At 42.2% G+C, this 69,549-nt stretch overlaps 2 protein-coding genes across 7 annotated transcripts in view; one reads left to right on the top strand and one right to left on the bottom strand.

Annotated features, from left to right (window-relative positions):
• Window positions 1-9,193: 9,193 nt before the first annotated feature.
• Window positions 9,194-55,370, top strand: UVSSA (UV stimulated scaffold protein A). 6 transcript variants are annotated; one of them, XM_054632616.2, is made up of 13 exons: window positions 9,194-9,439; window positions 9,674-10,004; window positions 13,351-13,471; window positions 14,625-15,062; window positions 16,145-16,254; window positions 16,858-16,986; window positions 29,469-29,574; window positions 36,989-37,166; window positions 38,081-38,230; window positions 42,856-43,039; window positions 43,875-43,986; window positions 48,403-48,586; window positions 52,128-55,370. In XM_054632616.2, exons 1-13 carry the CDS (start codon window positions 9,342-9,344, stop codon window positions 52,219-52,221), a joined length of 2,235 nt encoding a protein of 744 aa, XP_054488591.2. In that variant the 5' UTR covers window positions 9,194-9,341; the 3' UTR covers window positions 52,222-55,370. The 6 variants fall into 6 exon arrangements, 5 of the variants coding, with proteins under 5 accessions (XP_054488591.2, XP_054488590.2, XP_077033941.1 ...); XM_054632615.2 differs by having other exon boundaries at window positions 9,194-9,485; window positions 9,674-10,066; XM_054632617.2 differs by having other exon boundaries at window positions 9,375-9,485.
• Window positions 55,371-64,690: 9,320 nt separating this feature from the next.
• NKX1-1 (NK1 homeobox 1) overlaps window positions 64,691-69,549 on the bottom strand; it is a 5,371-nt gene continuing 512 nt past the window's right edge. The window contains exon 2 of the mRNA XM_077176605.1: window positions 64,691-65,481. Within this exon, the coding sequence (XP_077032720.1) occupies window positions 64,691-65,481 (791 nt within the window). The remainder of the gene's footprint in view (window positions 65,482-69,549) is intronic.

Below are 69,549 nucleotides of genomic sequence, written 5' to 3'. Positions count from 1 at the left end.
TGCCTGGTTTCCAGTTTGAATTCATCTTTTGTTCCTTGTGTTTTTCACTGCTATACCCAGAATCATTTAATGTGATATTTTTCCATGAAGATAATTTTATTTCATGAACAAGTTACCCAGCAATATTTAAAACTGATTTAAATCTTTACTAGTAGGCACTATTGCAACTATTTATTTTCTGCTGTTTGTTCTTGTACCCTTCCTATACATCACAGAATTTTTACAAGAACTTTATAAAATGCAAATTATTTTAGCATTTGCTGTGCTGTTTACACATTTTACAGAGCTTAAACTACTCAGTGCTCTTTGTTATTGCTTTGAAACTGTTTAACCCTGCTGTTCCCACAGTGTGATTCTGTATAATAGAGACATATTTGAAATTTGCTGATAGTTCTGGAATAGCAAGGACTGCTGCTTTTCTATGCAGCAAATACAGAATATGGATTGACATTAAAATATTCCTGTACATTTCAAGATCTGTGCTACTTTTGAAGAGACGATGCAGTGTATTTCTGTGTCAGATAGATTTTGCTCCCTAGGGTTTCTATTGCACCATTTAAACAGAGTCCAAGCAGTGATAGAAGCATTTGGAGATGAGAATCCACAGTGATTGCAGGTAATTTGGATTCCTTGTTTGGAGTAAGCAAAGTTCCACTGTGTTTGCCACGTGCAATGGAAGCTCTCAGCACTCCCATCCTTTCCTCTGGAGCCACTTTAACCAAGCTGTGCCTGTGGTGCCCAGGGCAGTGGTTTGGCAGCTCTGCTGTGATTTCAGTTCACCAGCAATGGCCTTTCAAGGCAGAGTCACTTCTCTGACAGGAACAGGTTTCACAGTTATAAAAAGAAGGGAAAATAATTTTTTTTCAGCAGCTTTTTGGTGCAATCAAGCTTTTGCCATTGATTTCTTAACAAGTTCAAATATCTTCCATAGTGATTTTTTAAATTGACTTTAGAGTTTGGGATGGGGGGGTGTTTTTATTTGTTTTAAGTGGGCATTTTTGTGTGTGCATGTATGTTTAGAAAAAAGGCAGAGTACCACTAGACACTTTTAATGCTTCTGGATTTATCTGTTTCTATATTTTGGTTTACTCAATTAATTTACCTCTGCAAGTACAGTCATTTTTCTTGGAAAATGTCCCCACCTTCAGTGCTTTCTCAGAGACATGTGTTCTCTTTTAAACTGTCATTAAAATAGTTTCTATGATATGATACTCAGGAATGCTTTGTTCAAACAAAATCTCTTCTTTGCCTATTTTATCGTGAGACTGCAGTTATGTTTAAAGGTTCAGATCTGTTTCAAGATTTATTCCTGGCTTGGAAACAGAGTGGCTTTGCACAGGGATGAAAGATGCAACAGAATATGGGGGAAAGGGTTGAGAGTGGGGTTCTTAAGAGACATTTTATATATATATATATATATATGTATGTATGTGTGTGTGTGTCTGTGTGTATGTATCTATAGATAAATATAGCATGCCACATTTAAATATCTGTCACTTGTGGCCTTGATAACGCTGGGTTAATGGCTGGACTTGGTGATCTTGGGGATCCTTTCCAACAGGAATCATTCCATGACTTTCCAAGGTTTTGGCACATCCACCCCATTGCCACAGGCTGCTGTAAGCTCAAATCCTCCCGTTTAAAAACAAAATAAAATCTCTCGCCGACAGTGAAAACGAGTTGCAGCCGATGCTGAAAACATCGAGCGGGATTTCCAAGGCGAGGCTTTTCCCCAGGAACAGCCCCAGCCCTTCCTGGCTGGACGGGCCACAGGTGCTCCTGCATTGCCACCTGCTGGGGGCTGCGCCAGGGCGGAGCCGCGGGGACACGGGGACAGGGGGACAGGGGGAGACAGGGACACGGGGACACAGGGAAAAAGGGACACGGGGACACGGGGACATGGGGACACGGGGATAGGGGACACGGGGACAAGGGGACAGGGGGACGGGGTACAAGGGGAGACAGGGACATAGGGAAAAAGGGACACGGGGACAAGGGGACACGGGGACAAGGGGACAGGGGGACAAGGGGAGACGGGGACACGGGGACAAGGGGACAGGGGGACAAGGGGAGACAGGGACACGGGGACACAGGGAAAAAGGGACACGGGGACACGGGGACATGGGGACACGGGGATAGGGGGACACGGGGACAAGGGGACACGGGGACAAGGGGACAAGGGGACACAGGGAAAAAGGGACACGGGGACACGGGGACAGGGGGACAGGGGGAGACAGGGGGAGACAGGGACACGGGGACACAGGGAAAAAGGGACACGGGGACACGGGGACATGGGGACACGGGGACACGGGGATAAGGGGACACGGGGACACAGGGACAAGGGGACAGGGGGACACGGGGACACAGGGACACAGGGACAGGAGGACACAGGGACACAGGGACACGGGGACAAGGGGATATGGGGACACAGCGACACAGAGACACGGGGAGAAGGGGATAAGGGGACACGGGGATAGGGTGACACAGGGAAAAAGGGACACGGGGACAAGGGGACACAGGGACACGCGGACACGGGGACACAGGGACACTCCTGCAGGAGTCTCCAGTGGTCCCCCCGTGTGTGGCTTTTCAGTGGCAAAAATGCCCCGGGCTGCTCCTGGAGGGGGAAATTAATCGAGTTTATGGTGTGTGCAATTCGCCAGGGACACTGGTGGGGAAGAGTGACAAAGTTCACAGCCTGATAATGTAAATTTTTACTCTTATCTGCAAATAAACTCTTCTTAAAAGGACATTATGCTTCTGTATAAATTTCTTTTCTATTCCCATTTGAAAATGTACTTATCTGAAAATTGTATTTCTCATAGCTCTCTGAGCTTAAGTAATACTTTTTCCCTTAAAAAAGACATATCTCTATGTTGTTTTTTTTTGTTGTTGTTGGTTTTTCTTTTTTTTGGGGGGGGGTGGTTGTTTTTGTTTGTTTGGGCATTTTGGGGTTTTTTTAATTAAATAAATAAAACACTTCCTAGATAGATGTAGAACTTTTTCCCTCAGCAGCCCGTGTCTCTCGGGGGCTGTGCCTCTCTGGCCATGCAGGAATGCAGTGACAAAGGCAGTGACCGGGTATTTTCTGTGATTTCAGCGGAGCAGAGACTCTCTCAGTCACCCAGCTCAGACCAGTGCTGGCAGCGCAGTTTCTTCTACTATCCCTATAAATATACCTTGAAACTACTGCCTGCCAGTTTTGTTTACATCTCAAAAATCTAAACCCCATGCCTGACTAGAATTCAGGTTCCCTCACCTGGAGCAGAACTGGATGTCAAGGATATCAGGAGAATTTTTTTGTACAGTTTACCTAGCAGCATTCACCACAAATACTGCTTTTTCAGTGTTTGGTATAATTTTACCACTACGACTTGTGCAAAGAGGAAAAGCAGGAATTATTCATTTAAGAGGCTTTTTAGCACTCAGGTGAGACAAGCTGAAACACAGCATAGGGGTGGCTGCATGAGCAACAGGGCTGAGGCCACCCTGCAGGAGGTGCTGCTGCTCAAGGGATGGGATCAATGTGCTGGCTGTACCTGCGGGACTCACTCCAAGCCCTACCGAGGCTCAGTTGACACAGAAATTGTGAAACATTTAGGAATCCTAGCAGTTCAAAATCTAAAAGAATGTTGGTCAGTGGAACTGTCGTGATGCACTTGCTGCAGAAACGAGAGCGTTGCAAGGGGGTCCAAATACATGGAATATGAATAAATATTTTCCCATTCTGCTCCAGCTTAGGTATTGAGCCACTGAAGTGCAACACACCTCCTTAAAAGCATAAATAAAGAGCTACAGACACTTCACAAGACTTGCTACCTCCTGCTTTTCAAGACACTTTCTTCTTCCTTTTAGTTATAATTCAACATTTATTTCCCTCTCAAACTGTGGTCTTTGCACTCTATTTTTGTCCCAACTGCTTTGTAATCTCCTCAAGACAGGGACTTTCCTCCTGCCTGCAAAAGCTGACCTGTATAAATAATCTCTTCATAGAGACAAGGCATTCTTTCATCATAACAGCAAAGAAATTCCCTGGGAATGCTCCTTTTGATCCATGAGGCTTTCTTGCTCACTGCAAATAAAAGATGATGGGAATGCTGAACAGGGCTGAGGGCTGGGAGCAGGCTCCTTTGGGCACTGTCCTGGTGCTGAGGGCACAGTGCATTGGGATGGATGGCTGGGGACTCACTGCTGTGATTGCAGTGTCACTGTGTCCCCAAGCTGCCTGGGGCATGAGCAGGACACAGGAACCTGCAAAGCCCAGAGCAGACCGTGCCTGTGCAGTGTGTGTGACACACACAGACCCAGCACCCATCCCTGCCTGAAACAGCAGCAGCAGTTCCTCATTGGGAGTGGGATTCACTCCCCTTCAACTGGAGGCAGCACTGCAGCTTTCAGCAGCTTCAGAGCAGTTCTCTCCTTTCCACATCCTTAGGGAAAAAAGAGAAAAGGAATTCATTTGGGTATCTGAGACTGCTCCATGCAGTTTCTCGTTTGGAGAAACCAGCTTGAGTGGCTGCAGCTCTGCTACAGCCCAAGGCTCCCCAAGGATGGGACAGCCCAGGCATCCACCAGGCAGGAGGAGCTTCTAGAAGCACTAAAAGCACCATCAGGGAGTCACTGTGACATCCAAACCAGCCCCCTCAGGTTGTTTGAGGAATTTCTGCTGACACCAAATGTTTGAAAGCAGTATTTACACAGGCAGGAAAGTGTCATTTCTGTCCCTGTGTGATTTAGCATCAGAGGGTCTTCACACAGAATTTGGGCTGGATTTCCTCTTTTGGTAGCCTTGGGGGTCTTTTTTTCCTCTGCAGTCTCCTTTTCTACCTGTTAGCAACCTTCAAGATGCTCTTTTTCTTCCCATCTGATCTGGGCCTTGCCTTAAAGGCTGATATCCCCCTGACCCCCACAGACACCCCTGTGCAGTGCAGTGGGGTGTGCCTTGGTCTTTTTTGGGTGCCTTCTTGTAAAAATGTTAACTCCTGATCTGGATATATTTGTCTAACACAGGAAAATGCTCATTAAACTCCACTTTGAGTCTGCACAGATATTCCAGTGAAAAAATAAATAATTTACCTCCATTGATACTAATCAAGTGTGTCCACATTGGTGTGCAGTTTCAGGAATTGCTGTAGGATCATTTTTAAAATTAATCTAGACGTGAATACAAACTATGTGTAGGAAGGTGCTGCTTGATTTGTGATGGTTCTCCTACAGCTATTGCTGCTCCATCCAACCCACAAGTGGATATTTAATTCGTGATCTAGAGCACACAGAGCAGGTTCATTCATCTCCTCCTATGACAGAATTATAAAATGTTACAGTAGGCTGAAGTGTTGTCACAGTCACTATTTCACATTATTAGAGGAGGTCACCAAGCACCTTTGGCCTTGCATTATTGATGGTTTCATGAATAGGCTATTTCCCCTTTGAGAACATCTGTTGAAATGTACTCTTTACCCCTTACAAGGTAGTTCAGAGCTCTGAAATATCTGTCACCCTTTTGCTCAACTCAAACTGCTGGTTCAGCATTTCTTCAGCTCACATAGGTCATTTTCTTTACAACCCAATTGGCACAAACTGTGACAATTTATTCTAAGTGTTTATCATGTTTCTGTATCTTCAAACCTGAAATGAAAGTTATTTTAGCTCCAAATTATTTGTAGGGAAAGCTTTCTTTGCCTAAGTTGGATTTTGGAAGGGGAAGAAATCCTCCTTTTTTAATTTCATGTCATTAAGCTGAATACAGCTATCTTAAAAGTTCAGGGGGTTTCTTTTTGACTGACATTCTCCTTTATTGCAAAGCTGGAAAACAACTCTCGGCAAAGAATCATCCAGTAAAATGGTGGAACTGTATCCTACTGAGATGTTTTTTTCATAAAAAGAACTAAACCACATAATTTAGTACTGCACAAAGTCTGAAATAACCCTTCCTAGAGCTGCCAGTTTTGCCTTTTAAATTTGTGATGGAACAAATGGTTCTTCTTTAATGTAAGAACACCCAGACCCAAATCACTGTCAGCAGACAAAATTCTGGAGTTTTTCTTTGCCTATAGGTTTGGTCAAAGGTACTGGACCAACTGAAGAAGACCTCTGGATGGACCAACTGGTGCTGTCTGGAGTCTGGAAATCCCTTCCTGCAGGAGAACATCCCCATTGCAAATGGCTCCTGCCAACAGGGATAGCACTGGGTGCTCTGGAGAGGTGGTGGAAGGACAGTGCTTCTGGAAAAGTCTGTGCTCCTGCAAGGTGTCACTCACTCTGCAGCGCTCACAAAGTGTCACCACGTTGCTCCTGATGATGTCTCAGTACAGATTTAAGAAATGCAACTCCTGGATTCTACAATCCTCATAACAGGAAGCTACTGACCCAGGCTTTGCTGAAACCAAAGGCATAAACAAAAAAAATTTTTTTCAGCTTTGCTGAAAACCCAGGTGTAAACAAAAAAACCATTGAACTCAGAGGTTCTGAAGGGATATCAGCTGGTGCTCAGCCCTGCCTCTGTACTCCACAGTGTTCTGTGTTCCCCTCCCTGCAACAGCCCAGACCAGCTGGGGAAAATCAGTGCAGGTGCAAAGTTTGTGACTTTTGCAGCTGAGTGGATTTTTTAGTGCTCAGGCTCTCTTCAGCCTTTTATCAGGCTGGTCCAGATGAGGAGAATATTGAAATTATTAAATGGTGGATATTTGCCATGTTCATTAAGTAGAAAGGAAAAGGAGAATCAGCAACTTCAGCCAACACAATTTTATGTAATTGTCTTTGATTTTAACAAATAAATAAATAGCCTGGCTCTCATTGGGATTTGCCTAAGGGACTATCATGAATGAGTTACACAACTCAGCACTCATTCACCCATTCATCAACTGATTCTTTGCAAAACCATATGGCTCCTTGCAGGGATTTCTTTAAACATTATGCAAAAGTATGAAATCAGTGCCTTTGTAGATGCTAAGTCTATTGCTTGAGGCTCATTTTGAAATTCCATTTCCAGATAGCACAGCAATGCTCCTTTTGCAAGTCATACCCTAACAGAAAGCAGTTGTTCTGGCACTTTCAATCAAATGAAGAAAAGAAATAGATATAAACAGTGAAAGGGTAAACTGATCTAAAATTTACAGATGAGCTGTGCCACTCAGCATGAATTTCACATGGAAATGCACTGTGCTTGATGGAAGGCAATGGGGAAAGGATAAACAATATTAAAAAGTAGGATGTCATTGGTTTCATGCATTGAGTCAGAAATAGCAGAGCCACTGCAATATGTATGTATTCATTCACTGCAGTAAATCTGGTTGAAGATGTGAGTCCATGTGAAAAACGCCAATCACTTGTTTTTAAAATTTTAAATTTTTAATAATAATAAAATCGTTATAAAAATAGCACTATAATTAGAGTAATAATAATTTGGACAATTAGGATTAGGACAATATGAGACAATAAAAACAAAGAGTTATGGATGGTCTGGGTACCTTTTTCTGGGCAAAATAAGCCTGAAAAAGGACACCCATTACCAGAGGATTAACCCTTAAAAAAAATAGCCTGTTGCATATTCATACATGTCATACATGATGCATAAATTCCATTCAAACAAAGGATTCTCTCTGGTCAGTGTCAGCTTCTTCCTGTGAATCCTGACAGCGTCTTTAGCTGAGCAAGGCAGGAAGTTCGTTTCTTCTGATAATGGAGCAATAAATTCTTTTTTCTCTGAAAGATTTAGGTGTCCTGTGGCTGCTACCTTGGTGCGAGTTCTTTCTTTAAAAAAGTATCTTACATAGCATAGTTAAAAAAGTACCTTACATAGCATAGTTTCTATTTTAACATTATGTTATAACCTAAAACTATATTTAACACACCACTTAAGAAAATACAGCATAACTTTCTAATATAACACATATAATATTAATTTTAATATTTGCGAAAAGCCAATCATACAACATGCATTTTTCACAGTCCATTCCTAGTGAAAATTGTTCAGTGCCATCTTTCCCCATCACAGGAGCCAGCAGGCACAGCTGCGACACCAATCCACACAAACGGCTTCCAACACGTGCCTGAACTGTGGATTAATGGAAATATCTGTCATTTAGCTGACATCCTCAAACGGGAACAGATCGTTTAGATGTCTTTTTTTCTTTAGGATGATCAAAGTGGGGGTATCTGCAAGGTCTTGTTCATTCCCAGTGGTTAAGCAGCACTTGCAGAGCTGGGGGTCTGCAGGTAACCCAGACCTGCAGGTTCTGCCAGCAGCGAACCCAGGGCAGCCTCACGGTGTCTCACAGCAGAACCGGACCTGTGGGGATGGCACACAAGGACACTTTTGGGACACTTTTGGGACACTTTTGTGGCGGTGCAGCGGTGTCCAGGGTCGGGCCCCTCATGACGAGAAGGACCCTGAGGTGCTGGAGCCTGTCCAGGGATCGGGACGGGGCTGGGGAAGGCTCTGGAGCACAAGGGCTGTGAGGAGCGGCTGAGGGCGCTGAGGGGGCTCAAAGGAGGCTCGGAGGGACCCTCTGGATCTCTGCAATTCCCTGTCAAGAGCTGGAGGCCAGGAGGGGATGGGGCTCTGCCGCCAGGCAAACAGCGACAGAACGAGAGGACAGCGCGCCAGGGGGGGTTTAGGTTGACATTAGTAGGAATTTCTTCACAGAAAGGTTGATCGCACCTCAGCACGGGCTGCCCAGGGAGGGGTTTAAGGAAAGACTGGAGCGGTGGTGTTTGGTTGGTGTCGATGATTCGGAGGTGTAAGTGACTCTCTGATAAGCAGGGGCGCTGTGTGGCGACTGCTCGCCCCTCCAGGCGGGATCGGGTTAACCACAACACCCCCTCACACAAAACCGGCAGGCTCAGGTTAAACACAACACCCCCTCACACAAAACCGGAGCGCGGCGCCTTTAAGGCTTTCCCCGCCCTTCCCCGGCCGCGCTTCCGGGTGCCGGCACGTCACGTGGGCGGGGGAGATGGTTGGTGCCGGGAGGGGGGGGGGAAGAAGGTACCACCCGCCGGGGCGGGGGGAGCACCCCAAAGGGGCGGGGCTCGCACGGAGGCGTGGTCAATGGGGAGGAGCGCGGGTCAGCACTCTGTGGGCGTGGTTCCATGTGGGCGTGGCTCACCGAAGGGCGTATGTACTTATGGGCGTGGCCATTACAAAAGGCGTGTCCGCGCGAGGGGCGGGGTTTCCTCTGGGGCGGGGTTTCCTCAGAGGCGGGGCTCCGCTGAGAGCCCGGAAGATGGCGCCGCCCAGTCGCGGTCGGGCCCGTCGGCGCTGCTGCGTCCCGGCCGGGGTTCCCCCGCCTTGAGGGACCTTCGGGGCGGCTGTCCCGGCAGCTCCGGTGCCGGCGGAGATGGAGAAGCGCCTGGCTGAGCTGGTGGAGGAGCTCACCACGTCGGGGGAGCCGCAGCTGGAGCCCGGCAGGATGAAGGAGCTGAAGAAGATCTGCAAGTACGGCCGGAGGGAGGGACGGAGCCGGGCCCGCTGTTGTCCCCAGGTCGGCGGTCCCGGGCGGAGCAGCCCCGAGTGCTCTTCTGGGGCCTGCTGCGGCGACTGGATGCTGCCAGCACAGAAGCTGTTCACTTAAAATTTTAAATAAATGATGTCCCCACGCTTACGTTTTTACATAATGAGTGTCTTTTTTAATATCTTCTCCTTCTTTTCCTTCGTTTTCTCCGTGCTCAGGTCGTCGGAGGAGCACATCAGCCACGCGTACCACCTGCTGCTGACGCGGCTCCGAGAGGAGCACGCCGAGATGCGCTTCTCCGCCTTCCAGGTGGTGCAGGAGCTGTTCGCCAGGTCCCACCACTTCAGGACGCTGCTCATCTCCAACTTCCAGGAGCTCCTGGAGCTCACGGTGGGCATAGACCACGAGCAGCCGCTTCCCCCGCCCAAGGAGGTGGCGCAGAAGCTGAGGAAAGCAGCCATCAAGGCAGTGCAGGACTGGCACGAGAAATATGGGGAAGCCTACAAGCAGCTTTCCCTGGGATACCACTTCCTAAAGCAGAACAAGAAGGTACTCGGCGCTTTTTACTCCACTGTGTAGTATCAGGTGATGATCACCAGGAGATGTTTAAAGTAAGGAAACCAATAAATGTTAAAAAAAAAGAAAGCTGTAGGGGACGACATTGCATGTAGGAGACCTCGTGTTGAGGATGGTCTTTGGAAAACAAACCCCAGGCTTTCTGGTCATCTTGCAGTACTGTAGGTATTTAAAACTCTGGTCTTGTACTCATGGCTGGGCTGTGCCTTTTTCAGGGTGCAAGTACTGCTCACTAGCTGGCTTTCACCCACTGATTCCTGCCTGACTGGAGCCCCAAGGTTTAGCTCTTTTGGGAAGGGCAGTAATGGTCATGCATTAAACTGAGGACAAACAGCTGTTAAATCTTTCTGTAGCTAGTTTAAACTAGCTTGATTTCTGTACTGAGCTGCCCCATTCTAGGTCCCCTTTACTGTACAAGTTTGCCAGTATACATGCCTGCCACCCTCAGCTGCAGTGTTACTGTGCCAGAAAAGAGCTTTTATGGAAGAGAAATTTCATGTAAACCTTAGCTTTTAGATGTCACTTCAAGTAACTGTGTTTGGAACATTCTGCTGCTTTAGTCTGTCTTCTGAGGTGCAACAGTGAAATTTGCAACGCTATTCTAGCATTCACACTACTACAATGATAATAACAGGCTCTCAGTAAACATACTGCTTTTCTTTCTCTTCACAAAGACAGATTCAGATTCCTAACAGCAGATGAAAAGCTTTTGTGATACATGAAGTATTTCTGTTGTTCTGATTCCACAGTAAGCTAATGGTGCTCCCTACTGAACTGTGCTGTGCTGGTTTTTTATACAGATTTTTGTATCTGCTCACAAAATATGATTGTCTTTGAATTACCCTTTCTTATCTTGTTTAAGAAAGGAAGAAAACAAAATGACAGTGGCAGGAAGTGCAAGACTGTGACAAAGGGGCTTTAACATGTAATACAGTTTCACACAAGTGTTCAACAGCTCTGCTGAAGTGTGGCAGGTCTGTCTGTGCTCCTGGGGTCAGTGGCTGCTCCCCAGTAACAACTGGGGGATCCCTCTCCAGGTTTTGAACAAGCTGTGCTGTTTTCTAGAACAGCTGGATTTGAGCTCCTCTACAAACATTTATATCAATAGAAGCAATCTCAGGTAGTTTGGTAACTCTTGTACTCAGAAGATTTGATGTGAGCCAAGTGGCCTTTTGCCAGCTTAATGCTTGAAGTGTGAGAAGCAACCAAAAGTTTTGAGGAGGCATTTCTACTTTTTTGTGGTAAAATACATCACTGTTGAGTTTTACTGGTTTGGCACAGTAGTATGGGGCAGCTTGGGTGGAGTGTTAGCTCTGTGTGTGGCCCATAGTTGGGTTTTGATTGGGTTTTTCTTAATGATCACCAAAATGACTCTATAAACAGTCAGAAGATGACAGCTGCTGCTCTTTTAGGGTGTAAAGCTAAAGAACTTCCCCCTCTGTTAATGTTAGTAGGTCTGTAGTAATAGGTACCAAGTAAGTGCCTCTATAAATGTTTGACTTCAAGAGCAAATAATGCTTCAGTATACATGAAAGTAATTGTTTTCAAACTCCCATCTCAGAGTTTAAAAGAAGAAGAAAGAGGAAAAATATTCCACATATTTCCAAGTGTTTGCATATTTGGGCACGTGACTCATATTGTGGTATCTTTGTGGCTGAGGAATGCATGGATGGAATTACAGAACAGGATTTCAGATGCACACAGAGTATGGTACTGCTGTATTCCAATATTTTCACAAAAGTTGCAGTAATTGTCTCAGCCTGCTGCTTGGCATCCTTTCAGTTGCTCCTCAAACATTTAGTTCCATAATTGCAGACCAGCAATAAAAGGCTTCATGGTCCTTTTGGTACAGAGACTGGGAAAGGATGGGCAGATGACTCCACTGCAGGTACTCTGGCAGGAGGCAGAAGTTGTGCTTTAGGAGGCTGTAGCTGTGTCTGGTTTTCTGTGCACTCCAGTCTGACTAGCAGCAAATGGTGGCTGCAGTTCCTGGGCTCTGCATCTTTGTTCTGCTTTTGTGGGCAGTGTTGCTCTTTGGGTGGATCTGTTTCTCCCAGTTCTGTGTGGGGAGCTTTGCAAACCTGTAGAAAAATCAGGTCCTGAAAACCAAGAAAGCTCACTCTGGTGCTCTGCATGATGCAGTAGCTTGTGAAACCAGATCCCTTCCCTCCCACCCTTCTGCCCACCCATTCCCTACTGAAAAACCAGCTTGGTGAGTGTGCCTGTTCCTAAACTGATGGAGACCCTCCATGCCAGTTTCTCTGACAGCTGTTAGATAAAAACATTTGTGTGACTCCAGAACTTTGTTGTAGGTTGTTGAGAGCCACTAGTGGATGTTGACATGCTTGATCGTCTAGCAGTGGAAAGAATAACAAATCTTCACTGAGTGCTCGTGATGGAGACATTGCAAGAGAATCTGTGGGCTGCACAGTCAGCAAAGTGCAGCCTTACTCAGCACTGTCTGTCTGGCAGTTCATAAAAGTTATGTGGTAGCAGTCAAAGGAAATTCTGTGTCTTTCAAAAAGGTTTCCTTCCACATTAATGCAATCAAGCCTCCCTTCTTTAAAACAGGAGTGAATTTTTTTTGTGTTTTCAATCCCTTCTAAGACCAAACTTAAAAAAAAAAGAAACAAACACCAAAGCAAATATTGCTAATATTTTAAGAAACAGTGTTTTGAGTTGCTCAGATTAATATTTATAATTCAGCCATAAGGAAGTGAGACTGAATGTTTTTTCTCTCAATATCAAAATCCAGCAATGGAATTGTAAAATCACAAATTAGGTCTTCCTTAATAAAATTGAAGGTCTTCTCTTTTACTTTCTTTTCTTACAAAGTTCTTTTTTAAGTTTTATACACACACACACACACACACTGGTTGTTATAGTGCTTACAAATTTTCCTAAAATTCCTGGTGGGCATGGTGTGATGTTTTCATGTAATCTTAATATCTCCCCTGCATAGTCTCTTCCTGCTCATTCTCCCTCACTCCTGGTCTCCAGTGCTGTGACAGAAGTCTCCCAAAGCCCTGTTTCTTCCTGCACTCTAGATGTGAAAATCTAAGGGGTTTAAGGGGTTTGTTTCTCTACCTTATGATTTCCTTTTGAAAGCCATTGATTCTCAACAGTCCTTTATTAGTAGGAGTAAAAACTCTGCAGTTATTGATTCAAGGGGGAGAAGAGATAAAAGGAGATGCTGCTGAGCTTCTGGCTGATGGCTGATGTTACAGGATTTTTCACCACAGATAAGGATCTTAGGAAATGGATTTTCTATATATTTCTTAGGAGGAATGTTACACTTTTTTCTTAATTTCCTCCTTAGGTGGATTTTCAGGATGTGCATGCCAGAACTGTGGCTGAAAGGAGGAGGGAAGAGGAGAAGCAAAAACGACTGGAGAACATTTACAAAGAAAAAGTCAAAAGAACTGAAAAAGAAATGGAAGGTTGGTTCCTTTGCTTCTTTTAGTGCATTTTTTGTTTTTGTTCATTTTTAAAGCAACCTTTTTAAGGTTGTATAAAATAAATTGAGAGAATAGCTACCCAGATAATAGCTGAGCACAGAAAGCAGGAATACTGCATTTGTTGGAGCTAGCCCTCCCTTTCTGTCACCTAAAGAATATCAGGGAAAGAAGTGACTGTCATGTGAGTTTAGTAGGAAGAGATGGAAAAGAAAGAAAATGTTATCAAGTAAAGGTCTGGTCTCTAATTCAGTAAAGTATGAGTGCATCACCCCAAGTAAACAAATCATGAGACTTCTTGGAGCTAGTGACTTAATTTCTGTTAGGCACAGACTTCCCCATGCCTTGTTGGCCTATGGCATTACTTATATATACAGTCCTTGTGTTCCAGAAATACAGGCAATGGTCTGCACAGGAATCCTGGATGCAGTGTAGGATAACTGTGAAAAGTGTCACAGTGCAGCTAGAAAATGTAACTGGGGCCTGAGTCTCTGAGCAATATGTGCATAGCAGACACATTTCTGTCACCCCAAAGAATAACAGAAATAGTAAGTATATTATGCTGCAGTTTAAAGGGTTATTTAGTTAAATTACTTTGGTGTATGTAATGCATGCAATTGTGTCTGCATTTATTCTGCATGCTGGAAATGTTTTCATGCACTATAGTGGAATTTTAAAGAGATTTAACTTTTCTAAAGTAACTTATATCCGTAGCATCTCTTTGAGCAATAACATACATTCATGGCTATTCCTACACACAGCAATAAAATTCATGGCTGTAAAATGAATACCCACCAGCATCACTAAGAATATCTCATTGAACCTCATTTTCCTTCAAATTCTATGAAGCACTTGAGTAATCTTTACATAGTGAAATTTTAGAGAGGCTAAGGAAAGGAGGAGCCCTGATTCTACATGTCTGGCATGTAGATTCTGAAATTCTAGATTTCCTGCTTAGGGACTGTCACTTTTATAAGGACAATTTCTGCAGAAGAGGAAGATCTGTGTGGCTCAGTTGTCAGTGGAGAAATGGCTTCCCCCTTTGGCAGTCATATTTGCTTTGTACCTCTGGGTCTGCTCTGCAGACATTAACACTTTACAGTATCTAATGATTTTATAAAAAATTGTGTCTTGATAGAACTGTCCCAAGAGATTGCTGATACACTGACAGAGATGGAAAACTGTTTCCAGCTGCTGATGCCAGATCCTCTCAATTTTGGGGTGAACGAGATTGACCCTGAGCTCAGCAAACAAACATCTGCTAATGAGGCCGGACCTGCATCCCCCTTGTCCTCCCAGGGGGAAGTTACCCCATCCTCTCTGGGGTGCATGGATGATGAGCAGCCCTGCTGCAGCAAGGACATTCTGCCTGTTTCTCAGTGTGTTACAGCTGATGGAAACAAGGAGGCAGATGAGAAGGCTGAGCAAGAAGAGCTGGATGGAGGCACAGGCTCAGATGGTCGATACAGTGGCCCTGCTCTTGATGATGATGATGATGATGATGATTACCAGACTTTTGTTAGGAACCATGGGCTTATTTCACATAAATATACTCTAGACCTTGAAATCTCCACAGGTACCTGGAAAAACTTCTGACATGTAGCTGGAGGCATCCTTTCTCTGAAGTGTTTTGTGCTTGTGGTTTTGGTTTTGTTTCTGTTACTTTAATGCTGGGGTTACTGGACACCATTTTGCTTTGGGATTCCTGGACACCACTTTGATTTTTTTTTTTAATTTTTTTTTTAGTTTATTATTTATTTTTCTGTTTCTGGTTCCTCTAGTAACTGTTCTTCGTTTTGGGTATTCTTTTGTGTGATTAGCAGATTTCATTAATTACCTTCTAAGATTGAATTTTTGTAATAGTTGTTGCAAGCCCATTATGGCACTTCATAGTAGCTATAATGAGTCTTTTGTGTTTAAAATCAATCTGTTTATCAAATACAAATTTCTTCCTCTTTGCTATTCACCTCTTTCCCTCTGTAGCTGGGGAATAAGCTGCTAGTTTAAAAATCTTACAATTGGATGTTTCTGAAACTTCTTCCTTGCAAGAAAGTAGTTTTGCTTGCAAGTGATTACACCATTTTTGTATAACTGTGCTAGTGTGAGTTACCTGCAGAAAAATCAGGATGGTTTGTGTTTTGGAAATCTGTTACAATTCCTGCCCTAAGGGAATTCCATGTGCAGACAGTAAGGGTGATACCTGCTTCTCGTTTTGCTGACAACAATGGGTGAAAAGTATAACTTTCACTTGGATAAACATACTTGGCTTCTTTGACAATCAAGTCCCTGTTACTACCAGGGTAGGGATTATTTTGTATTGAATATGAAGAAATTGGTACAATAATTCATTTGAACTTGGGACAAGATGTAATGAAAATAGTAAGACTGAACCCGTCTGTGATTTATTTGGTCATTCCTTCATAATGATGGCTAAACAACTCTTTCTGACATGTTGCATTGAACACTTTTCATATTTTCCTCAGATTTTTTGAGTGTGTGGATAGTAATAGAATAATTAATACTGAGCAGAGAAGCATTCTGATGTTTGTAACTCTCCCTGAAGTGATCAAATGTCTTAGAGTAATTTGCCTTCTTAAGCTCCTGTAGTGCAGATACCATAAATGTCATGCACTAACTCTTTTCCCCTGTTTTGAGCAGATATAAAAGTGCAAGAGAATGAAGACAATACTGCTATCATAAACAGTGTCATGGATGCTCACAAACTTCTCAGAAATAAGTTCTGGCCTTCTGTGCAATCCTGGATTCAGGTGTGATAATGAGAGAAATTTTTTTTTCTTCATTTTTTAGTAAAAAGATGGTGAAAGAAGGACTGGGATACAGTAAAGCTTGAGGGAGAGTGAACCACAAGGAAGTGAAGGTTGAAGAAACAGGAGCAATCAGAGAAGATTTCCATTTCAGTGAGGGTGGACTAAAGGATGCTGCAGGAGCTTGTTGGATAGCTCTCAGCCTTGGCTGTGGTACCTATGGGCAATTCTCTTTTTTTTTTTTTTTTCTTTTTTTTTTAGGATAGGTAAAACTTGGCTTCTTTGCAAAGTCTTAAAGTAAAGCACAGCTTATTTTTGTTAGACAGCTCTCTATCAGCTTAGCAGTGTGTCATGGAGCCTCCTGCATGGAATTTGGCCTACTGGAGGGCACTCTCAGAAGATGTTTGTAATATCTGTTCATTCTTTGGCTTCACTAGTTGCTGTTAGTTTTATAGTCTGGATAGAAATTGAATTGGCTTCACTAATTGTCACTTGTACAACAAAGGAATTTGTGATGCTATTTCATTAATTATGGGGGAAAACTGGAAATATTTTTTGGCTCAGATTTCTAGAAAAGAATAAGGATGTTGTTTTCTTGGTTTGCAGCTACTTACCAGAGCAGGAGTCAATGATGATAGGCTAAGACGTGCCATTGAACTCAAGAATAAAATGGAGACTGCTATGAAGAAATACAAGGAAATGGACATTTCCTTTAAAGCAAGAAAAAGAAAAGTGGTGAGTTTCTTAAAATTCTGTTTTACTAGAGCAGGCCATTAGTAAAGTTTAGCTTGTATACAGAAAAATGCTCTTTCTCTTAAGCCCTAACCTGGGAAACTTTTCAACACAGGTTTTATTGTAAAGTACATTAGTTCAGCTGATTGTAGCTTCCCTCAAGGAGCAGTAAACACCTGGATAATATTCCAGGGGCCTGGTTATTAGAACAAAACTGTTTAGGCATCCCTGTTGTTGTTTAGGATAGAGAAGTGGGTAAGTGCAGATTGTATTTACTCTTAGCTGCTTTATGTGTAACACTGTTAAGTCCTCAGCTTCTTTTGTGCATATTTCTCAATAGACACTGTGTTGCTCTTGTTCTTTCACAATTTGCTAAACCCTTAGAGTCTCTCAGTTGAGGAAAGTCATTTCTCTGCTATGTAGCATTTACTCTGTACTAAACATGTAATGTGATTAAGGTTATGATAGGAAAGTTTAGAGCATCCAACTTATTTCACAGAGATTATCAACCTTATTTCACAGAGATTAACTACCTATGACAGTTCTTGTGAAATAGGTAGACTTTGTGAGTAAACAGAAGCTGAAAGATCAAATTCATTATTCAGACCCAAAAAGGAGTTTATGGCCTGTTTACATAGATAAAAAGCAGAGCTGCATGATACTAATTTCTGTTGGCTGTGATGAAATGAAATAACTGCATAGCTTGACATGAAAATAAGTGCTTTGGGTCAGAGTCCAGACTAGAGTCTGGTTTGGATTTACTGGATTGTAAGGATTTGATCTGGACATAACACTTTGAGCTAAATTGTGCAGCCTCCTTTAGCCACGACTGAGTGTTGTAGACTTTGCCTTCATTGTACAAATGAAGCTAAATCAAGATTAATCTGATTCATCATCTTAACACTTCCTGATGTGCCACACCAGTCAAAAATGCCAACTCTGAATGAAAAGTACTGAAAGACTGTCTTGTCAGAGGCTTTTGTCTCCAGTGAAATATGTGTGCTACCTTTATGCAACCAGCTATGAAGGAATCCAGACATCTGCTGTCATTCCTGCCATTTGCTTGACAGGACTTCATTTGCTGCACCTCTGCATGGAATATTGGTTGCTATATTTCTTGTAAGATATAAAAGACATTCAAGCCTTGATTTTCATGTGTGTGTGTGAATGTGATCTGTGTGTGTGTTAACAGTGGTATTGTTACCACTTAGAGTGACCAATGCTGTCTGTATGCTTCTATAGCATGTTTAAAACTAGTAACTTTATTAATTTGAAAGCTAATAAATGCCATTGTTAAGAGGACAGAAAGATAGGAAGCACATAATGCTCACAATACTTTGAAAGTGAGGCAATGCAGACTGAGTTAACTTAAGCATTGAAAACAATATATAAATATTCCTAGGGTTTCTCTCCAGTGGAAAATAACTAAATTTAGTGTTAGTGCTGAGCTATTTTAAATTTATAACCTGAACACAGAGAGCTTTGTACAGCAGAAGGAAACTGCATAAATTATATTTTATTCATGTGTCAGATGACTTTATTGAAACATAAAAACATGGCAAATTGGGAGTCTAGTAGAACAAAATAAACAGAATCTCTTAGACCATGGTTATTGAATCCCCATCTGTCAAATATTTACATGTCAGCATGTGGAACACTGCACACATCTCCTCTTCTCTTGAGCATTGCTGCCTGTGTTAGGTGTTGTGGCTTTGTCCAGGTGTCCTCGTGTCCTTGGAGCTCTTGCCATGCCAGTTTTGCTGTCTCTGTATGTCTGAAGCCAAGAGAAGCAGTAGTGACAGCCTGGCTGTCCTGCACAGCCCTGGCTCCCAGATGGGATTTGGTGGCACCTGGGACCACAAGTGCTGGAGCTGCTCACGTGTGGGGATGAGCACAGCTGGAGATAAAGCTCAGGGAGCAGAGAGGGACAGTGTGGATCAGTGGCTGAGTGCACAGGGTCCCATGTAGATGGGTTTGGGGGTGGTCTGTGCCATCTCTGTGTTTGGACAGGATGGCAGTTCTGCACTCTGAGGTAGCCGTATCCTTAACTGGAGAATGTGAGGGTGAATTGTTTGTGCACTTGCTCATTTCAACTGTCATTATGATCCTGCACCACAGCAACCCATTCTTTCAGGGAGAGAGGTTTTATTTAATTAGCAAATATAAAACAGAGTGACAGGACTTGGCAGCTTGGCTGGAGACTTGGGCTTGCCCATGCTCCTGGGACTTTCTGCATTTTCTTCGTGCTCAATCTCCAGGTTTCTGTGGTGACTGATTTCCCCCCTTTTCATCTGTTCTATTCTGTGGTTTTTTTCTGTTCTGTCTGGGAACAGAGGGAGTAAAGGCTTTACCCATCCTCAAACTGAGATCAAGAAAGTTGATAAAGGGAAGAGTTTATTGAGAGACAATGAAACTGGAGATTTATTACTGTGAATTCCACTATAACTCTGGATCCCACAGAGATTTAAATTGCCACTTCAAAGAGGAAAGGTCCTGGGGTGCCTTACATTTGCCATGTGTCATTGCTACTCTCTTTTAGCTGATCAGTTACACATGGATATGGCTGAAATGCAAATAATTGTATATATCTGGAGTGATTCTTGATGCTGCAGTTTAATATGAATATACCTGCAGTGTAGCTTGATATAAATTACACTGAGAGCAAGAAATTGGTGGTTACGTGGCCTGATTCCACAGAGGAAATATTTGCTTGGTTCACAAGGTGTGTGCTTTTGGCAGTCCTTATTATTACATCCATGCTTTCCATTGTTTCTCATTTCATTTTCCATATCACAGAGCACAAGCCTCCAAGGCAGGTGCCTTTGGCAATCAGAACCTGTTACACAATTAGCACAAGTTATTTTCTCTCAAGTTCTTTTTTACCTTTACTGAAAAATGAAAATGTCAAACTGCTTTTCAAACCACAGGAGAACCTCCTGGAGGTTTAGGGAACTTCCCTTTTATACAAAGTCTCTTGAAGGAAAGCACAGAACTTTATACAGTGAGACACTTTGACTTTAAGTGGTTTATAGTGACATGAGCTGTAACTACTTTTACTTTTCTCCTCCATGAGAGTGAAGAACACAAACCATCAGAGAGTTTTAATTACAAGGAGGGCCATCATTTCTATGTGACACTCACACCCTGCCAGCACAAGCAGCCTGTGTTTTGTGCTTGCCTCTCAGGAGCTGTGGGAGGAAAGGGAAAAGAAAAACAAATGTTATCCTTTAACTGTCTAGAAACAAATCCCTTGAAGCAGATTTTATAATTATTAATACAACCCAGTTGCCCAGTCCACACATTCTCCATTCCCACTGCTGTGCTCCCAGTAGATCAGAAGTCAAGGCATTTTTACAAGGTGTTACTTTTTCAGATGGGTGGACAAAAAAATCACAGACTACACATATTGGTCAAAGGTAAATGAGATTTTGTGTGCTTACATGGGTTATGTTCACTGTAGTTAAATCCTTCTTTGGGGTGTCAGTCAGGTTTCTGACAGGAAATGCATTTTGAGGGTATAAACATTTTGAGGGTTTTGAAATTCATTTTTCTGTGAATCTGGGTTTGGCTGAAGAGAGTGGGAGCTGTAAAAAGGCTTTTATTTCACGGTAGCACAGTGCTCAGACAGGAACCTTTCTTCTCTGAGTGCCTGCTCAGGATAATTCCAGTGCCCAGTAGAGGGAGTGCAAACTGCATGCTCCACATTTTCTCTGTGCCACCTTGATCCAGAGCCAGCCATCTGCTCAGTCTGTGTTTCCAGGTAAACTTACCTGAAACAGCAACACCAGAGAGATTTCAAGTTAATTCGTGACTCTATGAAATATTGTAAAAGTTCAGCTGTAATTATTGGCTTAGATTGGTGGTTAAATGGACACTACTGTTTCCAGACTTTCAGTTCTTTTGCAGGAATAACTTATGATCAAATTGTTCTTAATTTTTTTTATTGCTGGTTAGAAATAGATTTGTTTCTCAATGTCTTCTTCCTTTTCTTATAATACTGGAATTTAATTTTTTTCTTGTTTAATGTCTGATTTGCTGCTGATTAGGTGCAAATGATCTTGCAATTTTAGAGAGGACGAGTATGTTCTGTATTTTAAATCATGCATGCCACCTTTCACTTACATCCTTTCCATAAAGACTTACCCGTTAGGATAATACTTGAAATCCTGACATTATTAACAGAAATGTAGCTCATTAGCTGGATTTTGTACACTCAAAATATGCTTCTGTCTTATGTGATTACCTTGGGAAGCTGTGGAAGGTTTAGTACTGAGGCTGGCTAAAACTTGGGCAGACAGAATCCAGGAGGAAAGATGCTGTGAGAAGCATCCCATTCATGTGTCTGTCAGCAGAGGGATCATTTAACAGACCTGTTACACTTTGAATTTTAAATTTCAAGTTACATTAACAACCAGGGATATACAGTTTTTCATTTCATTAACTGTATTCATTACTTTTTGTTTCACCTTTCCTTATCTTCTGTCAAATCTAAGCATGTGCTTGGATCTTGATTTATTCGTGTACTTAATTTTATCCATGTGAAACATCTGGTTGAACTCAATAATGCCATTAATAATTAGATTTGGAGGAGCCTGTCCTTGTGTTGTCCAGAACCTGATACTCAAACCTCACTATAATACAAGTAAGATTTTTTCAGAAAATTGTTACAAATTTACAATTTAAATATTTGCTGCTAATTTAGTCCTAAAATACATTAAAAGGTTTAAATTTTAATATGTTATAAATTAAGCTAAGAGTTCTGCCAATTACTTGGTTACAACACTTGCTGATTTTTTTCCCCATGTCTTCAACTACAGTTGGGCATTTTAGCAATTCTAATGAGTTATTTCTACCTAATAATTTTGTAGCTTTATAACCAGCTCTTTTCAAGTCTGTCTTTTTGTTAAGTTAGTGCTTGCTTTAGGAAAAAAAAAAAAAGAGCTGCACTTGAATTTTAGATTTCTTTTTCTGCTTCTGTAGCCATAGAGAATCCAGTCCTGTTGACAGCTCTCTGTAACAGCTTCCTGTAGTTACATCCTTACAGTTTTTTCTCTTGTTCATTTTGGAGAAATTTTAGTTTCTGGGGGTTAGGTAATTGTCATCAGTGATCCCTCACAGTGCCTGAAACCACATTTACTGAAACATGCTCAGACCATGCAGCAAGAGAGGCACCTTTGTAGGGAACTCTTTTCCCCAGGTGCTGCTTTTTAACAAAAACTGCAACTCTTAGCAAGAAGTTGCCCTATGAAAACTGGAAGCATTTAATTTTAAGGTTTAAATGATAACTTGATGTTGATTGTTAGTATGTTTTCTGTAGAGAAATATAGGACTATTTGATAACTACAGCAGCATTATTCCTAAAGATGTTCTTTACCAGATTTATACATTGTTAGCATGTAATGTGGTCAGAATAAATAGTAAAATTTATTAATATTTATATGGTCAAATTGGTAGCCCAGGCAACATTTAAATTGTTTGGATTTTTTTGTCTAGGTAATATTTATCAAAAAAGCCAGATCAACCATAACTGTAAAAGTAAACACAGAATATTAACTAGGTCATAAGTATTTACTTAATGCTCCCTCTTCCCTCCTTCCTGTTTTAATTGGTGTTATTTTTACTGTCATGTTTGTCATGTTCTTATTATTTCTGTTAAATGATCACTTTTCAGCTAAAAGAGCTTTCTATTTTTTCAAGTTTTATTAGGATGTAGGACTGATATAAAATAAAACTGTAAAATTAGCCCTCAGAACAGCAGTCCCTCATTAAAGTGTCTGATAGCTGGGTGATGGGTTTGGTTGGTTTTGTCTCTTCCCTAGAGCTGAATGTTGCTGTGGTGTGTTTCATGCTTTGCCCTGGCCATGCAGCCTGCCACTGCTATGAAGTTATTAAAAATATCTTGTTATGCAGATCTAGCCATGAATTCTTGGGGCTGTCACTGTGACGACCTCTGAGCCCTGTGTGATTCGCAGGTCGCACAATGCAATTTGGAGCCCCTCTAATAGAGTGGAAAATAAAGGAGGATGTCTCCATCATCAGGTTAACCCTCATGTTAAGTATTTAAGTTTTTCAGGCCCAAGGGTCATCTCCCTTGATTCATCTATGAATACTGAGCAGTGTGTATTCTCTAAGTAGGAGATACAAATTTGCTTCCTGCTTTTTATCCATCCTACCTTGCAAGGGGAAATAGTGTTTTGAAGTGAATTTTTTTGTGAGGTCCATAGAGGTAAATTGCTAAATGTGTATTTATAAAAATGGAAAAGGAAGAAAAGTTTTAGGCTTGAAGCATATATTAATGCATTTAAATTTAGCTGATGAGCAATATGAAAGTAAATATATCCACATCTAAAATGTCTTTGTACCTGAAATCCACAATCAGAAATACATGTAAGGTTATGTGTATTTGCATAGAATAATTTTTTACCTGTCTGTAATAAATTAGGTTTACTTAATTGAGATGTTATTGTTAGACGTGGAAGCCTTCACTAGTTTAACTAAAACTGTTGCATCTCCCCTGAATGTGATACTTTCTGAAAAATGTGAATTGTGCAAGAGAACTTGGCCCTTTTGATGTACCTGCTTAAGGATTAAGATGGTTTATGCAACCACGATTTTGGTGGATGGTAGGAGCTCAAGTAGTGAGGTATGAAAATACATCTGAGGACACATCTTGGGTGGTTATTGCTAAAGAAATACTGAACTTGCCTTACAAAATCTTTCTGAGGTAATAATTTTGTCCAATGTACCATTTTTCTAGACTGCCTTTATTTTCTGCCCTCTGAAACTGTGAAGGCACACACTGGTCCACTGGGTCTCTTGGACATACCAGTTTTTTTGAAAGGATTAATGAAGATGCAGAGTCTTTTGAACTGGTTTTTGAGCTTGTCCCCCCAGGACTGTGAGAATCCTCACAGACTCTTGCTTTAGGGAAAAACTGGTTCATCAGGTAGTTGTTATATTGCTAAAGCAATTTGGAGCAAGGTGTGTTCATTCTCCAGTGTACTCTGGCAAAGTGTTGGGCTGGAACCCTTCAAGCATTTTTGCTAACTCCTGGAAATTAGGAAATAATGTGAAAAGTGCATTCCTAAATAAAAGTCAGCCTGGCCAAGATGCTTATGTGCTGTTGAGCAACTACACCTAGAATGAATGGTGATACTTTTACGGGTGAACATAAAATGTGCTTTGCCTGGACCACATATCTAATTTGCAGTCATGGGGTTTGAATTTATGTTCATATCACAAAGTGAAGGGGAGGGAGGCTGTGTGGGAGGTTCTTATAAAGACAGCTCTGTTCGTAGTTTGTGTTTTCCTTGTGTTGCACATGAGAAAACTCGAGCATGGTTCTAAAATCTGTCCAAATGCCAGCATTTATTTCCATGTCATCATCCTGTGTTGGATGATATAAAAGAATGGAAAAGGAGGAATGTGTCTTTACATTAAAGATACACTGACTACTCAGTTTCTGTTACTGGCACTGAAGAATTTTACCCCAGTCACTGTTTTCTTGCATAGAATATCCCCAAATTTCATTTTAACATACCTGAAGTATGTTTTGTGTTATGGTTGAATAAAAAATGCATGTGCTTAAGGTTGCCCCTCTAACTAGGTTCTACAGCAATAAATATTCTGGGTCCCTAACCAAAATCTTCTAGAAAAATATTTAGTTGGCTTTGAGTAGATGCACATGAGATATTGGCATGGTGGAATAATTTGCAAGATCTTTCAGTGAGGGTATTAGCATATAAATAGCAGATGCAATGACGACCATCACAGCTGAGTACATTTAATTTTTAGTTTATAAGATAGAATGGGTTTTTAAATGCATAGCCATCAAGCCTGCTGAAAGACAAATGAAGTTTAGAGTTCACTTGTCTGAGGATGTCTTACATCATTTTTTTTTTAGAAAAGGGAAACAGGCACGCATAAAACAGAACAAAAGTGATTTCTTGGGTGAAAAGTAATTGAGATTGCAAACCAAGTTAATTAGACCATGCAAAATTTATTTAATGGTCCCAGCTGTAGTTTGCAAGTGGTGTTTTAGTGAGTAGATATGACTTCTTCATGTGCTATCTTTTCTCTTGCTTCTTTTTCTAAGATAATTAGTAGTGGCTGTACATCTAGTCCTGTAAACTGATTGCATTGTATATTTCAGTAATTTTATTGCTTGCTTTAATTATGATTGCAGAGACTCGGGTTTTTAAATCCTCTTAACAGAATGTAGCAGTCAATTTGTATAAAAGTGAGCAAAGGATCCAGGGCTTTTCTTCACATCTTTCCAAGTGCTGTGTGGTGGGTGGAGGCTTTTTTCACATTTATTACTGGTTGGGATGGGTGAACAAGGCCCTTAACTGGGGCTCTGGTTGCCCTGAGCTGCACCAACAGATGGAGGCTGTTGGAGCATTGACTGCAAAGTAAAAGAAACAATTGCATTTCTACTTGCATCCTGTGCTTTTTCCAGGTTTTTTAATAATGCAGAGTAATAAAGAAACATCTGTTTTTTCAATTTTTTTTTTTAATGAGTTAGGGAGGAAATGATTTGATTGCACTCGTCTAGTTGGAATAGTCAGCACTATTTTCAGTTTTTAGTGAAAAATCAGGAAAATTGTGAAAATGTTCTAAGTGATTACAGTGAAAATAATACCTGTATATTTTCTGTCTTTTTTTAAACCATATTCTCATATGTAAATAAGTCCAGCTCAAGACTCTGAAAATTGCCTAGCTAAATCCCATTTCTTCTCACAGGAATACAGCTACCTAGTTAGTGATCCTACCCATGTTAAAGAAACCAACAACCAACACATAGTTTTGCAAATACATCATTCTATGACTTAGATAAATAAATACAAAAATAAATACCAGCATTTTAGAGCAGATTAACAGGGTAAAAATTCCCTTTCCCTTGGAACTTGAGGGTCAGTGGTGGTGCAAGCAGCCTCTGATGTCTGGGGCTCTGATGGACCATTCTCTAGTGACAGAGAGGGGCTGTTCACCCTCCATCTGTGCTAAGACTGTGTTCCAGAGTTTCCTCATATCACCTGATAATTAGAATGGATTTGAACCCAGGAGCTTCTTTCTCACATTCTTTGACAGGTGATTGAGAAACAAGCAGTTTTGTGACTACCTATCTGCGAGGTATTTAATCTTGTACACTACAAGAAAAGCTTTCCATTGTGGTATTTATCACTTGCTCTTATGCTTTACTTCCCTTCAGCCATGGCACACTAGAAATTTCATGTTTTTATCTTAGTCTCCTTTTTCATGGTTGCAAGTAACCCCTCATTCCTAAAGGATTATAATTTACTTATTTGGCCACTTAAAACTACTGTCTTAAATATTTATTTCTTCTGATTTAATGGTGGATTGTTTATTTTTATTTTTTTAATTGACTGAAAAAGTTTTCCTGTAGTGGAAGCATAGATAGGAGGGGGTTGAGCTTTCCCACTACCTCTGTAGAAGTTGCTTTTTGGAACTTTAAAAAGACATTCTTTTCTAACTAATAATATTGTCCATGAGCTCTCCCACTTTCTCTTGCAAGGAAATGGAACAAACATACATAAATAGGATGGTTCTGATAAAGTACCACTGGAATGAAGTAAATTGAGATATAACTACCTGCTATTACTGTGCAACTTCTTGAATTTCCAGCAGTGACAACTTCAATATTTTAAAGTAAAAAGATAACTTATTTAACTTGTTAAGGATTTTATCAAGATAAAGACTTTATGTCTGTTTGAAGGGAAAAGAGGGCTTAATTCCTGATAGTTAGCTAAGCAGTTAATTTTTTTTTTCAGGAAATCTAAATTTAATAGAAGGCTCCAGGGAAATTCAAGGGTGTGAACAATAAGCATAATATTTTATGAAAATGACCCCCATATTTAAAATCTGGCATTATATGTTATGCATTGTAGCACCAAGTCCACATCTACCTTTTAGAAAATTAAAACACATAAATTCTGTTTAGTGTTTGATATGTGCTGCACTAGCTGAAAGCCATAATGCCCCTAAAACCTTGGGTTGCTTTTCACCTTTCATAAATTCCTGGGTAGATTCTATACAAAAAATAATTTTCAGCTCCGTGGCTCATTGTTATTCAAAGTTGATTGATTGTCGTCATTTACCCAGTGAGGAAGTTAAGTGCTCCTGTCATTTCTGAAGAGTATAATTGGGACGTTTCACAGGTCAGTGGTAGTGACAGGTTTCCCTTTTGATTAGTGTTAGACTGATAACAAAAATTACAGTTTCCTATGATTAATGTTTTCTATAGTACTTGAATGCACAGTTCATGGATTGTACCTAAACAAAGTGAATTTGCATCTGATTATGCCTTTTCTCTGCCAGGCTTTTCATGTGCTTTAAAGTTTGAGATCATGCAGGTAATACAGCAAAGTTGCTTCCAGTGCAGTTTTCCAGTGGAGGATTAGTGAGATCCACTGAATTTTAGAATATTACCATACAGAGAGATATGTGCCTTGAGTGATATGAACAAATTAGGTGAAATTTCAATTAAAGATAGTACTCTGCTTTCCCTCTAGTCCTCTCAGATATGACATGCAAGGAAGTACTGGTATTGTATCCCTGCTCTTTTAGGTATAATCTGGCAACTTAAGTTAAATGATCAGGCTGGACTGAGTTTTGTCCTCTTGTTGTCTAACACTATTTCTCTGTTCCTTAAACCTGTTGCTGTTTATTTGTTTACAGACTGAGTGAAAACAAAGGGAATACAGAATACACTGAATTTACTTTCCCTTTTTATGATATGAAAGTTAGTCAGTTTGTACATTATGACACAAAGTTGCAGACTGAGATCATCTATGACAAATTTTACCTTGATGAAATCTTTTTTTTATAGCTAGGTAAGAAATGGAACCTGAACATGAAAATTTTGATGATGTCCTGCTTGTAGAATTTTACTTCTAACTTGTACCATCCATTCATTATGTGTTAATGTATATTTTTGTATTAATAGCCATCAACATTCTTTATTAGAAATTAATACAGTCCCACTTACAATTAATTGTGGCCAAAAAGAAATACTGGGTTTTTTTAAGTTATTATTTATTTTAATTTTTTAACCACATTTGATAAACCAAGGTTAGCTGCTAGATTTTTGGCTTTAGAGTGTATGTATGATTTAAAGGAACTCAGCTGTGACACAAGATTAGAGTAGTGAATTAGATTGGGAAAATTCTGCTGCAGGCAAAACCTGCAGTATCCTCTGGTGCTTGTAACAATGAGTGGTTGGTATGAATATTAACAGAATCCAGGTGCACTAATAGAAGTAAAGAACACAGATGAAAATAGTGGAAATTATGCTATTCCTTGTCAATTGGGTTGCTGCAATGAAGTGGAAGAAGTGATAGCCTGTGCTAAGGTTGGGTTTAGTGGATACCTTTTACTATTTTCTTGTAAAAGCACATGGCAAACATACAATAATAAAGTGCTAATTATGTTGTTGGGAATGAGGTGACTCTGAACATGGGCAAAGGAAATAAAGCTTTAAGCCTCCATCATTGTTGCCTTTTTAGGCTAGTTGGCATTTGCTTTTTTGAAGCTCTGATAGTACAGGCCATGTCTGGTGACACAGATTCTTTTAGCTTATGTGCAGTTTAGAAATAGAAGTCATTTTCAGGTATGGAACAAGCTTAGAAAAAGTACAGATTTGATGGCACATACACAGCAGTTGCTAGCTAAAGTTATACATAGGAAGCCACTTATGTGGATTAATTACACTGATTAGTTGGATCTCCTTTTTTTTTTCCCCACCTACTCATAGATCCTCAATTTCCATGAGCAAGACAGACCAAGTGCACATTTAAGAAAATCTTGTTTTGTTGGTCTTTATCAGAGTAGTGTGTGCTGTCTGGTGGTATAAATGGTTGGGATGTACCAAATCAGTTAAGGAATGAATTTATGAAATTATTCTTAGTGCTGTTGTGAAAAAACACACTGTACCACTGTAGTATACAGATCTGAATATTCTTATTTGAGTCACTATTAGCTTACCCATTCTTTGGCTTCTCCTCCTGTTTGCCTGCTCTGGTTTTGAGCTCTTAAACAATTTGTGATACCATTTAACATGCCACAGATTATTTGAGTGCTAGTAAATGAGTAAAATCATCAAAATGAGAAGAGTTAAGACTGTAATTTGCTCATTAAGTCAAAATCTTGATGTTATTTTAAGATTTTTTGGTCTTATTTTATAGCTTCACACTTTCTCAGACCTCCCCAACTGCATGTGTTCTAATGGATAAAAGGGGCTTTAAAGAAGCCCTTAGGATAGAGAATGGCTTTAGAGATAAAATGTTAAGCAAAGACCTAATCTTAGATAAAGATTAAATACATAATTAGGGAAATATTTTTGACATAGAGAAGTCTCAGTAGGGCTGTCAGGATGTTTGCAAAATATTTTCAGCGTGAAAGGAAATGAAAAACAGTCTTCACATGAAAATAAAGAGAAAATAACCCCAACAAAAATATCTCTGTAGATGAAAGCCTCAGATGATGATGATGAGGATGAAGATGAGTTTGTGGAGGTCCCTGAGAAGGAAGGTTATGAGCCCCACATTCCAGACCACCTGCGGAAGGAATATGGTGAGTTTGCCCAGCTGTGACAAGCTTTATCCCTGCGTGTCACTGCTGCACCAAGGTAAATAAACAGCCATGCTGAAGTAATCAAGTGATCAGCAGTGTGGGTAATCTCTGCCTGCTCTGAGGAAGTCATTACATGGACACCAGGGCAGTGATTGGCTCTGGATAAACAAATACTTCTAGGAGCAGGAGCAACTGAGACGAGCAGTTTATTCCATTCCATCACCTTCCTCAGGAGCTCAGAGCCAGGAGCAGCACCCTGTGTGCTTGTAGGTGTGCAGAGCACACATCATCTTCCACAGCTTACTCCATTCCATCATCTTCTCAGGAGCTCAGAGCCAGGAGCAGCACCCTGAGTGCTTGTAGGTGTGCAGAGCACACATCATCTACCACAGCTTACTCCATTCCATCATCTTCCTCAGGAGCTCAGAGCCAGGAGCAGCAACCTGTGTGCTTGTAGGTGTGCAGAGCACACACTGGGAGTGAAGGGATTGCAAAGTGAGGTTGGCAATGAGCCTGAATGTCACATACAAGTGCTGGTGCCAGTCTGGTGAGCTGGGATAAGGGGCTGTTCCATCACCTGTATTAATAGCAGCTGGATATGCACAGCTACTTCCTCCCATAGAGTGGCCAACTTAAAGCTCTGCAGGGTGGCTCTTTTTGTTTAGGTATTGATGTCAGAAGATGTTAAATGCAGCTCAGCCTTCAAGTGCAGAATTACAGCCACAGAGCACATACCAGATGACAAACTATAATTTTGCGTTCTTAGTAAAAGTAGATAATTTTTAAAGGAAGTTATGCTTACTTGTGTTCTTGTGAAATTGAGAGTGGTGTTACTGAAGAAAGTTCATCTTAATTCGACTTCAGTGCATTGCTCCTTGTCCTTTGTACCTCTTGCTTAGTAAATCTGCAGCTTTACTTCTGTGTAACTCAGTATATTTGAGGACTCCCAAGGTTTCAGTACATTGTGGAGAAGGGTAGCTGCCATCAGAAAGCTTTAAGTTAAAAAACCAGTGAGCAGTGTCTTGCTCCTGCATTTTTCCATGAGTATTTGTGTAAGACTGGTGCTGTTGCTGTTGCTTTTTCAATGTTGATGCTTATTTGTCCCAATTCTGCAGTTTACCTCATAAAAGTCAGGCTGCAGCTACCACCTGGAACTCGTTTTTCATATCTTTTGCAGCAGCCTAAGTAATTCTAACATGCAAAATTCTGTTTGTACTTGCCAGTTTCCACTGGAAGTGAAATGTATTCACCTCTTCCCTTTTATCCCATCTTCCTCATGGACACATATTTCTGAAAAATAAAGCATCTTACCACCCTGTATCACGCTAACACAATACTTGGCTGCTATTTGAATTCCTTTTTATAGGGAAGGATAAAAGAAGAACCCTGCTATCTACTCAGGGATATTTTAAAAATCAAAATGGATTAAGAAATTCCCAATTTTTATTTAAACTTTTGCTGATAGGAAAATACATTATAGTGAAGAAGTCAATCAGAAAACAAAACCTCTCGTTTTGTATACCTGTGGTTATGTAGGAGCTAATGGTCACACTTGGCTGTTCTTTATCTGATACATTCATTAAAAAATAACATTTTGAAAGAAATTAATCATTCTTGATGCTTCTGAATACATTCAGCTTTACTTACTGCCATTTAAAGCTATTATGTATGTTCCCAGTTCTGAAAATAACTCAGAATTCCTGAAAATTACAGCTTAGAAAATGAAAGTCTGGATGAGTGGAATGTTCTAACTAGAACATTAAACCTCCCACATAAAATAAAATCCCAGTGTTATGTGGAAAGTGTGTATAGCTAAAAGCTACTTTTCCTTTTGTTGTTACTTTTCCTGAACAAGCCAAATTAACTTGATACAGTAAACCAGAAAACAAAGCTGTAAAACATGACTGTGGAAATGGATTGAAATGTGACATGTAAATTATTGATTTAAATGTCACTTTATTTCCTTTCACTTCTCTCACAAAGATGTATCCTACCAACAAGATAAGTTTTGTGTTTCTCCTGAGAACTGAAAAACTTGTTAAAAATGAAAATTTATTTAGAAGGACAAGTTCTGTGCATAAGTATATAGACACATGCAGTTGTATTATCTGTGTGTTTATGTGGTTAATAACTATAGTCTCAAAATTGGTGATGATATTAAATACAGAAATTGGGTGCAGTTTGGGTGGAGGTAGAATTGAAGAAGTCAATTTGAATCTTGATGTATAAAATGAAATGTAAATTTGTTAAAAGAATTTAGGTGATTAGATAATTGAAGTGTGAAGATATAACCCATTAGAGGTGTCATGCCAAATTAGCATTACCAGAATTTTAATGACCTCCCATTTGTATAATCCTTATTTACACTTGCATCTGATGTCTGCAGCTGACAAGAGGCCAGCTCTCCTGTGGGACCACAGGGTCATTTAAAATACACTGTGGTGCTAAAGAGGAATATTTGGCTGAAAAAGAAACACCACTGGAAATAATTTTCATATGGTTGCTCAGATCTCACCACTGGGCACTGATGTTGCTGATAGCACTGATGAGTGACCTGCCCTTGTATGGCTGGCATTGCTCAGCCCTGGAAAATTGAGCCATTATTCATTTCAAGGAAAACTTCAGGGGGAAATAAAATCTCCTTTCTACAGGAGATTTTCCATATTTTTGGTCTTTTTGGTCAGTTGTTGGTTCCATTGGTATAAAGCCTTAGGGTGGATGAGGTAAGGGATGGAGCTGTGCAGCCCCTGAAATTGTTCTTATCCCATAGAATAGAATTTTTGGCTGATGCCAAAGAATGAGAGATTCCTTCCTGCCCTTGGTGGTCTTGGCCTGGCTTGCAGCTGTGCTCTGACCCACATGGGAAATGATCTCTTTTGAGGGATGTGCTTTCCCACATAAAAATGGAGCAATTCTCAGCTCTAGTCCAAAGCACCCACTTTAGTTGGCAGTTCTTGTCTCATTGCAAGCATTACTTACCCATGCAATAATGCTTCAGAACAGGGGAGTCCTATTGCTGTTTTACAGGAGGTGATAGAGGAACCCATCTGACTTGGGACTATTAGCATGGAAGCAGTCTACTGGTTATCCAAGTTTCATCTTTATCCAAAATTATATGAGGAATGACTGTGCAGTCACAAACCTTTATTTCTACTCTGGTTAATAAGATTACTTCTCTTGTATTTGAGCCTTAAGCTGAATGTTTTTAGGTCTCTGATAGCTATTTTACAGGTTCACATTGCATCTTGGAGTCTGCTTGAGATTTCTTTCATATGGGAATCAAAGCTACAGTTCCCAAGAGTTACTTCTATCCATTTCTGAAATTCTTCCCTCTTTTCCTCACAATGTGATGTGCTTCTTCTGGGTTAGATGTCCCCAGAGTGCCTTTCCTAATCTGATGGCATCTCAGTCATACTTTTCTGTGTATTAAGTAGCTGCTGTTGAATCCTTGAATAGATAACCCCTGTGCTGGCTAGATGGAAATTAAAAATTATACCTAAGCATTTTCCTTCCTTACTGCAGTGAGTTCTCAGTTTGTCTGGGTCCAGCTTTTCAGTCAGGTTTGATTTATCTGGTTTATCTTGATTTATACCTCAGGAACTTCTGAGGGAATTGTCCCTGCATGTTGTGAAGGATGTGGAGAGCAGTTTTATGTGGAGAAACAGCTCAGTGGAGACCTCAGCAGAAACAAACATGCAAACTCCAGCATGTATAAAGCACCATTGTCAGGGGCTGGGTTTGAGACTTTGAATTGCACTGTCTAAGCTAAATGAGGCTTTTACCTGACTTCTCTAAGGAGAAAAAGCATATCAGGTTTTACAGGGGGAATGTTAGGCAGAATTAGTTATTTACCTCTTTGAAATTCAGGTTCCTTTTCTTAAATTTGGAAAATGTAGGTAACACAGTTGTGTTTCTCAGCCTGACAAGTCTAGTATCTAGAAAAGGTTTTCTATTAATAATACTATAAATCCTTTAAAAAAGAATTCAGTAGAAAAGATATAGTTGTTACATGAGGTAAATAGCATGTGTTGATTTATCATAAGTGTATTGAAAACAGCTATTCAGCATTGAAGTTAAAACCCCAGACCAGAATTTCTGTAATCAAATGCCTGTGTGGTCTCCATTTCTCTTAGGATATAAAACTCTAGAAGTATTTAATTATACATTTACAAATGAGATTGCCTGTTTATATTAGTGTGTTTTGATATACCTGTATATGCACAAACACAAGTCCTGTATGGAATCACAGAATCATCTTTAAGATTTGAAAACACCTCTAAAATCATCAAATCCAGACTATGACTGAGTACTGCCATGCCCACTAAACTGCAAAGTTGCCACATCTACTCATCTTTTTGAATGCTTCAGGGATGGTGACTCCAGTACTTCCCAGGGAGCCTCTTCCAGTGTTTAACTGCTCTTTTCAAGAAGAAACTTTTCCTGTATCCAACCTCAACCTCCTTTAGCACAGCTTGAACCTAGAGAGACCTAGCCACACTTAGGACAATAAATGAGTAAAACCATTTGTAATGCAGTATTTGGAATAAAGATTATCTTTTCACAGTTATGAAAAAACATGATTGTCCCTTCCAACAAAATACTTCAACAGCCATGTAGAACTATTGACTGTAGATACTTCTTCTGATGCATCTTGATCAGCTGGTCATGGAAATTCTCCTCATTCTCAGGAGAGGTTTTCTTCTATGTAAATAAAAATTTCCCAGGAAATCTAACAGATACACTTGATTTCTGCTAAAGTTGTTGGAAATTAATACTCACTGCACAAGATATTGGCACACTTTCAAGTAGCTTGCCACAGCAGTATCCCTCAGAGGATCTATGCAATGACCAAGGGATGCAAAATCATAAGGAAGAAGCTTAAAAGGTGAGGGTGTAAGGTATAGAAAGGGCTTGATATAAATGCTGTATATTTGTGTTTTTCTGGTTCTTAGCTATGATGTAAAGCAGTAATAAGTAGGGTTAATTAATGAGAGGTAACATTATATCAACATATTCTGTAATTCCAGTAAGCCAAAGTAAGTGTTTATGTAATGTTAGTGAACTCTTCTTAACTACTCTTAAAGAGTTATCTTTTTTCTTTAATTTGAATTTTGAAAGGATTCCAAGATTTCACATAAATAAGCATAGCTACATTCAAAGGCACTGGTAAGCTTTGAAAAGTCCAAAGCTTATTGTGGTTCCTGAGTCAAATACCAGCAGGCATTTTCATTGTGAGCACAGTGGAGTGAGAGGGGAAATATTGGACCTGAACTGCTGAATTGTCCTTACAATCTAGGACAGTGTCTGTACTATTATAAATCACATCCACTTGCCTTGACTAAGATTCAACAAATGGGGAGCAGAAATTATTAATTTTTTTTCAGGAAAGGTGAAGTCCATAATACTTGTTTATATTCTCTGTTTTTTCAATTAAACTTCAGTGAATCTGAAGTAGCTTGATTTCGTCTAAATCCACACAGCTGAGGAAACCTGGGCTTGCTTTTTCTCTGAATTTTCACTGAGGGGCTTTTATCTCCCCCTAATCCCACCATTTCTGTCAGGACATAATCTCTTTCTCAAATTTACATTTTAATTACAAGGCCAGCTGAACTAGCTAAAATCAATAATGTCAGCATTCAGCAGCCTAACTTCAGCTGAAACCCCAGCCTCTCTCTTTCCTGCTATAGATTTATCTTGTGAACATGGGCTTCTTTATTGCTTCAGGCAATAGGTGCCATTTGGCCAATTTAAACAAAAAGGGGGATTTAAACACTTTTATGATTCTTTCTCAAAGCTGCTATTGGCACAATTTGAACCCAGGTACTGTACTTGTTAAACAAACCACACAGAACAGCAGAATTCTGGAGAGGAATATTACTTTTAAAACTGCACTTAATCCCATCTATGTTTTAAAACCAAAACAAAGGAACCCCACCCTGACATTGGACACCATTCAGCTGGGGCTGTCTGCCTGGTCACTCTTGTCTTTATCTTGTTAGCAAAACCTACTTTCATACATAAATACTTTTTTAAAATTCCACAGTGGAGGTGATGTTACTGATGTCTTAGTGTTATCTATTTTTAGCTATTTTTCTGTTAATAGTTTAAAATAAGAAATCAATGAGAAAATATTTTGCTCTTGTAACTCTTAAGAATTCCTATATTGATCTTCCAGATGTGATTTTTATCTGTCTAAATGTCACATTGTCCATTTATCTCTCTTGCCTTTCCTGTCTCTGCTGTTCCCCTCCTCCTCAACCAAACCAGTGTTGTGAACAAGCAATCATGCTTCCTGTAAACACCATATGAAAAGAAATAGAAAAAATAGGGTTTTCTGAGAACTTTTAATACATAGCAAGTATTTTCTCTGAAGATGAGAGGTATGGTGAGTGACACAAACCTGCTATCTTCTGACTTTTTTTTACTATTTGTAAATAGTACAAGTGCTCTCAAACCACTTGCTTTAAATAATGCTTTTCAGAAAGGGTCCTTAAAAAAAAGGAAAAAAAAAAGAAGTTTAAATGCTAAATATAGTCTGAGCAATTCTGCATTACAGATAGTTTATGATATATTCTTAACCAGGTTAACTGAGAAGGGCCAAAGGCCCTGTTTGTGACTGTTTCTGTCATTAAAGGAAGTTTACTTCTCCAAATACTGATGATTCTGAAGTGTGGTTACAGCAATGGTTTTAATTCTGTTTCACTTTGATAAAAGCACCTGAGAAAGGCATTTTCCCTTTCTGGCCTGTGATGTGAACTGAGACAGAGCCCTGCTCTGCCACCTTTCCAGAGACATAAATTGAAAATTCCTGCATTATTATTTCACTGAAGTGCTGTTTAAAAGCACATTTTTGTGGGGGCACCATTCTCCCTCTTGAACAGCAAGTCCACAGCTTAATAAATGTAATGAAATAATTTCTTCTGCTATTTAACTTAGATATCTGCTTAAATCCACCCTATTATATTTAATTATAACTTCCTTTATTCCTGGTCCTTCTGCAGACTGTTTTCTAGTGCAGAGATTGGACCTTTAAATGTTTTTGGGTGGGTTTTTGGTTTGTTTTTTTTATAATGTTCTTTAAAGGCTTGTTGACTTTGGAGAATGTAGAGTGTTCATAGCTTTTGTTAGTGTGTGGTTGGGCAGGAGTGAGTAAGGGAGCAGCTCTGGGTGTACTTCCTTCTTCTGCCAGCACTTAGATATTTTCTTCTGGAAAATTGTGTGGTTTAGTATCTGTGGAAGACAAATGTGCTCTAAATAATTCTGTTTCACTAAATAATTCTGTTTCACTCTTGAGTGGGAATGATGTCTAACACAAACTGAAAGCAGGAAGACGTAGTCAGCACCCTGAGCTGTTTGGGTGGACTGTGAGGGTGGGAGAAGTGAACCACTCCTAAACATCAAGGATTTTTTGCAGGGCTTGAACCTCAGTCACCTCCAAAAGCCCCAGTGGCAAAGGCATCAACAGGAGCAGCTCTGCAGAGCTCCCACACTCGGCTCAAAGGGAACGAGGACGAGCTTGATCCAACCTGTGCAGCTGCCACCCTGAAACTCCTCAGAGACAAACTCCCAAAGCTACCATCTCCTCATGCCAGGTCATCTTTGCTTTCATTCCTGTACAAACCTCTTGCTCTTGTGTTTATTGGTCATGACAGCACACAGAAAAGCATTTGTGAACCAGGCAAGCTGACAAGGCTGACTTGATCTTGTTTTGAAGTTACATTCATTACTTAATGTTTGGGATTTTGTTGGTGATTGCATCAGGATTTTAAGGAACCTTTTACTGCTCAGTTAATATAGATCTTATTTGGTGTAAATGGCCTTTATGAAAATACACTGTTCCCTTCTTTGCTACCAACACCCTCCACCCCATTTATTTGGGTAAATTTTGTTTGCAGCTGAATAGAGTGTATCCTAATGTTCAGTTAGCAAATAGTTTCAACATCTCTTTGTTCCCAGTGACTTATGCTGTCAGTGCTGCCTGGAGATGTTACATTGCTTCCAAAGACATATTTGTTATCAATCCTGCTCAAAGTTTGGTGAAACTCCAGCCTTGCCTAGTATTTGGCTGTGAGTTGAGTACAAGGCTGGGGTCATCTGTTTAGTGACATGTTCCTGGAAAGACCCTTCTGCATGGGCCAGGAAAGCCCCCAAAACTTAGCAAACTGGAATTGATGTGAGATTTCCAGTAGCACATCTGTGGCTCCTGTGGGAGTGCAGTATGCATGATCCACTGCTGCCCCCATCAGATCTCTGGGTTTCTGCCCTCATAGTGTGATGTGTGTTAACCAGCCCTAGCTGAACATGCAGTGAGCTGCAGAGTGTGTGGTGGTGTGTCATATGGTCTTCCTTTAAAAAAAAAAGGGACAACCTTGAGAAGTAGTTGTAATAGTACATGTAAGGTAATATTGCTGTTGGTCTAAAAAAATCTAATGAAAACAAAACAAAAGAAAAAAAAGTTGTTGTGGTCATTGGTGTTCTGTATTGACTTCTCATCAATTTTCTCCAGTGAATCTGCAACTTCTGAGACATCAAACTTGGAAGATCCTGACAGTAAAAGAAGAAAATTAGAAGAAAGAGCTAAAGCTCCCCTCATGCCTTTTGGATTAGATCTTCACTACTGGGGAGAGGATCAGCCAAGTGCTGGGAAGATTCTCAAGTAATGCTCTTTTTCTTTTAAGACAAATTAAACAAATAGATAGATTTACTTGTACTCAGAGGTCATGCAGTGGGGTGACTGCTATTTCTTTTGATAATTACTTTTCTTCTTTACCTTGTGTTGTAGGACCCATAAACAAAGTCAGAAATTCTACCTTTAAATGTTATTTGTTTTGAGAAGATGTGATACTAATTAAATATCCTTTGATGCTTCAAAGCACTTCTTTTTTTCTGCTCTTTTTATGTTTGCAGCATGGCATCAGTTACTCCAATTTGAGCTGGTACCTCATTATGCAAAGGGCTCTGCCAAGTGTGTGATAGACATTCCCTGAGCTGGAGACTTTAGGATCTAAATAAGTAGCAGGCAAGGTAGGAGAAAGGCTGGGGAAGTGTTTTTCTTGGTAACTGAGGAAAATGCTGGGCTTACTCAGTCATGCAACAGAAAGGTGGCAGTTACAGGATTTGGATTTGGATCTTTCACTTTCCATTGCTGTCTGGCAGGTTTTCTGTTTCATGAAGCACTGCTGACTTAGGGAAAGCTTTAGCACTGCTGGGGAGAAGAGGTGGTAGGTACACATCAGAATTTATTTCTAGCAGTCAGTTTTTAAAGCCCTTTTTACTATTTTGAAATGAAAGTTGGGTTGCAAAGTCCTCCCTCTATGTATAAATTTCGTTTAAGTCCACCAGAACTTTGGTATCAGTGTGTACCATACCTGACTTGAAAAGGGCAAAAATCTCTGACTGGCTGAGTTGCAAATTAAGCTATTATATTCTTAGCAGTATTACTTTAACTTAGTTTGTTTTCTTACCAAAACAGAAAAAAACCCAGCCTGTAATCACAGTGCTAAAACTGTTGGCAGAAAGGAACAAGAGGAAATCTTTGTCCCTGCACCTGAATTTGTAAAATTCTGAATATCTGTTAAATTACTGTAAACTGGTGAAATTTGGTGCATAAAAGTGCTTTACCACAGTCACTCCAGGCTTTGGATTCCATCTCCTGTGATGTGGGCTCTTCAAAGCCTATGAAGAGATTTTCAGCAGGGATTTAAGAAGCATTTGTCTGTGATAATGCCAAAAAGGTAGTAAGGCCTTATTTTACATTGCAAATGAGTTATTCAAGTCATAAGTGAAATCAGAAGCATATTTCACTGCCTGTCTGCCTCGTGCTCTACTGTTTTATTTTTATGCTTCCCAATAAAATAGAGGGCACACTTCTGAACCATACAGTCTATAACTACAGATGTGCCAATCTAACTAAAGATAATTTAAGTAACTGCACACACAATACCATTGACCCCAGGCATAAAATAGACTTATTGAAAAATTAAGGTAGTTATCAGTCAACTCCTTCAGCATTTCTCTATGCACTCATACTGGCTCTGTAAGATTCTTAGGGGAAGAAAGCAAACTGAAAAATAGACAAAATATATGGGATGTGTATGGAATCTGAGTTTTTAAAATCTGAAGGGGAAAAGTGTTTCCATTTCATTTAGCAGTGCACTTACTTAATCACAGCATTTACAATTAATTAAGATTTTAACAGTGAGAATGTAGCCACCAGGAAGATTTTCTAAAGAAGTTTTGTTGGGTTTTTTGAGGGGGGGCAGAAGGTAGTGTATGCTGCACAGTGTTGAATTGTGTAGAATCTGCTATGTCAGCTTAACAGACTTGTTTTGGATAGCATAGACCTTCCAGACTCATCTACTCTCCTCCTTGAATTAAATCTGCTTACTCTTAGGAACAGAGTGAAATAGCTGGTGCAGCACTGACTGGGACTAGAGTGTTTGAATTAGCCCATTTTTGCACTTGCTTCAGGATCTCTGTAAGCATCTAGGGGTTAGAATTTATATTTATACAATGTTTTTATAAGCTGTCAGATTAGAAATTAAGATGATATAAATTAATTGAAAGAGTGCAGCAGTTCTCCACGAGGTTTCTCTTAGATTTCAGTTAACCATTACTTGTCTTTTATTCCTCATCCTCCTCATGTGTTGCTGTGCCATTGCCATTAAAGCCTCTGTTATTTGTCTGGATTAGAAACACTCTAAATGTGAGGTGTTGATCTTTTTCATCTTTTAGTTGATTATCTGTTCCTCTTCTGATCCATCTTACAAACAGGTTTTACTTGTCACATGCATCATTTTTTCAAACAAGTATCTGCCTATTTATAATGTTGCTTAACTTAGAACAAGAAATCAGAAAACTTTGGGAACTGCCACTGCTTTGTTCTCTCACCTGCTTCTAAGTCATGTTGGGAGAAAATAAGTTATATGCTTGTAATAAACAGTAATATGTATTAATATATTTGTAGGAATCAGGCTCTTTAAAATTCAGTTCCCAAATACTGGTCAATGATACATAGGGCAAAACATAATTTTAATATTCTTGACATTTGTTGGGTGCATATTTAGGGGAAGGGAGACAGTGAAATGATTAAATAGAATTATTTCCTAACTGGAAGGGTTGACATGCACAACTGTTAAATGCTTCTTCATTCTCAAGTAACTGTAATTTGATAATTGAGAGGGGGAGGGGAGTTCAGACCACCAAAGGACACTAGAATTTAACAAGACATTCTGTAAGATTGTCATGCATGTGAAAATCCTGTATGGTGCCTTTTTTAGGAATGCTTTCCCCTCCAAGTGGCTGCAGGTTAGTGACATAGAGCTGCCAGTCAGTTTTGCTTTCAGCATTGCATTAAAATAAGCAAATAAGAAATTGATGTCATTATTTTATTTACTCTCTATTGTATAATCTTGGCACATAATTTCTGAAGCTAAAATACTGTACTGTTCAAACTTTGGGCTGAAATAGTGTTTATTTTTTAGAAAGACTCTCAGGGCTTTTGGGGGTTTTTGCTACTTTTTGCCAAAGTGTGTGATTAAAAATATTTTGTTTAACCAAAAACTGTGGAAATACATTCCTGTGTTTATTGTTGAACTAGCTGACACTGGAACTCTTTTGCCTTTATCCCCTAATTTGCCAGAAGAAATTATTTGTACTTTATGGCAGGTTAGTATTTCTCTGGCACTAGTGAAGTATATTTGATGGAGAAATTACAGATAGAATCAATCTGTTTAACAAGAATTTTGCTGAACGTTTTTCTGATGATGGCAAATGACAGAGATGTTGCAGAGTTTCCTAATCCCTTTTTTACCTAGCTCTAATCTCTTCCCATAGTTTAAGTGCTCAACTATTGCATTAAAACCAGCAGCTGTATATGTCGTAGGTTGCTATGGTCAGATATTTTCCTCTACTTTTTTTTTTCCCTTGTCATCTGCTGAAAACCTGGTCAGATAAAATTAATCAAAACTTTTCAGGCCCTTTAAAGTAATTCTTTCAAGTATTGGTTTATGTGCTTTGCCAGATTGTGACTGGTGTCATGAGTGAAGCCAGTGTTCATGTATGATGGCTCTGCAGTCCACAGAAAGCAAGGCAGGAATGACACCCAAGGATATTAGTGAGTGAGAGGAATTGGATATGGACAGAGAAAATCCTCTCAAATAACTCTGGAACTGATTGGGTCGAAGAACTATGTGGAAGAAAGGGATTGTAGGGTTCCTTTAGGAATTTTATGTCCTTATCAAGACATCTGTTATCTAGGTATCTTCATCTTGCTTGTCATGAGTAGCAGACATTCAGGCTGCAATTTTTTTTCCCTTAGTTTAGCTGTATTTTTTTTCCTCTTCATATTTCCTTAAATTTGGGGTGGGATTGTTGTTGTTAACTTCAGATATCTTAAAATCAGATACCTAAGCTTAAGCTGGTTACCCTAATTTCTTTTCATGATTAAGAGAAAGAAACATTTACCATCAGAGGGACAGTCATTGTCTCCTAAGATTAGTATTTAAAATGAGTCAAGTAATTGCTCTCTAGGGTTGCCTGTTTTTCACTACAGTCTGTTGGCAGCTTAGGGTGGAAATAATGTGAGTATTAATATGAAATTATATGAATACTGTTGGGAAAATCTTTGTTTGCCTGTCTGTCTGTAAATGTAGGTAAGGTCTCCAGTTTTAAAATAGCTTTCTAATGGGTTAGCTTAATTTCTTAGAGGAATACCTGTTAATTTCTCAGATTTATGGACACTGTGTAGGAGAATCTGGAAGAAAGAATCTGTGTAAGGCTCAGCTGATTGTTTGCTCTTTCCCATGGTCTCAGTTTATTGCAAAATCCTCTGATTCCAGCTTCTGCTTCTCTGCTGCTGCAGGAGTCCAGCTATCAGGAATGAGATCAACCTCGTTAAGATCAAACTGTTTCCTCCTTGATCTGTGCTTAATCATAGAAGTATTTTGTTATGAAGAATGTTAAGTACAGAATTACAAAGTTATTCACTGAATCTGGAAATTGGATAACTGACTCTAGATGTCAGATCATGAACTAAAGCTAAGACTTGTAATAGCTTAGCAGGTTAAACAGGAAATCAATACTAGACAGGCTTTGGTGGTATTTTAAAAATATCTTCATAATACAGGAGCCATAAGAAAGACTGGTAGATTCCTAGGGGTTTTGAATTCACTAGTAATTCCCTTCCTTTCACATGTGAGTTTAGCACAGGTTGATAAAGTCATCTCTATGTATTTTCTTACAATTTTGTGTGTGAATTATTTCCATTTGTTGTTTTCGCAGATTTACCTCCGAGCATCGATTTTGGGCACCCAGTGAAGTAGAGGAAGAGGTGGAAAATAAAGAAATAACAGAAATGTTAAAAACCAGGTATATAACATTTGCTGGCAAGTTTGAGCCAGTGAAACATAAATGTCGAGCACCCATGCCTGATGGAACTCTGTGTGAAAGACAAGATCGGATCAAGGTAGGCACCAAGTTACAGCATGGAGAAGGTCTCCTTGAAACAGCCATAAACATTTATTTCACATTGTAAGTATAGCTCAGGGGAGTGGAAGAACATTGTGGTGGAGAAGTTCATTGTTAGTATGTGCTTCGTAAGGGAAACATCTTTTTGGTAAAGAAGCTGTAAACATTTAAAGAACTCTCGATTTTTTTGGCATTCATTGTAGGTTATCTGGATTTTATTTATTACTGTGATGTGTGAGTACCTGGCAGTAAGGCAGAGATAGTTCTTTGCCTTACTGCCAGGTACTCAAATTTTTCCTCAGAGGAATATTTGTTATTAACTATTTCTAGAAACTTACATGTTTGAGGGGCAAAGAAATTTTATTTACAAATTAAGTTTTATGAAAGCTAAACTCTACACAGCCTCAAATTATGAGCACTATTGAGCAGAATTGCCTAAATACTTTGTTCTAGTATTTCTGTTCTTCCTGTATTGTCTGAGTATGAAGGATCTGAATGCACTTCAGTACTTTTAATGGGACAGGGATATAGCATAAACAACAATATATGATGCAGCATTGGTGCCATAGTTCCAGCCTGGACAGGATGTGCTACCTGGCCTCTTGAAATTGTGTATTTGTTTCAAAAAGAGGTTATTTCTTTGACATTCTGAATATATTAAACACATTATGTTTATGGGATTCTGATGCTTTCTAAAGAGGACTGGGATTCAAGTGTAGTTTTGTTGCTCAATTCCAGTTTCCACCTTTAAGCTGTGTTGAATAAAAGGTAAACATTTTCTTTTCATTCAAAAACTGTGAGATTTTTTTCTTTCCTCCCATTTCTTTCTCAAGTGCCCTTTCCATGGAAAGATAATTCCTCGGGATGACTCTGGGATTCCTGTAAATGCAGAGGACAGAGCCAGAGAAGAAAAGATGAAGTTTGAGAAGCAAGCAGCCCAGCCAGGTCTGTGTCTGCATAGCATCTTAAATAAATAAAAATTAAAAAAAAAATACTAGGCAGAGGTGGGAAGTACTTGTTACCTGTTTTGCTCCTAACCACATTCTTCCATTTGCATTTGCATTGCTATTGATTTAAATTACAGCTCATTTGGAGTGGTTCTTGCTTATGTGATAAATATGGATACATGTGTAGATAGAATAATGTTAACATTGCATTTGAGCTTTATTTCCAGTGGATTTTGTAATGGTCCCAACCCTGCTTAGACAGACCAGTTATAGCCTTTGTCTTAAGGAACATGATTATCAAGGATGGTTGGACCTGTTCCCTGGGAAGTGCTTGGCAGTAGCTGTTCTGTGCTTCTGCAAAGATATCTCATCTTGCTGGTCCCTGACAGTAGTGATTTATGCAATATAATGATAATATTATTAGGATCACTGTGTTGCCACCAGTTTTGGGAGGGTGTGTTGGATTTTTGTTTTTAAATAATTGGGAATGGGCAACAAAAGTATTGGCCTTCTTCTTGCAGCCTTCAGGTGTGGAGGGGAGGGCTCCTTCTTCCCCAAGATAATTTGGACATTTTTAGCCAAGGTGCAGCTCTGGACTGGTAGGTGAGAAATGCAGGCAGTAAATACACAGGCAGGAAGACTTCCAAGGGGAATAAAAGGCTTTCTTGCAGTAAGTACAACTGAACCCTGTTAGTGATGGACAGGTGGACTACAACCAGGAAGCTACTGGCAGTTGATGGAGTGCAGAGGAAGGTGAGAGAGAGGGATCTATCCAGCAAAGACACAGTGTATAACTGGAGGGGACAGCTTTTCTTTAATCTAGCTTCCCTCAGCAGGTCTTAGTTTTCTCTGGTTTGAGCTATTTATTGTAGGTGAGTATTCTGGATTTTAATTAAACTTACCCTTAGGCATTAGCATTTTGATATCCTGTACAATGCTCCCTTGCAAGAGTTCTCTCTTCAGGTTTGACTGATTTGGTGTTTGACTGTTATGCATATTATTAATAAAATTACTAAACCTTTAATGAAACCTCTTGAGAGCCTGAGGAGCAGTTACCTGTATTCAAAACAGAAATCTGTATTCAGAAAGGTCTCTGTGGAATGAATGTGCATTAAAACATAGAATTGACCCACCCAGTGTCCTTTAATACTTGTTTGACCATCTTTGAGTGGCAGTGCTTGGTGATTACAGCAGCACAGCAGTGCAGCAATTACTGAACACCTTCTGGTATTTGCAGGTGTCAAAGTGCTACATTTGCAGGTAGTTTCCATCCCTGTCCAGGCAGAGGAAGTGCTCTGAGCTGGAATCCAGCCAGCAGCACACACACTGTTGGGCTGTCACAGGGAAACCAGGATAGAAGTGTGGATGTTGTGTTAAAAAGGAAAGTTCCCAGCTTAGTTACGACAAACTCCAACTAGCAAATTAAACTGATAGGTGTTGTTGAAATCTCAAACTGGAAACTAATATTCTGGTATAAAAATCACTTGGACTGAAAAATATTGATTTTTTTTTTTCCTGTGAAATAGCCATTGCTTGAGGCTAGACATAGTATTTATTTTTATTACAGTGTCAGCTCGGTGTTGTTAGAGGCTTCTCACCTCTGGTCCACAAGGATGTGTCTGTTAGTCCCAAACCAGTGTTGGCATTGCTCCTTGTGTTACTGAGTGTGGTTGTTAAGCTGAAATGTCACACAAAGGTCCAGCCCATCTGGCTGGGGACATACTGCACAAGCTGTGGCACTCAATTTGGACAAAATCCTCCATGTTTCTAAAGCCATAGATTTACCAGATGTCACTAAATACTTCTATCCACTTTATTTTTTGCTCTGCCTTGCTAATTTTATATTTGCTTTAGAGTATTTTCATCAACTTTTTAGGTTGTTTTTTTTTTTTTTGCTTGTTTTGAGGCTTGTGGTTTGGAGGGGTGTGTTTGGTTGGTTTTCAGTGGTGTTTGGTTTTGGGGTTTTTTTTGATTACAAAGGTCTTGAAGCAATTCTGAGCAGTGCAGCTATGGGAAATACACAACTGGGAACCCACTGAACAGTCAGGAACTGTGTGATTGACAACATCATTAATGATGGCAGTTTGAAAAATCTGGAAAAAAACACTTTAAATTTGGGGATCAGTTGTATGGTTAAATTGCACCAAAATTCTTCTTGCATCTCCTTCCTATGGGATGGTAGATTTGTTTCTATCTTTGTGTGATTAAAGGGGGAAACAAATAGAAGTCATATGGTTTTGTGCTAATGACTGTGTTTTGACAACACTGTCATTGTTATTATGGATCATTTATTATCTTAGTACAAAATTTTAAACTCCAGCTGATGTCCACAGAGAGGTGCTTTGGGCTCTTCAGTCCTGGAACCGTGAATCACTTGGGATTGCCCTGACCCGCTAATCTGCAGCGTTCATCCTTTTCCCATAGTTCACACACAGGAGCAAATTAAGTGCCTATTTTTTGTGTCAACCCTGAAGAGTATCTGGTTTTTCAGCCCTTAGTGACTTGTTAACAAACAGGTATCAGGACAGGCTGGTGAAGGCAGGCCGCTGGCCACTCAGATGTGAAATAGCGTCTCTTTACTAACTACAGTATCGATTCCCGCCTACCCTTGCAAACTGTGTAATTTTCTTTTCCCTGCTGCTAAACTCAGTAACAATGTATGAAGAGCTTTAGGGGCCCATCAATGCTCAAAAAGCCTGCTCTTCCCTGGCATTCTATTGATTTTTCTCAAAAGCTTTTAAATTGCTCCTTCATTTTACTCAAATGCTCATTTCATCTCTACTGGATGCCGGCATTTTTTCGTTGTGTTTAAACAATTGCTCCATTCACGGGGTTCCTAAACTGTGACGCCTTCTTATTACTGGGAGATAAACTGTTTAGACAGTTTTCCTTAATCTTGGATTAATCGTTCCTGTATCTGAATTGTGCTGTTCTGTATTCCCTCACTTCAAAAAAAAAAAAAGTCAGTGAGGTCTTATGATCTATCAAGTATATGTGTTCTATTTTCTCCCTTTGTAACTCTCCTATGCAACTCTTGAACAGCTTGGTTTTCCTCGTGCTTTTTGGTGTGTTGGATTTTAATCAGGCCTTGCTTTCATGTATGATGGTAGTTTAGATCTAACCTTTCCTTGGAAAATTGCTCTGCTGTTCCTTAACACTGTGTTCTTAAGTGAGGACATTGCCTCTGACCTTCCTGAAATGTTGTTAGCAGCGTTTGTCACACTCAGTGACCATCTTGGTGTATAAATGAAGTTGTAGAGTCCTTTAGGACTGTTTATTTCTCTATATTTACAAAGTTGTTATGTAAGAGGAGTAGACATTTGGTGTTACAGTTTCAGCAGGCAACAAAGGCTGACTGACTTAAGGGAAACTATGACAAATGACTGGCAATTACTGTTGTTAAAATGCAGACTTCTGGCATTTCTGCTGAGTGTGGACCATGTTCTTTCTGAAGTAGTACTTCCTACAATTTTTTCCAACCTAAATGCTCAAAGTCTTTACAATGAAATGAATTTTTTCTAAATTTCCCCTTGGCAGATGTCCATCCTCCAGCCACATTTTTACTTTGTACTTTGTGCTACCTTGTTTTGATACACAAGACTACACTGAAGGTGAAAAACTGCAGCTTCATTAAATAGTCCACAGTCTGAATTGTTCATGCTTTTTCCTCTGGTGGCATGTAGGATCAGAATCCACTTACAGTGTATGTCTGGATTCTGAAGCATTGAGGTTTTGAAAAAATTTGAAGCAAGATTTTGTTTGGATAAATTAACTTGTGCCATTGTCAAGAGAAGAAACTTGATTTAGATAATTAATCTGAGGCAATGTGGGATACTTAGAAAGCAGTATCTTTTTCAGATGCAAAATGGGTGTCATGGCAACAGGGTCATGTTATCCTACTCAAGAATTTTATGGAGATGTCTGATAGCAGTTCATGTTTTAAAGTAAATATTATTGAAGAAAAGTAATCACAATGTTGCCAGCCCTACTCTGCTAAAAAGTTGATATATTCAATTTTTTAGGTTTATTTTTAAGCTTATGCTGAATTTATTTCTGCAGATAAGTTACTCAGCTACATTGTTGGCATTTTCTTTTCTAAATAATAATCACAATGTTTATTCACCTCTCCTGCATGGAATAGTTTCCTTGGAACTTAGTTCCTGTGCCACTGAAAAACCTTGACCTAAGTCTTCCTACAGAACAGTTTTATCCATAGGAGCTACTAATACAGACTGGCAGGGCTTCTTCACCCAGATCTGTCATTTTGGGAAACTGCTTTATCCTCCCCTTCCTTTGTGTGTGCAACTTGTGTGGCTCTGCCCTCACCTACTGCTGACAAGAGCCTCTTCCTTAGGGGACTGCAAATCCTCCCTGGGATTGGGGTTTCCAAGTTCATGTTTTGTCTTTTGAACAGAGTGGAGAGATCCAGAATTCATGAGAGAAATTGAAGCTGCTACAGGACTGGATCTTGGTTCCTCTAAAAGTAATGGAAAAGGACAGAAAAAGAAAGGGAAGAAGCAAAAATATCCAAATCTGACAGACCTGAAGCAACAGGCTAACACGTCTCGTTCCCGCCTTGAGAAGAAAGTCTTCAATAAGTAAGATACTTCTGTTCTTTAAAGCTTGTTAATTCCTATTTCTGTTTGATTCAACAGTACTTTCTGTTTCTACATTAACATGCACTTACTAATCAGATTCTCTGGCTAACTGCAAGCAAGAGTATCTTCCATATGTCTGGAGGGTAAAAAATAGCAGGTACTGACAAACAAGGTTATTTCTTCAAGAGTGATTTTTAACTAATTTGCAAAATTTCCCATGAAAGGCTTTTTTCATCCTGTCTCAATTTTTTAAAAACTTTAATTGCTGGTTTGGCTTCTCTGGATGATCATTTATTAGTCAGGCACAGCATCTCAGGTGGCTGTGGGAACCTGCCAGCCACTCCCAAATGTGCTTTAAAACATACAGTAGCTCCATCTGTCCACTATTAACACCATTTTTGATGCCTGTTCTTGCTTAGATGTGGCTACAACGTAAATTTGCCTGAGCATGCTCTGGTCTTTATCAAATGGGAAGCAGCTGCAGCTATTTAAAGAGTTTCACATGTCAAAAATGAAGTAGTCTAAAGGAAAGTTGTCAAATCAAAAAAGAAAAATTATTATTATAAAATCATTAATGGTGGGTTATTCTCTAAGCATGCTGGATGAGTTGAACAGCATCCAGGCCACAATATTTGTTTAAACTCAATTTTCCCTTCTCTGGTGTACTGGTTATAATAACAAGGCCAAATCTACATTATTTTTTGTTATGAAACTAGCACATTTTATGTGAATTTCTCATGTTACCTGGTCTTAGTTAGAAGTCAGAGACATATAGTTCTAGTGATTAGAATTTCATATCATGGTTTACTGTGGCTTGTGCTAATGATTTTGAGTGTGTGTTAGTGCCAGGCATAGGGAATCAAACCTGTCAAGTTTTTAATAGGTTTCATGCTTTGCAGCACTAAACAAGATGATAACCTTGGCTCCTTATAACAACCCCAAATTACTTGAAATGTATAGGTGATAAACCCAGGCTCTAGTCTGCCAATAAAGCTAAGTGAAATTGCACACAGATCATCAAAGTGGGATCTCATTTCATTTACAGTATCACACAATCCACTGGTGCTAATGTAAAACCTACATGACATGAAAGTGGCAGGGCCACTCTGCACTGCTAAAGGCTCACTTTTCTCCTACCAATTAGGTAATATTTGAAGTGCAAAACCATGACCACATTTTCCTTACTCTGGTAACTTTATTGGCAGACTTTTGTTAAAAGTATACCTCTTCCAGGGTGTTTTTTCAGAATGTTGGTTTTCATTGCACTTGCTGCTGAGAAAATCTTTAATCCCACCATTTAGAGTGTTATTAAGAAGAAACCTCTTTCAGATGTTTCAAAATGGCTTTGGAAATGAAGCCATTACAGAGAACAGTTACCAAACCAGAAGTCAGCTTGTTTATTGGAGATAACCCTGGAAGCAGAGCTGGAATAGTGTGTAAGGGCTGATCCTGAGGAACACTGCCCAGGTGCATGTCTTAGCTTCATTTTCCTGTACAGCTGGGAACATCCTCAGAAGTGATAAATGCAGACTGTGACAATGTAGAGTCTTAAGAGCACAGGCCTTGAAACAATCTGCTTGTGTGATGGAACTTGCCAAATTTGTAGAAATCAAAGGAGACATCAATCAGTGCCCTGCTTTTGAATGGGCCAGTCCCTCAAACCAAGCCTGTAGCTGCTCTCCCTCACACATCAGCCATGTTTACCTGGAGATGTGCTGGGGGATAACAGCCTTCATGGGCAGGGGGACAGCTGAGGACACCTGCAAACATCAGCCTCAGATGGCTGAGCTTCTGTTCCAGAGGCATCTGAAGTAACCAGTAAAAATTGGAACTTCAGAATCCAGTGAGGAGCAAAATTCCTGAGGCAAGGTGCCCTCAGCTCTGCACAGCAGCTGCTTTAAGTTTCTGAGGGAGCAGATGTTCACAGCAGAACATTTTCCTGACTGCTTCTGCTGCTTCTTACTGTTCTGTGTTTGTGAACCCATTCCTCTGCCTTACCAGCTGGAGGATGTAGGGGCTGCTCTCTCTCTGCCTTTTACGACAATCTCCTACTCCTGTTCATGCTGTTCATCACCTTCCTCAGCCTCAAAATCTTAGCTGTGTCATCTGCACTAAAAAGTTTGTGGAGGGGAAAAAAGAGGAGGTGTGTGAATTAGTCAGCTCAGAAGCATTGCAGCCCCTCCCTAGAGAAATCTCTGGGCACATTTTTACTGGGAGGACACAATGGCAGCCAATGGAGCAGCAACAGGGAGACAGACAGGCCCTCACTGGATTTGGGAGCACCAGAAAGCTTAACAGCTCTGCAGTTCTTTCCCTCACTTCCTTTTTGAACCTGAAGGATGTTCCAGAGCCTTCTCCAAGTGTAGGAATGTGCCTCCTGTTGAAGGAATGACAAAACTATCCTTTGTCCTTAAAAAGGAAATAAGCCCAGAAGTTTCTCTCCTCAATTAGGTGAAAAGTCATCTCATAGGGCCTTGAGGACTTCACCTCAAACTTAAGGATTCCTAATTGGACAGGAGCCAAAAAGTCCAGCCTGAGAATTTACTAGAAAAAGAAGAGAACAAAGAAACTGATGGCTTTTGTGAGGTGTTTTACCAGGGGCAGGAGGGCCTCTTGCACCTGGATTGGATTTTCTCTGTAAAGAGTTTTGTTATTTTGCCTTTTATTAAAACCTTTTTGTTTCCAACACTACCACAGAAGCCATTCTGCTGATTTTATGCCTTCTAAGGTAGCTGAGCTATCTTGGGTGTGAAATAGACCTCCAAGAGTTTATGAGACCTGGCTTGGGGAGACTCATATTTGATCCAAGCACAGCAGGAGATGCAGAGGGCTCAGGTCGTGCCCATCCCGAGGCAGCAGAGATCCCATTTGCAAGTGATGTGTGAGTGAGGTGTTGGCCACACTGTCCTGCCTGTGCTGAATTCTTCTGCAGCAGAAGCCTGTCCTGGAGAGATAGACAATAATCTCTGGTGTCTTCCTGAATTAGAGTTGTTCTTGTGGATTAAAAGCTGCTGCTCAGGAATGGGGATGCTGCTGGTGGGAGCAAAAGAGTCTAACTCAGCCCACATCTGATGAAACAGAGTTTTAGTAACCTGTGGAAGCTCACATGAACTGAACAGCCAACCCTTCCCTCACAAAAACATTCTGGCTTGTGGGTTTGATTTCATAAGGGTTTCTGAGTATTAATTTTTTAGGATCTTGTTAGATACTTACAGGTTTTTTTTTTCCCTGAGAGCACTTAGGTGCTTTTGAAAATCGAACTTGCTCCATGTGGCTCTAAGAAATAATGCTGGGAGGGTGGAATACACAGCTATTAAATTGAAAGACTTGAATTTGTTTACTCCTGTTAATAAAATCTTTGCTGAATTAAACTATTTATATTGCTGCAACTAATTTAGTTAACAAGACAAATTTGTTCAGCCTCATCAATGCCATGCTCAGAAGCCTGATAGTGATTAATCAAATTCCCCAACATTCATAAATGTCTCTGAGATTGAGTAGACCCAACAGAAATATTATTATTGTTTTGTTTCTCTTTCAGAGGGGCCATGAAACGGGTCACGAAAGCCATGAACCGTGTGGACCAAAGGAAGCACGAGAAGTTTGCCAACCAGTTTAACTATGCACTGAATTAAATTCTTAATCACCTCTGCCCTTCTTTATTACAAGAGTGCAACTGCAAAACCCTTAATCAAAGATACTTGTATTTACACTACAATACTTTGCTAAGCACGTTTTTATGGGTGTCATTTTTAAATTGTTTCCAAGTTTAACTTATTTGATAGAGAATATTAATTTTGGAAAAGATGTGGTGCTGTGGAATTGAATGCATTTAAAAAATTGATAATTATTTGAAATATGCATGAAATAGAGATGTTTTATGACTTGTACATAATTTGGATAAACTGTTCGTGTTTTGGGGCTTGTTCTTTTCCTTCCTAAGGGACTCATGTAATTTATACTTCCTTTGACAGTATGTATGTTTAATTTTCCACTTCCAGGCCTTCAGGGAAAAAGATACTTTAAAAACAATTTGATTGCTGCCAGGGAGGGCAATGCACAGAGCATTTTCTCAGCCTTCTGTACTAACAGAGCCACACCAAGCAGCACAGCAGCTCCTGCAGCACCTCTACAAAAACCTTGGTGCACAGTAAAAAAATCCAAGTCAATTGATGCCTTCAGATGATAAATGGAGCAGAGTTTGATTTCTGCAAACTGAATTCCAGGGGCTAAGTCAGTCTTGGTAGCTGTGGCACAGATGGAAAAGCTGAAATGGCCAAGATCATCCTGGCCTGCTTCTTCCCAAAATGGCATCCCAGTATCTCTCAGAGCTGCTCCTGGGCAGCACAAAATCTGTACAGGTACACAGAATGTGCTCCACTTGAACTGCAGTCAAAAAAGCTCCAGTATCAGGTGAAAATGAGAAGTTTAAGAAAATCACTCAAGTGACACAAGTGAACTGCCTGGCTTGGAACAGATAAAATTACAGCAGGCTAAAGCCCCAGAGTCTAAGGACCTAGCTATAAACACAAGCACCTGGAATCTTCTAACTCCACAGAGTTAATGTACATTTGGATCCACTGTGGGTTGTAGTTCTTGGCTGGGTACTTAAACAAATCTCCCAAACTTGTTTGCTGGCTATAGTCCAGCTTAAGGAGAGAGAATGAAACAGTGACCAGTTGTGCTCTTACAGCATTTCTTACAGCTTTCTGGGTAAAGAAAATCCAGACAATCAGGAGGGTTATGTTTGAAAATCAAAGTGACCTGCAAAAGTCTCTAATAATTGCAGAGTAGAATGGATTCTCTATAGCACAGGCTTAGTTACTCACCTGTTGGAGGTGTTTTCTCATGTGTAAGGAGACTCTTAAGATTTAAAATTGGGAAAATTTTAACAACTCAGTGTAGCTTCTGACCACCTCAGACAAAAGCTAATTTACAGTTCTGCCAAATACTTTCTGACTTGCACAAGTACTGCATAGGAAGCAATTAATGCTGTCTTTTGATAATTTATCTTGCAAGAGCTCTCTCTTCATATTTTGTTCTTCAACACGTTGATATACTTCAGAAATACTGAAAATAAAACAATAAAGAGGCAGAATTTCAAGTAATATCTACTGACTGCACTGGAAAGTTAAGCCACTTCTACTGTCAGTCTTGCTAATGGGCAGTGAAGATTTCAGGTGAAAATTGGATAAGGACAAAACCAAGTTCATCACCAAGTCAGTGGAATCAACTGCTAAACTGATTTGATTTCATACTAAGGATGAAGTCACACACACACACACACAAAATAGAAAACACACACAAAGTAGAAAACACACAAACCCAACAGCTTCACCACCTCACACATTAACATGTGACAGTAATCATTGGCTGCTGGGATTCCCAGACAGCCCAAATTTAACTGACACTTGGTGATTAACCTTCAAAGAGCCACAAAGGTCATTGTGTCACTATTCCACAGATTCTTGAGCCTGCAAAGGCTAAAGGTTTTACTTATAAAACATGTTTTCTCCCTGTAAGAAGAAAAGGAAACTTATATTGTGCAATAATTAAGCCCTCTTTTGCTGGGACCATGAAATGTCAGCACTACAAAGTACCCAGCAAACAGTAGATTCACTTGACCCCATGGAGTTCCCATTGTGGACCTTAAATAAAGATCCCAAAGACCAAGACTGGGAATGGAAATGGCAGAAATCTGAGGAGGGGAAAAAGAAAGGTGTAGTTAGTCAGTTATGTTCCACTGTGAGCAGCCTGGTCTCATAGAAGGTGTCCCTGCCTCTAGCAGAAGTGATTAATCAAATTCCCCAACATTCTGGAAAGAGGTGATCTTTAAGGTCCCTCCTAACCCAAACCATGCTGTAATTCTAAGGATGCTACTCAGTCACATCAGTTCTACAATTACCAGCTAAAACTTCCTGTCTGGAGCCAATTGTCCAATCTGGCAGTTAAGCCTGATCCTATCACATGATCTGTGTGCTTTCCCCCTTCCTTTATTAAAAGCATGCAGGGGAAAAAAAAAAAAAAAGTCTTCCTGGAGTACCTCTTTCATGCAGAAGGAGAATTTTCAGAGTTAAAGTTCCCTGGCAGATGGCTCAGAAATGGCCAACTCAGATAGAAGTTCCTGGACTTTGGGACAGGTTGATGGCCAGTGATGACTTCTTTTAAAGCTCTTCTGGTGTTTTAACTCTGCATTTTTTTCTTCATTTTTTGCCTTGAGGCAAGATGAACCATTGATAGGAAAACATGCAGATTGCACATCCCCTGAAGCACTTCTTTATGTTCCCCTGGTCCAGTGTGGGACAAACCCTTCCCTTAACCCTTGTTATTTACTGACACTTTTTATCCAATTATTTCTCTACAAGAGCCACTCAGCACATATACATGCAGCAGGTCTTGGATGTTGTCACTTAAGTATTCTTGTTAGACCTGGGCAGACATAATTCAGAGGGTTTGGGGGAGCTTTCTCCTTTTCCTGAGTTTATCTGTAGCTGTGCTGGAAGAAGAAATTTAAGAAAGCATCTCTCTCCAAAGATCCAGTATACCTCCACTAAATAGAAATCCTTTTGTGTTCAAAAATTCAAAGTAGATCAATCTGCTTTTTTGATACATCACACTTTCTGTGTGTCAGTTTACTTACAGCAGTTTACAAATCTGAGGCTCTGGGCTCACTGGTTCAAATGTTGCTCAACTGTCCCTGTGACATTTGTACTGAAACTTTTCTATTCCTGTCCTCAGGGCTTCTGGGGAAAAAGAATAAAAAAAAAAAGTATCATTCACATAATCTCTGTGTGGTTTTGTCTGTAACTCACTCCAGCACCTTTGCAATTGTACTTGTGCTTACTGGGGATGCTGTGTGTGATTTCCAGGTACCTGTGCAGCTTGAGGTGATTTGGCCCTTGGAGTGTTGTTAAGGTGAGCAGTTGTAATACATGCTGAATATTGTGTGCCTGGAGGGACTCTGAGCTGAAGTGAGCTGTGCTAGTGCCTCTAAATCATCCTGGTGCATCTAAATCATCCTGTCTTAACCAGGGTTGTGTCAGTGGGAAAAACAAGAACTGTAAGCAGACTTCTCTGTGGTTATTCTTACCTGAGCACATGGTTACACCTGGGGAGCAAAAGCCTGGAAAGAAAAAAGATCACAGAGTGTATGGCCTGGCACTCAAACACAGAGCTTTTGGTGGCATAAATGAGCTTGGTATGGACCTTGTGAGAATAAGAATGAGAGCCACCCTTCAGCACATCCAAGGTTTCTGGGGCAGGGTGATGTGCCCATACTCCTCTTTAGCACAATGCCTTGTGACTCCATTTTCTCTAAACTCACTTGAGGCTTGGATTTATCAACCTGGGTATGGCTGAAAATTTCTATTAGAAAACTGTAATACTAAAAAGTTCCTAGAAATCATGGTTAAAATACTTGTAGTTCTTTTCTTATTGGTAAGCAAAACATACAAATGAGATTTGTAAGCAGTTCTGCATGGACAGTGGATCGTGCCACACAGAACAGTTTGCATGTTGGGGAAAGGCTTCAGTTAATCAAAGCGGGCATTATTGGAAAAAAAAAATGAAGAAACCAACTTTGTTTTGTAGAAAACAAAAAGTAAACCTGTTCCATTTAAAGTATCTGTGGAAATGGGCAATAAGGCTGTTACTAGTTACAAGGAGCCTCTAGCCAGAAGCAAGAGGTGTTGAATCTCAGGAGCCCAGCCAGCACAAAGCCAGTTCAGTGTGTCACAGCACAGGCAGATGGGCCACCTGGTGGTCGCCCACGTTCTGCAAGTGCCTGGCTGTAGTGCAGCTGCCTGTGGGGTTTATCCAATTCTGTTAGCCACTTGAAATGCTTTTACTCTGAGCTGATGTGAATGTCTCTGTAGCTTGTGCACCAGAAGAGGTTAGGATGTTACAGCAATACTTTAGTGATGAGAATCGGCCATTTAAAGCCATTCCTTTTGGAATGCCTCACACCTTCAGCAAAGTCACCTTCAGCAAGGTCACTGGCTTTGGATAGGCAGTGGCAGTCCTGGTGCACTTAACAGCTCTCCTGCTGGAGCACACGTTCAGGAGGTGGAGCCCAGGTTCCTTCTCAAACTCAGAGGTGACAGTCCCATGTTCTGGTTCAGGGGACAGCCCGAGCACCAGCAACTTAAAAGCAGGAGAGGTGGTAGGAGACAGCTCCCATCACCTGTTTCCCTGTGGGATCCAGAATTGGACCACTGTGAAGTTAAAACTGCTTCATGTAGGAAACTAAACAGAGAGTAAAAGATCTCTGCAGATTACAGTCCCAGACTGGGGCAAGGGAGGGCCAGATCTGCTTATTCCCTTGACTTCCCTGGACCTGCCAGGAAAAACACCACTGAATTTCATGGATTTGGGAGAGAGCTTCCTCTTGGATACCATCAGCAGCTAGATCTGCCCAGGACCCCATGGACACCAAAGCCAGGGAGAAGGATGTTACTCTGGAAACTTCTGCAGGGCAATTTCTCCCTATGTCTGTTCTAGGATGCTCTGGGACAGCTGCATTCAAATAAACCCAAAACAGCAGGTTTTGGTAACAGCATTCTGCTCCTGGGTGAAAGTAACACTGGAATTTACATCTTCAAACAATCAAGATCTATCCCAAGCAGTGCCCAAGAAAGACTCGATGGTGCTGGGAGTGCAGAGGGAAGTTAGTCCATAGCCAGGTGAGAAAGCAAAAACAGAGAGACTGGAAGTATCAGGGAGAGGTGAGCCAGGAGCTGAAGGTGAAAAATTAGGGCAGTGTCCTTCCTGTCAGGGACACCATCACACAGCCCCAAACAAGAAAAGAATCTTTGTAATAAGAACAGAGTCAGCCACCAGTTACCTGAAGGCCCACCAAGATAAAAGGCAGGTCTGGAGCCAAATCAGCAAGGAGAGATCAGGGTGAGAGCTACAAAGCCAAGCACAGCCCAGCACCAGGGCTCAGGCAGGAGCCCCCACTGAAATGCAGCTGCCCTGTCACCACTGGAGGGCTCAGGGGGAGGCTCCTGCTGGGGCTCTCCCAGCTTTAGCTGTTTTCATGGCAGCCTGAGCCAAGGAGCTGCAGCTGTGCCACATCAGGGCAGAGCTTCAGCACCTGCTGGGGTGTGGGATGGGGACACAGGAGGATTGCAAAGGTGGTGAGAGGGTAATGAGAGAAAAGAGATCCTGCTGGTACATTCAGAGCCCTTGGAGCACCCCTCTTACTGAATGTGGTGATGGTCCTGTTACAAAATCCTCTACAGAAACTGAAGGAATTGAGAGGGAAAAGCCTCAAGTAGCAGCCTAGGTCAGACCAGTCTGACCCCTCCCCATCCAGCAGCACCTTCCCACCCCTTCAGCTGGGAGAGATGTTAAAGATCCTGAAACAGCACATCCCCTAAAAAGTACATGTGGATGAGAGCCAGGGCTGCCTGGCAGCTGGACAAATTGTGACCTGTGGGATAAAATTGTTCTTCCAGGTGTGGGAGTGGGATGCTGCCCCTGAAGGAAAGGAGAAAGATGCCTCAATTACTCATGTTTCTGAGTTGATGCTTTCCCTCCTCTTCTTCAAAGCTGATTGAGTGGAGAAAGAAAAGGATTCATGTCCTTGCTGAGCCTTTCCTATCAGCTGGGTCTGGGGAATGCAGAGCCCAAATTCCAGCTCAGGGCAGAGGTGGGGGAGCAGGCTCTGCCATGCTGGGAGGAGGGCATGGGGTGTTTGTGCTAGAGACAGGCTGCACCAGAGCCTGGGCAAACTGAGCTAGGCTTATGTCAGCACAATCTGTTTCTCCATCTCTCAATGTCTGTGATGAAATGTCATCATTTGCCTTTCTGGGTAGCTTTCCCCTTGCTTTTCTGCCTGCCAGTGCCCTGAGCAAAAACCCAGCTCTCCTGTGCCAAGTGCTTGTATGATTTTCCATTATCATGAGGAATCCTCTCTGTTGAGGGGTTAAGGAAAACCTTATTAAATTTTTTAAAATGTGGTGCTAATTAGTTTAGATGTAATGAGCAGCATTAGACTTGTGGTGCCTTTGCAAGGGGTTGTTGAATAACCATTTCTGACGACATTCCAATTTGCATAATGACAAGGTGTTGGCATTGCATCCACCATTAATTTGCTGTATTTATAATGCCATTATGGAGCCACTCTTATCCTCATGCACTGTAAAAGGTATATGGAAATATAATATATGATCCTGCTTGTTTGGAAATTGCTTTTGGATATCTTTGAATTTTTGTAATAGTATTTTTGGCAGCTGAAGGCTAACAGCACCACCCGGAGAGTCTGCCACACGATTTCACTAGGGCAGAAATTAAATGCTGCTTCCACATGGGCAGGGGAGTTTATTTTCCCCCGTGCTGGAGCAGAAGCAGCAGAGGTGAGCGTGATCAGGTGTGCTGCAGAGCGTGCTCAAGGCAAACACAGTATTTCACTCCAAATCACCCCTACAAGGCATAATGCTGGTGCTTGAAGTCCCAAAGAGCATCCTTAATCACAACTCTCAAAACATTTAACAGGTCACAGAGAGTGCAGCTTGGTGCTGTGAACTCCTGGTCAACACAAGGAGTTGGAGGAGCCCAACCAGCAGCTCATTCAGATGCTCTCTTCCTGCACTTCTCCTCCCCTTCTGCAGACTGTGGGAACCAAGGAACAGGAAATAAACTTGTCACTCTGCCTGTGTTACAGTGAAAAGGCAGGAAAGAGTCCCTGTATGTGCAGGATGAGTTCTTATAATGTATGTGTGTAGTTACAGAGAAAAAAAAATTACAAAGAAAGAAAAAGAATAATAATTGATTTATTTATACAAGTTTAGTAGAATTATTTTGCTTCTCTAGAAAAAGCAGCAGTTTACTGAAAGGGTGAATATTTACAGTGTAAACCACCACCCCACATAAATGTTACTGTGACAATATTTCAGTTCTTTGCTCTGGTGTCATTTCTCCTTCATTGTCACTGTAAAATATTTCTGTGTCATTGCAGAGAATAAAAATCTGGAAGATGTATTCTAAAATAAAGTCTATCACTTTGGGTGAGCCTGGCTAGTTTTAGCTACCTGGACACGTGTTACTTCATAAGAATAAATTAGTAAATCATATGCAGATATTGCCTGACACTGCATGTCCAGACTTTTATATTCTGGCCGTGCTCTGGTTTCTGGCTGGAAATCCTATTGATACAAGGCTCATCCATAGGATTTCCAACATCAGTGGGGTTTCTCCTGACTGGGCACATAGCTGTAGCTTTCCAAGGCTTTGATAACCTGTTTTAAAGCTTATTCTGAATCGTGAACTCACATCTCTGCCAGACAGCATCAGGAAAGGAGACAGAGCTCTTCCTGTCAGGGTTATTTTCACTGTGACAGCCCCCATTCTGTCCACCTGAGATGTCTGTTTAACGTGAGCATGTGGCACAGAACATGAGTGTGTGAGCAAGAGGGAGAGAAGTAAAAAACCCCACCAGATAGAGAAGAATTTGGTTTATGTAAACCATTTATGTAAGCCCACTTTGAATAACAAACTGATTAAGATCCTCTTTTTTTACTTGTCTGTCCCCTTTATCCCCAGTGTCCCTCTGTTGTCTGCCTTGGTTTACCTCCCAGAGTCTGGAAAATCTTCCAAAATCAGAAAAAACCCTTTCTTTTATTTGCTCTTAAGAAAGGCTCTACAACAACCATATTTACTTGGTTACCTTTGAGACAGAACCTGAAGACCAGAAATGCCCAAACATTGTAAAATAATTTTCCTTTGAGTATTTAAATTCTGTTTCAGCAGAATTATTTTGTCAGGTAATACAGGAATTAATATTTGTTAATATAGCAGACTACAAGCAGACATCATGGTGTATTTTTGGAAAATGGATTTAAGTTTATAATAGACAAAACTTTATTTTTAACATTTCACTTGTATAGTATAAGACTAGAAATGTGTAACATGACTGAGTTCAGTCTGAAACAGAAGCTCTGAAATACATGTCAAAAATCTCTAAGAATTAAAAAAGTAACTCACTGCATCCTGCTCAGGTGGAAACAACAAAAGGAATTTCTGCAGGTGCAGTTCTGTTGTGCAGAACTGGTTTGCAATGACTTTGTAAAACATCGTTGACGGCTGAGTGAAATCAATGACACAAAATATTTGATATATTTTTCAGTTCTCTCTCAATTGTTTGAAATGTATCTGTCTGTGTTTTTGTGCTTCTTTCTGTTGTTTTGACTATAAGACATTTTACTGAACAACTGAAAATTGTTCAGTATAAGCTGAAGTATATGAAGTAAAATAGAGCAGTTTCCCTATTTTAACCTCATTCATTCACAGTGAACAATACTATTACAATTAATATCTGCATCTTTTCTTACTAATACAGGTTTGCACCCTTGGATTTAGCATTGATTTCATGGGAATTAGTCCAAAAATATGCTGATGCCCCAGATCATCTCTGGTACCTGCCAAAGACATCACTTGAGCACATTGAATTGGGGTTTGAATGCACTGCTCAGTCTGTCAGAGCTGAGACTCTGCCCTCTGGCAAATGCTTTGTTCAGTGTCCCCTTGGATGTGTTCCCTGTCCTGAGTCCCCTAACACTTTACATTCTATGAATGAATAATAACGTCATTAAAAGGACAATTTGACTGACAGAATGGACCAGAGCAAACACCTCCTGCTTGTGTCATAGCCCTCATCCCCTCAGTCAGAATGTTCCACTTGCTCTGCTCCATTGATGATTCATGGAAAATGAGCTCCAAGCCCTGTGCAGGAGCACCAGGTGTGATGTGCAGGGCAGCAGGGACACCACACAGGCACCACGTGGGAATTGGCTTTATTGGCTTTTGGGCCTTGCTGGGGGATCACTGTGGCAGCTTTGGGGGCTTTCTGTGACCACCTAATGGGACAACCTCAAATGCTGCATCGAGCCCTGTTGGACTCTCCTGCAGAGCCTGAGTGGCAGCGGTCAGGAACAGGGGGATGGAGCTGGGAGGTTCAGGCAGGTGAGAGCATTTTGCTTTAGCACACCAGGGGCTGAGCACTCACACCTGAGGTGTTCCTCAACAGCTGCCCTGTGTCGACACCAGCACGCTTCTCACTGCCAAGTTTACACCCACACACTCTGATCCAGCACCACGGGCCAGCTGCAGAGTTTGGGTCCAGGGAGCATTATTGGAGTTGGTTCTTTGGTGTTATTATTGGCTCTTTGGTGTTGGTGCTCCAAATGCCCACTGGGCACAGACAGTACCTGTGAGTAGAGTGTAAAATATGCCCTACACCACTGCAGGTGCTGCATGCTGGGGAAGGCACACACTAGAGTTGAGACTGTGCAGCTCTAGAATTTTATGATCTCAGACCTGTAGATGAGGCAATGGAACAAGGGTTATCAATAACTTCCTAAACTACGCTGAGAAAGATACCTGCGGCTCTGTTTTCAGCACTGCCATAAAATGTGAGAAGCCTTGTTAAATTGCATTTAATGACTGGGGATCTCAGGCTAACTGACTCCTTCATCCAGCAGCTGTGAGTAATAATACTCACATGAGCAGGTTTCACTGGCAGGACACTAACCAGCCTGGAGGAGGGCAGTCCTGCACTCTGCAGCTCTGGGCAGCTCCTGTTGGAGCCAAATTATTCCCCACTGGCAGGGAACTGCTTGGAGCTCCTGGAGTGCAGGGAGGGGTTGAATTTTCTCTTTATTCAGCTGTGTTGTGCCTCACCTGAGCGAGCAGTTTGGCTGCTAGTGGCACTTACTCAAACCTGGTGAGTAAGTGGTGCTCAATGGCATAGTGTGAGAGAATCTCCCCAGTGCCTGTTTCCCAGTTTAGCTGCTTTTCTTCTACCAGTAAAAACTGTGCAGAGCAGTACACGGTCTTACATACTCCAAGCATTACTACTTGTCATGTTTTTCCCTGAAAATTTACTTCAGAACTCCTTTCATCATAACAGTTCTTATTTTCACAAATGCAAATGAGTCTGGTCAGAGTCTTTGGGTGCTTGCACTCTTATGCAGGTGGGGAAGTGAGAACCCGGAGCATCCCGCGTTACCTGGAGCATCCCGCATTACCTGGAGCATCCTGCATTACCTGGAGCATCCCGCGTTACGTGGAGCATCCTGCATTACCTGGAGCATCCCGCGTTACCTGGAGCATCCTGCATTACCTGGAGCATCCTGCATTACCTGGAGCATCCCGCATCCCCCCGCGGCTCCCGCAGGCTGCCGGACCCCGCAGAGGAAGCCTCAGCCCCTTGTCTCTGACACGGGCGGTCGCGGCAGATTTTGTTTCCACGGGAGGGCTCAAACATTTGATTCCATTCTGGAGTGGGATGCGGCTGTGGAGCTCCCGGCCGTGCACAATCCCAGATCGGAGCCAGACTGAGGGCACCGGGAGGGAGCAGGGGAAAGGAGCTGAGGGGGGAAGCGGAGCCCGGACACCCTGGGGACCCCTCGGCGGGTGCCGGGAGGAGGAGGATGCTCTGCCACCCAAAAATCCCTCCGCAAAATATCGGTTTATTAGAATTGCTCCCGAGGGAAAAAAAAGAAAAAAAAGACAACCCTCCCCCCCCCCAAAAAAAAACCCCAAACAAAAAACAACAACAACAACAACAAAACCCCAAACAAAAAAAAAACAAAAAAAACACAAAACAACCAAAAAATCCAACAAAAAAACCCCCACACCTAAAATGAGTGGGAAATGAAAGCTCTTCCCCGGCGTGAGCTTTGGAGGCACGCAGGGAGTGGGAAAATGCGGTACCAGCGGGCTGGGAGCCGCTGGGCCGGCGGAGCCACCTCGGGGTGCTCACGGAGGTTACGGACTTTTTCTTTGAAAGTAAAAGAAAAGTATCATAAAAGACCAACTTTGATACGAATTTAAAAGTAATCAGAGGAACGGCGATGGAAAGATTATTTTATTTTTAAAGTTGTGCAATCTGAATGAAGGAGCCGATTTATTAAATTTACATAAATCCAAAATATCGGACTTCCCATCGGGGGAAACATGGCAGAGATGTCGGATTCCCTCTAGATATGATATTTATTTTGTCCGTAATATTGCCCAAATCGGCAAAGCCAATTAAGAAAATGCAAACAAGAAAACTAAGAAGGGAAATACCCTCCCTCGTACAAGAAGAATAAAGTTTATTTGCGTATAAGAAATACGCTCTCAGAGTAAACGAAAAGAAAAAGGATGATGCAAGACATCCACCCGAGCGTCTCATGAGGCAGGCGTTTTCCAGAGGAAACTTGTCTTTCAAAGATTCACCCGAAAACCAGGGACTCGCCACCACGGAAAGCGCCGTTTCTTTAGAGTTTATTGATTGATTTAAAGTGTTTAGCAAACAAAGTGCTCTCTTTATCACCTCTTGCTCTTACTCCCTCGTCTTATACATTAATTATAAAGTTAAAACTTTTTTATTTTATTATTTTGTAACAACCAGAAATATACAGAAATGTTTAACGTAAAAAACCAGCCCTGCAGCCCAGGAGCCGCCCTCGCTGCCCCTGTCCCGGGAGGGACCCCCGGCCCCGCTCGGGGGTCGATGGACAGTGACGTTTGTAAAAAATGTCCCTCGTCACCGTGAGGTCACGGCAGGGAGCGGCGCCTCTTCGCTTCTGCAATGTCGAGGGACAGGACCGATAGTTCTCCGTTTTACCCTGAGAGTCAAATGGGTACATAATCTTTTTTTTTTTTCTTTTAAAGTCTTTCGCTAGTGGCCAGACCAGAATAAAAACAAAGGTAAATAATATTAATAATAATTATTAAATTAATTAAACCCACATAGCAACGAGGGACGGTGAAAATAAAAATACAGGTAACGATGATTTACATCTACTTGTATGTACACGGAGGAGGGAGGTTTCTCCTCCTCCTTCCCTCAGCAGCGCAGTCCGGACACATCGCGTACAAAAAGGGTCGTAGAAAGGCCCGAGGCTTCCCGGGAGCCTCCGGCCGCTCCTTTCATCCCCCGGGTGGGTCCAGGAGCCCGGGGCTGCCCCTTTCCCCCGGTGTCGCTGCCGCTCGGTTCTCGGTTTCACCTCTCGGGTGCGGGGGGTTCGTGCGGTGAGCCCGGCCCGGTGATCCTCGGAGGGGCGGCGGGCACAGCGGGAAGGAGCCGGGAGTGAGGAGGAGGAAGGAGCGTCGGGCTTATAGGTGCGGGGTGTAGAACGCCGGAGCGCCGTAAGTCTGGGAGCCCAGCACGAAGGGCGAGAGGACGGCGGGGCTGGGCAGGAAGGGCAGCTGGGCAGCGCAGACCAGCCCTCCGGCCGGGTGCCCGGCGTAGCTGCCGGGGCCGTGCATGGAGAGCGGGGCGCCCATGGGCGGCGAGTGGCTGAGGGGGCTGAGCCCGCCCGGCAGGGCCCCGCCGCCCAGCGCGGCCCCCGCCCCGCCGCCGCCGCCGCCGCCCGTGGGCGCGCTGGTGTCGGCGCCCGGGTTCTGCTTCTTCCACTTGGTGCGGCGGTTCTGGAACCAGATCTTCACCTGCGTCTCGGTGAGGCTGAGCGACAGCGCCAGGTTGAGGCGCTCGCACACCGACAGGTACCGCGTGGATTTGAACTTGTTTTCCAGCGCCACCAGCTGCTCGTAGGTGAAGGCTGTCCGCGCCCGCCGGGGCTTGCCCGACTTGGAGTCCGAGCCCGTCCGCTTCCTCTTGGGCTTGGCCTGCGGGCCGGGCTGCGCCCCGACGGGCGCCGGCGGCGGGGGCGGCGGAGGGGGCGCCGGGGCCGGGACGAGCCCCGCCTCGGCCGCCTCGGCTCGGAGCGGGCCCGGCTCGGGCTCTCCGGGCGCCGCGGGGCCGGAGCTGCCGCTGCTGCCGCTGGTGCTGCCGCTCTCCTCGCTGCACAGCTCCTCGTCGTCCTGCAGCTCGCTGTCGGGGCTGCGGCTCGGCCGGCTGCTGTAGTCCAGGTCGCACTCCTCGGCCTTGTAGAGCTCCCCGTCCTCTGCGGACAAGCCACAGCCGCTGTTAGGGCTCGCCGCCCGGCCCGGCCCCCGCCCCGCCCGCCCCAGCGCCCCGGTGCGGCCCCCGGGGTGCCCTGAGGGTTCTCCCACCCGGTGTCCCCGCTGCTCCCGGACAGGGCTGCCCGGGCAGCGCGGCCGCCCCTCCGGCCCCCTCGGCCCCTCCGCCCGCCGTGGGGATGCGGCCGGGCCGGGCCCCTCGGGTGCGGGGCTGCTCCTGAGCCGGGCCGGGCCCCTCGCTGCGGGGCTGCTCCTGAGCCGGGCCGGGCCCCTCGGGTGCGGAGCTGCTCCGGCGGCCCTGAGCCGCGGGTGGGCTGGGGGACAGGGCGAGGAGCAGTGGTGGGGATGGGGCTCGGAACTGCAGCTCTGGGGCCGGGAAGGGGCTGTCCAGCCCGGGGAGGCTGTGCCAGCGCTGCCCTTCCGGGCCACCTACCTCCGGCAAGAGCCGCGGCCGGGATAGGGGATGCACCCCCCTTCCCACGGCCGGGATAGGGGATGCACCCCCCTTCTCACAGCCAGGATAGGAGATGTACCCCTCCTTCCCAAGGCCGGGATAGGGGATGTAACCCCCTTCCCACGGCCGGGATAGGGGATGTACCCCCCTTCCCACGGCCGGGATAGAGGATGTACCCCCCTTCCCACGGCCGGGATAGGGGATGCACCCCCCTTCCCACGGCCGGGATAGGGGATGTACCCCCCTTCCCACGGCGGCCAGCGCGCCCACCAAACACCCGGCGGCTGGCGAGGCCTTTGCGGGGGCAGCAGGGCGAGGATTCCCGGATACTCGAGTATTCCCGGGGTGCCCGGAGGGGCAGCGGGGCGCTGGCAGCGGCCGGGGAGAAGCCCCTGCCCGGGCCGAGCCGGCCGTGCCTGGGGAGCGGGCAGCAGGGATGTCAAAGAGCCTCTAACAATTTTAGTGACGGAAATCTCCGAATCGATGGGCGATTTGCTGGGTTTTGCTCTGGCATTTTTAACCCTTCCTGCGTCTGGTTTGACCTCTTGTCACTTCCCGAGATGGAAGTATTAAAGTGGAGTAAATACTTGTATTGATTAGCAGAGCAGATACAAACTTAATTAAACTCATTTTGTGCAATGTACAAACTAGTTAACGGTCATTTAATTTATTTGGGTTTATATTACGCTCCAATTAACGGGTCTCCATCGGAGAACAGGGTAATTATCCGATATTTAAGGCTATTGGACTTCTGCTGACGATTCTGTCATTATGAAGCCTGAGAGCAAATCGCGTTTTCCGGAGAACCGGCTCCTCCTCATCCTGGCCGGGCCCGGGCTCCTTCGGGGGAGCGAGAGGCGAATCCACGGGACGGGGCTGGGGGAGGCCCCGCGGACAGATGGGGTCAGAGGCCCGTGAGTGCCGTCCTTTTCCGCCGGTGCTTTCAGACACTCCTAAACTTCCCTCCTCTCACTTCTGCAACGGGGCTGTAGCTCCGGGAACCCCTAATCAAGGACTCCTTTAACTTGGTTAACCGAGATACGCAAATAGGAAAGGAAATGAATCGTTGGTCTGTCACCCTCATCCCGTCCGCAGTTAAGTTGTTTTTAATCGCCCCCAACCTGAACATATCTCAAATTTGCTCTGTATCCTCACGCCGGACCCCTTAACTCCCGCATGTAAAATTAGAGGTGGTTTTAGAAGTGCGTTTTGTTCAACGCGCTGATTTCAGATATGGATGGTTCAGTAGGGGAAATAAGGACAGAATATTGTTGTCCTTCTCACTCCGAAAATGTCCCTTAATAACTCAGGGTTCATTAGGGACCCTCTCCAGCTTTCTGTTCAGGTCGGAGCGTGGAAAACGCGGGCGATCGCCGCCGGATAGAAGAGAACCGGGTCACTTTTCTCCCAGCCCGACCCAGCGAGTACAGACAAGCGTCCTGCAACCTGTAGGACCTGCTAGAAATTGCGGGGCGTCATTTTTTACAGCAACGATTTATAAAAAGTGCGTGTGGCTGCGCCTGCGGGGCAGACTCGGGGGCTGAGCGCAGCCGCAGCACCCACGCACGGACCGGACCGGGAACCTGCAGCTGCCAGTTTCGGAGTTTAATTTTCCGTCTAGGGAATCCCAGACCTCGGTCAACTAAAATTTTTAAGACAAAAAAAAAAAAAAATGCACCGCGAATAGAATTGGCGACGGAGATGGACGCTCCGGGCTTGTTAATTTAATATTTTTTTTATTTTCGGGAATAGGTTAATTAGTAATTTAATGGGGAGTCTAAGTTGTTATTTTTAACATTAAAATAGTTTTACGAGCGGCTGTTGACGAGCGCTATTTTCACTCTCCTTTGGCCAGAAATCCTTCGCATTTTTCGGAGAGGTTGGTACTTTTCTGGACAGAGATGCTTTTCAGAACACTTCTCCTAGATTAAGCCACCACTTGAACTAATATTAATTACGATGGGGAAAGAGAAGAATTAAATGTCGTGATTTTCGAGCAGTCCCGGGTCTATTTCTGGCCACTGCCATAACATTTAGGCGATGTGACCGAAGGAGTCCATGTGTGGAGTGCCTGGGGAACTTGTCAGCGGGCGAAGCGCACCGCGCCGTGATGCCTCCAAACATATTTATTTTGAGAGAAGAGATGGAGTTACATTTCTCTCCTTGTCTGGAGATAAAAGTGTGAGATTAGCGATAGGTTAACCTCGTCAGTCTTTCTGATCGCCCAGATCTATTTAATATGACGAAAGTCAGATGACTTTAGAGGAATAATCACTCCAACTCCGCACTGCTTTAAAAATCTCTTTTGAATTCTATTAGTGCCCCATGCCTGCTTTTGCTTTACAGATGAAAAAATGCGTCATGGCTCGGAATGGAGCAGATTCCAGACCTCTTTCGCTGCTTAATTTTACTTGACAGAGTCCCGCTATGGTGGGGTTGGAAACCTCCGAGTCCTCCTCTCTCGCTCCAGACACACAAACTATTTTTCCTAAGCCGAGAAGTTTATCCCCTGTAGCTCGCTGCCTCTTCTTTCCCCTCTCTGGACATGGAATAACTATAGATATTTTCCACAACCACAGCCTTTCCCCGGAAACCCTCCGTGATCCCCAGAGTCGCGGTGTTTAGAGGTGAGAAAGTTGGGATATTCGGACCCAGAAAGAAAAAGCAATCTAGAGCTTGGGTCGAATGCAATTCCCGATCAATAGCGAGCCCTAATAAGTGTAATAGGTTTTAATCGAGTAATTATCCGAATTTTGACCCTATAATTTAGATGTTAGGGAAGAGTTTGCAAGGTGCTTGAAAGAGATATGCACAATTCGATAATAGGATATCGATCCAAGCAGTCCTACATGCCACTCTGGGGCGATTTTCCCCATTATCCAGCCTCTTTACGCTGCTAAGCACATTTTACCTTAAATGTAATCGAAGGAATTTAATTGTTTTTCCAGAGATAACCAGCATTTTGTCACAATTAGTCTGATTTGTCCTAAAAAAGCCAAGGGGAGAGAGAAAATTGAATCTGTCGCCCAGAGCAACGGGCGGCAGCGGCGGGGGGAGGACGGGAGAGGGTCCGAGGCTGGGGAGAGGAGACACAAAGTCAGAAACGCCGAGGGGGGCCCAGGCGAGGTGGGGATACCAAGGGAGGGTTTTGCACCCTCGGGGCCGGGACTCCGGCCCTCCAAACCGGAGGAGCCGCTTCCGAGTTTGCCTGAGCCGCAGCTCACAGGCAGCGCTGGCCGTCCCTGCGAGGAGGAGGAGGAGGATGAGGATGGCGGGGTTCCTTCCCAGCCCAGCCAGGCCGGCATCCCTGGGGTCGATCCTGCCCCTCCCGGGGGTGCACGGCACGAACAGCTCCGGCTGTCCCGGGGATGCGGGGAGCGGAGCCCGGCCAGTGCCGAGCCCCGGGGCCCGCCGCCACCTCCGGCCTGTCCCGGCGGGATGTGCCCGGCTCCCCCCTTGCACCCTGACTCAGAATCCCACTGCCCCCTTGCACCCTGACTCAGAATCCCACTCCCCCCTTGCACCCTGACTCAGAATCCCACTGCCCCCTTGCACCCTGACTCAGAATCCCACTGCCCCCTTGCACCCTGACTCAGAA

This window comes from Agelaius phoeniceus, chromosome 4 (assembly GCF_051311805.1).
Source record: "Agelaius phoeniceus isolate bAgePho1 chromosome 4, bAgePho1.hap1, whole genome shotgun sequence".
Classification (NCBI taxonomy): Eukaryota; Metazoa; Chordata; class Aves; order Passeriformes; family Icteridae; genus Agelaius; species Agelaius phoeniceus.
The sequence above is the reverse complement of the archived record's forward strand: the minus strand, read 5'-3'. Positions and strand labels throughout refer to the sequence as shown.

Bases quoted from the DNA above. Each gene is read 5' to 3' on its own strand.
- UVSSA (XM_054632615.2), top strand. From the start codon at position 9,342: ATGGAGAAGCGCCTGGCTGAGCTGGTGGAGGAGCTCACCACGTCGGGG. The intron at 38,231-42,855 runs GTAATGCTCTTT...TTGTTTTCGCAG, and splicing joins AGTGCTGGGAAGATTCTCAA to ATTTACCTCCGAGCATCGAT. The intron at 48,587-52,127 runs GTAAGATACTTC...TTTCTCTTTCAG, and splicing joins GAGAAGAAAGTCTTCAATAA to AGGGGCCATGAAACGGGTCA.